The sequence below is a fragment of the Stegostoma tigrinum genome, chromosome 27 (assembly GCF_030684315.1).
Source record: "Stegostoma tigrinum isolate sSteTig4 chromosome 27, sSteTig4.hap1, whole genome shotgun sequence".
NCBI classification, from domain to species: Eukaryota; Metazoa; Chordata; class Chondrichthyes; order Orectolobiformes; family Stegostomatidae; genus Stegostoma; species Stegostoma tigrinum.
The window spans coordinates 1175867-1247955 of NC_081380.1; the positions used below are offsets into that span (position 1 = coordinate 1175867).

At 45.0% G+C, this 72089-nt stretch overlaps 1 protein-coding gene across 2 annotated transcripts; it reads right to left on the reverse strand.

Moving 5' to 3' along the window:
- Window positions 1–2027: 2027 nt before the first annotated feature.
- On the reverse strand, window positions 2028–50211 carry ift22 (intraflagellar transport 22 homolog (Chlamydomonas)). Of its 2 annotated transcripts, XM_059655452.1 has the most exons (5): window positions 50092–50211; window positions 40196–40278; window positions 27374–27463; window positions 23455–23657; window positions 2028–3035 (listed from the first exon to the last, which is right to left on the reverse strand). In XM_059655452.1, exons 1-5 carry the CDS (start codon window positions 50128–50130, stop codon window positions 2887–2889), a joined length of 564 nt encoding a protein of 187 aa, XP_059511435.1. In that variant the 5' UTR covers window positions 50131–50211; the 3' UTR covers window positions 2028–2886. The 2 variants fall into 2 exon arrangements, with proteins under 2 accessions (XP_059511435.1, XP_059511436.1); XM_059655453.1 differs by lacking the exon at window positions 40196–40278 and having other exon boundaries at window positions 50092–50193.
- Window positions 50212–72089: the final 21878 nt, after the last annotated feature.

Consider the following 72089-nt stretch of genomic DNA (forward strand, 5'->3'; position numbering starts at 1 on the left):
TCACCATTCTCATCTTGTTCATGAAAATGCATTTCTAATTGTATCTAATTACTCCTAAAGTAAAATTTGGGTGAATTAACAGCTGAAGCCTTATGTTAGAATCATTCTCCTGATTCACACAAAAAACTGGACTTTCTACAGGTAACAAAGTTAACAGTTTATCCAGCTTCACACTTTATTATCAAAGTTAACAGTTTGTCTAGTTATCTGGAATTCAGTTTGCAGCTTTGAATGACCTGAAAAAGAACAGACTTGGAGACATTGTTACAAATTCCAGTTCTTAAGGTATGGGTGCTGTTGCACTTTTGTCTCTTTCTACAGCAGGCTTTCTGAAAAGGCTGAGAAGTTATTGGACATGATGCAGAAAAGATTCAAACATGTGCTTTGTGATGAACTTCAGTTATGTAGGAAGATTGAACAAGTTGGGACTGATCTTGTTGGAGCAGACACGAAAAGACTTGAGATTTTTCCAAAATTGAGGGGGCTATACAGAGAAACTATTCCCAATTGAGGAAGGATTCAGAACAAGGGGGCACAGACTTAAGGTAAACAGAGCAGCAATGGGAGACATGAAAGTGCAGAAAAACAGAGTGGTTAGCATTTAGAATGCTTTGCCTGAGGTTGTGATAGAGGAAGGGTCAACCACGGTATTTAAAAAGTTTTTGCAGAATTATCTAAAGGAAATTTTGCAGTGCTACAGGGAATGGCTCCAGGTGAATTGTCCCTGAGACAGCCAGCATAGACTCTACAGGCTAATTAGCCTCCTCTCCTTCTCGTAACCATTAGACTCTACAGGCTAATTAGCCTCCTCTCCTTCTCGTAACCATTCTTTGGTCTGAAGTTGAAGTCTTGTTGATGGTATGGTCAATGTGATGATACTAATGTCTTTAAGAGGTGCATTGTGTCTTAGTTTTTCTTTTTGAAGAAATGTTTTAAGGCAGAGGTATGAGCTGTCTATTTGAATCCAATAGAGTAAACAGCTTGTGAAACCTTGTCTTTTTTTGTTGGAACTATAGAAGCAACTTGAATGAGAGGGGTCAAGCTCCCATAGAACTAGAATTTTTTTTTCAGTAGCAGTTGTTGCTGGGGTCTTGAAGCAGGGTTTGGGAGTTGCAGTATACTTCTCCCAGCCACACTGACTTTTCTGTGGATGCTTTTGTTATAGGGCTGCTAGAATTGCATGAGAGACAATCTATTTTGTTAAATTTTCCTTTGCCAAGCATTTGTTTACAGATATTACTATATTACCACAAAGTTTGTATATTTTAAGCATTTTTGTAGAGTCACAATTAAGCCAATTCTTTTACTTTGTCTGCATGTTAATTATAGCATTATAAGTAAAGTGTTTCGATTCAAACCTGGTACTTTAACCAATCAAATTGCATCCAGAACACACTGCCTTACACTTGCCTTTAAAATAAAAATTTAGGGTCTAGACTCTTAATATATTTTGAGGGAATTTGGTCTGGCCCATAACATTTGGCTGAAAGTAAGCTTTCATTCACTAATATTCTGAAATTGCAAACATTCTGACGCAGTCTCCATCAGTAGCCAGGAAGAAGGATGGGCTTGGGCAGAAGGGCTTCAAGCCATCCCAGTATTTAGTCAGAGAAAATGTCTGTTCATCCAAATTGGAGACACAGATCAACTGGAAAAGGAAGTCATCAGCATATATATGCCACACAATGGTTTTGGATAAAGTATAAATGCTTCAAGGATTTCAGAGTGGGAGTTGGAGGCAAATACTTTGCAAGTTATTTATGACTGTGTAGATAAGAATGCAGCCAGGCAAGAATATTTTCACCCATTACCATAGAAACTAATCATTTCACAAGAAAATCTAGCACCATCTTTCTCAACAACTGACTAAAATGTGATGCCAACCGGATTCAAAAAGGATCTATAGATCTGATCAGAACTCACCAGGTACCCAGGGGAATGAAAGCCAAATAATTCTACAAAGCTTAAAAGTGAATACTAGCAATCTTCTTCCTTGGTGTTGAACAAAACCAGAAATGCCACAAATGTGAAAGTAGGCATTTATTTATAACAATCAAAAAATTAATTCACTCAACCTCCTTCAGTTGCCACTACTAGGTATGAGATACCAGTGGCAAATACATGGATTAAATAAATAACATTTAACAGCCTGTTTTATTATTTCACTAACTAATTAAGAAACTGGATTCATGTTAAAATCTTCATGTTTATTACACAGGAGAAGTCAGACAATCTTTTACAAAACATTTTTTCAATACATCAATTAAGGTGTCAGGAAAATCAGACTTCTGATTGCTTATTCAGAGTTGTACACAAAGATAATTTTTAGTTTCAGTACCTGAATGTGCCTGACATTAATTGCTAATAAAATCACACTGCAAAGTAAATACTGCAAATACTTCAGAGCCAGACAGATATTGCTTTTGTAGGAATCATCTGCAATGTGACCAGTAGAATCAAAGATGGCATGCTACCACTGACCAGTTTATTCTGTAAAAAGTACAACACTGCTCACTCAATGTACTGTTTAACAACCAACCAACTTGTAGAAATGCTAACCTGAATAAATGCAATATCATTGTATAGAATCAATAATGTGGATAATATGCAAATCTACACAAATTGCCAATTTGCTGCTAACTATTTCACCAAAAATATTTTCTTAATTTGATGCACTTTTCTGTCTTTTAAGATTGGTGTGTATGCAGACAGGTTGGATACTGATCTGATGAAAAGTCCACATATGTTGGGAAGCAGAATTCAAATTATTCTGAATAGGAAAAAGGCTGAGTGACTAAAAATGCAGGATTTAGGAGTCTGATTGTGATTAAAGCAAACACAAAGAATTGGCAATCCTTTACAGACGAAGACATCGCAATGGTGTTCTCAGGTGATGATTGACATTTCTTCTTTGTCTCTGCTCTCGGACAGAGAGCTCACGACTGCTCCCAAGAACTGTCGAAAAGCGGTACGCACTTGTTCTGGATCATCCTCTAGGTTTGAATGGATTAAAGTCAACTTGTTCAGATGCTGAGCTATCAAGAAATGCAACATCATTAGTAATGGACACAAACTTGCTGTATTTGGTTACCTTTTCATCCTGCCCCATCCACCACAGTACTTCCCTGACCATTAATATTCTGAGGAACAGCCACCACTGTGGAACAAATAGATGTAGGATGTACAAGGTTCGAGTTAGAGGGGTGAAGATACCTCACAGGATCGTGGGGCAGGAGAAAATTGTAATGGTAGGGAGGCAATGAAGACATGGAGAGATTCGAAAATCAAGATTGGCAGTTTTAAAATTGGGGAGATATTACAGAAGGACCAAGTGTGGAAACTATAGAGGCACTGGCAATTTTTCTCCTTAAACACACATAGTAAACATAGAACATTACAGCGCAGTACAGGCCCTTCGGCCCTCAATGTTGCGCCAACCTGTGAAACCAATCTGAAGCCCATCTAACCTAAACTATTCCATTATCATCTATATTTTTATCCAATGACCAAATGGAGGTATAGTGCAAAAGGAATGGAAAATTGCTATACCCTTGTTCAAAATAAAAAAGGTGTAAAACTAAGCCCAGCAACTGCAGGCTAGTCAGCTTAATCTGTGGCATGGACACTTTTAGTAAAAATAATTCAAGAATCAGTTAACAGTAATTTTGATAATCAGCGAGTTAATGCAGAAAAGTTCAGCAGATTTGTTGCAGGCAAATTGCAACTAATTTTGAATATTCTGTTAAGCTTACAGTTTTGATCAGAATGTTGCAGTTGTAGTACTATACAGTGACTTCCAAAAGATGTTTGATAAAATGTCACAGCATAGGCTTGCCAACAAAGTTGAAGCTCATTGAATAAAGGGATAGTGGCAACATAAATACAAAATTAGCTGCACGAGAGGAGACAGATTTTTTCAGATTAGGGCAAGTTTACAGTGGAGTTCATCCCCATAGGTCAGTACAAAGCCACTGCTTCTCTTGATCTGTATTGATTACTTAGATTTGGGTGAATAGGGCACAGTTTCAGAATTTGCAGGTAATAAAACTTGGAAGTATTGTGAATTATGAGGACAGTGCAGAATTTTGAAAGTCCCTAGATTGGGTCAAACGCGCAAACATCTGGCAGATGGTAATGCAGAGATCCAGTTTGATAGAAAAAGTGAGAGTTGGTAGGAGAGGAAGGAAAGTAGAGACTGAGCGGGCATATGTGTACAAATTATCCAGGTTGGCTTGGCAGGTTGAGAAAGTTATTAATAAGACGAACAGGGGATGTATAAACAAAGGTCAGAACATAGAACAGTACAGCAATAGGACCAGGACCTTCCGACAATTGAGTCGGTATCGCCAAAAATAAGTACATCACCGGAGCAGGCCTACAATGTCGTTCTAAACTGATCCTATTTGTCTGCACATATCCATTGCTCTCTATTTTCTGCATCTGTATAAATGTCTCAAACTTAACAAATCTGCTCCTAACCAACCACACCCCTCCCCACCCCATCTTGCAGCGTGTTCCAGGCACTATCACATTCCTCAGTGCTTTTTATGCTCATTTTGAGCAGAATGCCAATGGCACGATGTCATCTAATTCAACAGCTCCTGATGCACCTGTTCCCTCTGTCACCACTGCAGATGTCAGCTCGGCCTTGTTGAGAATAAACCTGAAGAAAGCGACTGGCCAAGATGGAGTCCCTAGCAGTGCACTCAGATCTTGTGTTGACCAGCTGGTGGTAGCATTCGCTGACATATTTAACCTCTCCTTGCTACAATGTGAAGTCCACACCTGCTTCAAGAATACCACTATCATTCAAGTATCAAAGAAAACACATGCAACATGCCTCAAAGACTACCACCCAGTGGCTCTGACCTCCGTAATCATAAAGTACTTTGAGAAGTTAGTCATGGCCCATATCAACACTAGCTTCTCAGCTGGCCTCAATCCCCTGCAATTTGCCACCCAGCAAAACAGATCCACAGCGGACGCCATGGCCCTAGCCCTACACTCAACCCTGGAACACCTGGAAAGCAAGCACACCTATGTCACATTCCTACTCGTCGACTACAGATCTGCCTTCAACACCATCCCTACCTGACAAATCTCAAAGCTCTGAGAACAGGTCTCAACTGGATCCTCAGGTTCCTGACCCACAGACCACAATTAGTGAAGATAGACAACGGCACATCTCCACAATAATACTCAGCACTGGCACCCTGCAAGGATGCGTACTCAGTATCCTACTGTACTACAGCAGTGGTGACAGAGGGAACGGGTGCATCAGGAGCATCGCGACTGTGTAACCAAATTTCGTACGAAAGCCATCTACAGGTTTTCTGACAACACCAACATTGTAGGCTGGATATCAATCAATGATCAATGAGAATATAGGAGGAGACGGAATGCTTGGTGTTGCGATGCAATGATCGCAATTTGTTCCTCGATGTCAGCAAAACAAGAAAACTCATCATTGACTATGGGAAGAAAGGAGGAGGAGAAGCCCCTATCTACACCAATGTATCTGAGGTGGAGAGGGTTCACATTGTCAATTTCCTAGTCATGACAATAACCAACAATTTGTCTTGGACTACCCATTTAGATCCAACAGTCAAGAAGGCACAACACCGCTTCTTCCTTGGGAGAATAAGGAAATTCAGTATGTCCATAAGGATCCTCACCACGTTTTACAGATACAATCTAGAAAGCATTCTGTCTGGTTGCATACCGCTTGATACAGCAACTGCTCTGACCAGAACCCTAAGAAACTACAGAAAATTGTGTGCAGAGCCCAGACCATCACGGAAGCCAACCTTCCATCCATGGATTCCACCTACACTTCTCATTGCCGTAAAAAGGCTGCCAAGATCAAAGAATCCTCTCACCTTCAGTAATACTCTCTTCCAATCTCTTCTGTCAGACAGAAGCTTGAACACATGCACTAACAGGTTCAAGAACAGCTTCTTCCCTGCTGCTATTAAACTGCCGAATGGACCTCTCTCATTTCAAATCTAATGTTGACCTTGCTTTTGTGCACCCTCCTGTGCAGTCATAATCTTCGTTATGTCTATGCGCTCTATGATCCGTATGTCCTTGTTTGCTATGATCTACCCATACTGCTTGCAAAAACAGAACTTTTCACTGTACTTAGGTACATGAGACAACAATAAATCAAATCAAATCAAATCACCCTCTGTTTAAAAAAAAGTGCCTTGCATATCTCCCTTCAACATTTCCTCTCTCACCTTAAAACTGTGCACCCTTGTATTTGACCCTGGGAAAAAAACTTTAACAATCTACCCTATACATGCCTCTCATAACTTTATATAATTTTATCAGATCACCCCTCAGCCTATAATGCTGTAGCAAGAACAATCCAAATTTGTCCAACCGCTTATTATAACTAATACACTCCAATCCAGGCAACTTCTTTTGCATCCTCTCCTAAGCCTCCACATCCTTCCTATAGTGTGGCGATCAGAACTGTACACAATATTCCAAATGTGACCAAGCCAGAAGTCTTATTCAGCTACAACATACCTGCCAACTTATATGTTCAATGCTCGGACTGATGAAGGCTGGCATACCATATGCCTTCTTTACCACCTCACCAGCTATGGACTTACACCCCAAGATCCCTCTGTATATCAATGCTCCCAAGGGTCCTGCCATTTACTGTATACTTTCCTCTTGCATTTGACTTCCCAAAATGGATCACCTCACTGTTTTCCAGATTAAACATCATCTGCCATTTCTCTGCCCAGCTTTCCCAAGTGATGGATATCATGCTGTGTCCTTTGATAACTTCCCTCACTATCCAACTCTGTCTACTTCCATGTTGCCTAGAAACATATTGATAAGACCATTTACATTTTCATTCAAGTCTATATATTTATATTTCAAACAACAGAGGTCCCAGCATTGATCCTTGTGAAGCACTACATGGTCACAGAGCTCCAGACAGAAAAACATCCCAGTACAACTACCTTCTGTTTTCTACAACCAAGCTGATTTTGTATACAACTTGCCAACCCACCACTGATTCCATACAATTCAATCTTATGGACCTGCCACCCAAGAGGGTGGTGGTTGATGGGAAATGTTCATCCCGGAGTTCAGTTACTAGTGGTATACCGCAAGGATCCGTTTTGGGGCCACTGCTGTTTGTCATTTTTATAAATTACCTGGATGAGGGCATAGAAGGATGAGTTAGTAAATCTGCAGATGACACTAAAGTCGGTGTTGTTGTGAATAGTGCGGAAGGATGTTGCAGGTTACAAAGGGATGTCGATAAGCTGCAGAGCTGGGCTGAGACGTGGCAAATGGAGTTTAATGCAGAAAAGCGTGAGGTGATTCACTTTGGCAGGAGTAACAGGAATAACGAGTACTGGGCTAAAGGTAAGATTCTTGATAGTGTGGATGAGCAGCGACATCTCGGTGTCCATGTACATAGATCCCTGAAAGTTGTCACCCAGGTTGTCAGGGTTGTTAAGAAGGCGTACAGTGTGTTAGGTTTTATTGGTAGAGGGATTAAATTTCAGAGCCATGAGGTTATGTTGCAGCTGTGCAAAACCGTGGTGCGGCCACACTTGGAGTATTGCATACAGTCCTGGTCGCCGCATTATTGGAAGGATGCGGAAGCATTGGAAAGGGTGCAGAGAAGATTTACCAGGATGTTGCCTGGTCTGGAGCGCAGGCCCTATGAAGAAAGGCTGAGGGACTTGGGTCTGTTCTCATTGGAGAGGAGGAGGCTAAGGGGGATTTAATAGAGACATACAAGATGATCAGAGGACTAGATAGGGTGGAGAGTGAGAGTCTTTTTCCGAGGATGATGACTTCAGCTTGTACAAGGGAGCATAGCTACAAATTGAGGGGTGATAGATTTAAGAGAGATGTCAGCGGCAGGTTCTTTATTCAGAGAGTGGTAAGGGCGTGGAACGCCCTGCCTGCCAATGTAGTTAACTCAGCCACATTAGGGGCATTTAAACAGTCCTTGAATAAGCATATGGATGATGAAGGGATAGTGTAGGGGGAGGGGCTTAGATTAGTTTACAGGTTGACGCAACATCGAGGGCCGAAGGTCCTGTTCTGCGCTGTATTGTTCTATGTTCTATGGAGGTAAGGCGTTATTAGGAAAGGCTGAGGGACTTGAGGCTGTATTTGTTAGAGAGAAGAAAGTTAAGAGGTTATCTGATAGAGACAAAGAACAAAGCAAATTACAGCACAGGAACAGGCCCTTCGGCCCTCCAAGCCTGCGCCGATTGAGATGCTCTGTCTAAGCCAATCATCTATTTTCTAAGGGTCTGTATCCCTTTGCTCCCTGCCCATCCATGTATCTGTCCAGATACATCTCAAAAGACACTCTACTGGTGACACGTTCCAGGCACACACCACCCTCTGCGTAAACAACTTTCCATGCATATCTCCCTTAAACTTTCCTCCTCTCACTTTGAACTCATGACCCCAAGTAATAGAGTCCCCCCACTCTGGGAAAAAGCTTCTTGCTATCCACCCTGTCTATACCCCTCATGATTTTGTAGACCCCAATCAGGTACCCCCTCAATCTCCGTCTTTCTAATGAAAATAATCCTAATCTACTCAAACTTTCTTCATAGTTAGCACCCTCCATACCAGGCAACATCCTGGTGAACCTCCTCTGCACCCTCTCCAAAGCATCCATATCCATTTGGTAATGTGGCAAACAGAACTGTACACAATATTCTAAATTTGGCCGAACCAAAGTCTTATTACAACCGTAACATGACCTGCCAACTCAATAGCCCGTCCGATGAAGGAAAGTATGCCGTATGCCTTCTTGACCACCCTACTGACCTGCGTTGCCACCTTCAGGAAACAATGGACCTGAACACCCAGATCTCTCTGTACATCAATTTTCCCCAGGACTTTTCCATTTTACAGTATAGTTCACTCTTGAATTAGATCTTCCAAAATGCATCACATCGCATTTGCCCGGATTGAACTCCATCTGCCATTTATCTGCCCAACTCTCCAATCTATCTATATTCTGCTGTAATCTCTGACAGTCCCCTTCACTCTCTGCTACTCCAACAATCTTTGTGTCATCTGCAAACTTGCTAATCAGACCACCTACACCTTCCTCCAAATCATTTACGTATATCACAAACAACAGTGGTCCCAGCACAGATCCCTGTGGAACAGCACTGGTCACAGGTCTCCAATTTGAGAAACCCCCTTCCACTACTACTCTGTCTCCTGTTGCCTAGCCAGGTTTGTATCCATCTAGCTAGCATACCCTGGACCCCATGTGACTTCACTTTCTCCATCAGCCTGCCACGGGGAACCTTATCAAACGCCTTACTGAAGTCCATGTCTTTCTCTCATCAATCAACTTTGTCACGTCCTCAAAGAATTCTATTAAGTTGGTAAGACATGACCTTCCCTGCACAAAACCATGTTGCCTATCACTGATAAGCCCATTTTCTTCCAAGACATACAAGAAGATCAGAGGATTAGATAGGGTGGACAGTGACAGCCTTTTTCCTCGGATGGAGATGGCTAGCACGAGGGGACATAGCTTTAAATTGAGCGGGGATAGGTATAAGACAGATGTCAGAGGTAGGTTCTTTACTCAGAGAGTAGTAAGGGCGTGGAATGTCTTCCAGAACTTTTCCTGTGGCTAAACAGAATACAAAGATCTCTGTCAAGACCCCAGTGATCTTCTCCTTTGCCTCCTTCAGTATCCTGGAATGGATCCCATCAGGCTTAGGGGACTCATCCAGCTTAATGTTTTTCAAAACACTCCACATCTCCTCTTACTCCGCCTCAATATCAAAATGTCCCGCTCTAAATTTACCATCATTTAAGTCCTCCTTAATGATTAACAATACAAAGTACTCTCCAACCCATCTCCTCTGGCTCCAGGCACAAATTCCCTCTTTTGTCCAAGAATGGACTACCCTTTCCCTAGTTATTACCTTGCTCTGAACATACATTTAAAATACCTGGTGCTTCTCCTTAATCCTTCTTACCACTGACATTTCATGGCACCTTCTAGCCCTCAAAGTTCTTTCTTGCTTCCTTTCATTCTCACAGAAACAATTGAACCTGAAATACGATCAACTGGCCTTTAAAAGACTCCCATACATCAGATGTGGAATCAAAGAGCCACCCATCTAATTTATCAGTTCCTGCCTAATACTGTTGTAATTTGCCTTACCCCAATTTAGCACTTACACCTGAAGACTAGTTGTATCCTTATCCATAACTATCTTAAGACTTATGGAGTTATGTTCCCTGTTCCCAAAATGCACCCTCACTGAAACTTTGATTATTTTGCCAAGCTCATTCCCCAAAACAAGGTCAAAATGGCCCTTCCCCTAGTGGGACTACCCGCATATTATTTCCACAAACTCTCCTGGATGCACCTCACAAATTCTGCCCCATCTAAATACCTGGCACTAAGGGAGTCCCAGTCAATATTGGGAAAATTATGAACATCCACGACAACAACTCTATCGTTTTAACATGTTTCCATATTCTGCTCACATATCTGTTCTTCTACCTCTTGCTGGCTATTGGGAGGCCTGTAGTATATACACATTGTAATGATTGCACCTTTCTTTTTCCGATGTTGCACCCATATGGCCTTGTTGGTTGAGCCGTCCAAGATGTCCTCTCTTATACGGCTGTGACGTTATCCTTAATCAGTAGTGCAACTCCTCCACTCCTTTACATTCCTCTCTACCACTCCTGAAACATTTAAACCCTGGAAAGTTGAGCTGCCAGTCTTGGCTTTCACTCAACCAAGTTCCTGTAATGGCTACCACATCTTATTCCCCTGTACTAATTCAAGTTCTAGGCTCATTTTTAAAAATTCAATAATGGGATGAGGGCATTGCTGGTTTATCAGCATTTATTGCCCATCCCTAATTGTCCAGAGGGCAGTTCAGAGTAAGCCACTTCACTGTGGGTCTAGAGTCATGTGTGTAGGCCATTTCCAGGTAAGGATGGCAGTTTCCTTCCGTTAAGGACATTACTGAACCAGATGGGGTTTTCCAACAATCTACAATGGCCATCATTAGATTCTTTATTCCTGAAATTTTACTGAATTCAAATTACACCATCTGCTGTGGTGGGATCTAAACCAGGCCCCCAGAATGATATCTGGGTTTCTGGATTAGCAGTCCAGCAATAACACCACGAGGCAATCACCTCCCGTATATCTGCCTTATCTGTTATAGCTGCCCATCTGCCTTATCGGTGATACTCCTTACATGAAAATAAACACACTTCAGACTGCTAGTCCTACCACATTCACTAACCTGGCGCTGCATGTTCTTCCTATTAGACTTTCTTGACTTAACCTCTTCCTTCTTGTCAGTCACTCCATATACTGAACTACTACTCTGGTTTCCACACCCGCCACACGTTTAAATACCCTCATCCTCAAGTAGCACTAGCAAACCTCCCTGCAAGGATACTGATGTGCCTCCAGTTTAGGCACTACCTGTACTTGTACAAGCCACATTTGCCCTGGAAATGATCCTAATGTTCCAGATATCTGAAGCCCTCCCTCCTATACCAGCTCTCCAGCCGTGCATTCAATTGTATTATCTTCCTGTTTCTGGCCTCGTTAGCATTAGGCACTGGGAGTAATCCTGAGATTGCAATCCTGGAGTTCCTGCTTTTAACTTTCCCTGAGGATCTCATCTCTCTTTCTATGTCATTAGTACCAATATGGACTATGACCTTTGGCTGTTCACCCTCTTCTTTCAGAATATCTTATACTCACTCAGAGACATCCTTGACCCTGGCACCAGCGAGAAAAAAGATCATCCTTGCATGTCTTGCATGCAGCCACAGAAATACCCATCTGAGCCCCTGATATAGGGTCCACTTTCACTACCACTCGCCTACGCTTCTACCTTCCTTGTTGCACGAAAGAGCCAACTGTGATGCCACTGATCTGGCTGCTGCAGTTGCTTTTCCCAGAGAGCTCATTAATGTCCTGCAGGGAAGGAAATCTGCGTTACTCATCTGGTCTGGCCTACATGTGATTTCAGACCAACAGCAATGTGGTTGACTCTCAAACAGCCCTATGAAATGGCCTAGCAAGTCACTCAGTTGAATCAATTGTTATAAAGTCTCAACAAAGAAATGAAACTGAACAGACCACTTGACATTAACCTAGGCACCAGAGAAGATAAAGCAGCAACAATTCTGATCATGCAAAGTCCTCCTTACTAACATCAGGGGCTGGTTCCAAAATTGGAAGAGTTGTCTCACAGACTAGTCAAGCAACAAGCTGACATTGTAAGGTATGATTCTGTGAGTATGACTATGTCCCAGATACCACCATCACTAACCCTGGATATATCTTAGGTGAAACAACACTTAACCTGCACTTCCCAGAATCTAGTCTACTGCAATCGCTGCTCACAATGTGGTCCCCTCTACATTGGGGAAATGAAGCATAGACCTAGTGACCGCTTTGCAGAACGTCTATGTTCTGCTCGCAAAAAAGACCCTGAACTACCTGTTTTAGAGACCGTAGGAACTGCAGATGCTGGAGAATCTGAGATAACAAGGTGTAGAGCTGGGTGAACACACCAGGCCAAGCAGCATCAGAGGAGCAGAAAGGTTGACATTTTGGGCCTAGACCCTTCTTCAAAAATGAAGAAAAATGAAATGCTGCTTGGCCTGCTGTGTTCATCCAGCTCTGCACCTTGTTATCTCTGAACTACCTGTTCCCCGCCACTTTAACGCACCACCCTGCTCCCTTTGCAATGTTCCAGCAAAGCTTAACACAAACTGGAGGAAAAATACCTAATTTTCCGCCTGGGGACCCTACAACCCTCAAGGCTCAATAATTTTAGGGCCTAAACTCTCCCATGTCCCAGTCCCCTACCCCACACACCAGGCCTTGTTACCACATAGCCTGCCACCCCCTGTTAGTCACTAACAATCCCCATTAACAACTATTCACCCTCCCAGCCTGATCGTTAGCAATTCCTTTGTACAAGTGTCTTTCTGTCTCTTTGGGCTCTATCATATCGTTTACTCCCTGCCCCACACACCTCCCTATTTTCTGGATATAAACTGACGTTTTCCCAGCCACTATAAGTTCTGACAAAGAGTCACCGGACCTGAAACATTAACTATTTGACGTGAAACATTAACTCTATTTTTTCTTTCACAGATGCTGCCAGACCTGTTGAGCTTTTCCAGCAATTTAATAAAGTAAATGAGGGGTGGGCATCACGGAGACATGGCTGCAAGGGGATCAGGATTGGGAACTGAATTTCCAAGGATATACATCCTATCGAAAAGGTAGGCAGGTGGGCGAAGGAGTGGGGTTGCCTTATTAGTAAGAAATGAAATTAAATCAATAGGAAGAAATGAAGTAGGGTCAGATGGTATAGAATCTGTGTGGGTAGAATTGAGGAACCGCAATCGGTAAGAAAACCATAGTTGGAGTTGTGTATCGGCCTTCAAACAGTAGTCAGAAGCTGGGGTGCAAGATACACCAGAGATAGAAAAAGTGTGTAAGAAAGGTAAAGTCACAGTGATCATGGGGGACTTCAATATGCTGGTGGACAGGGAAAATCATGTTGGTAGTGGATTGCAAGAAAAGGAGTTTGTGGAATCTCTATGAGATGGCTTTTTGGAGCAGCTTGTGGTGGAGCCCACAAGGGAATAGGCAATACTGGATTTAGTGTGTGCAATGAGGTAGACTTGATAAGGGAGCTTAAGGTGAAGGAACCCTTAGGAGGCAATGATCATAATATGATTGAATTTATCTGCAATTTGAGAGGGAGAAGATAGAATCAGAGGTAACAGTATTACAGCTGAATAAAGGCGCATACAGAGGTATGAGGGAGGAGCTGGGCAGAATTGACTGGAAGAGGAGCCTAACAGGAAAGACAGTGGAACAGCAATGGCAGGAGTTTCTGGGAGTAATTCAGGAGACACTGCAAAAATTCATCCCCAAGGAAAAAGAAGCACGGTACAGGGAGGATGAGGTAGCCATGGCTGACTAAGGAAGTCAGGGATAGCATAAAAGCAAAAGAGAAAGCATGTAATGTGGCGAAGGGCAATGGGAAACATAGGGCAACAAGAGAAGAAATAAGGGAGAAGATTAAATATGAGGGTAACCTAGCCAGTAATATAAATGAAGACTGTAAGAGTTTCTTTAGAAATATAAAGGGCAAAAGAGGCAAATGTGGACATTGGGCCATGGAAAACGATGCTGGAGAGACAGTAGTGAAGAACAAGGAAATGACTGAGGAACTGAATAATTACTTCGCACCAGTCTTCATGGTGGAAGACACGAGTGATATCCCAAAGGTTCAACAGAATCAAGCGGCAGAGGTGAGTATGGTGGCCATCACCAAGGAAAAGGTGCTAGTAAAACTGATTGGCCTAATGGTGGACAAATCACCTGTATCAAATGGACTACAGCCCAGAGTTCTCAAGGAGACAGCTGAAGAGATAGTGGAAGCGTTAGTTGTGATCTTTCAGGAATAACTAGCATCAGGGAAGGTCCCAGAGGACTGGAAAATCGCTAATGTGACGCCCCTTTTTAAAATGAGAGTCAGGCAAAAGAAGGAAAATTACAGGTTGATTCACCTAACCTCAGTGGTGGGTATGATTTTGGAGTTCAAAAGGTAAGAAAACCATAGTTTGGATTGTGAGGGAAGAGATATCTGAATATTTGGAAGCATATGGTAAAATAGGACCAAGTCAGCATGGTTTCATCAAGGAGAAGTCATGCCTGACAAACCTGCTAGAATTCTTTGAGAAAGTAATGTGAAGGATAGACCAAGGAAAGCCAATGAATGTTATCCAGCTGGACTTCAAGAAGGCCTTTGGCAAGCTGCCACACAAAAGGCTGCTGAGTAAGATAAGGGCCCATGGTGTTAGAGGCAAGGTGCTAGCATGGATAAAAGATTGGCTATGTGACAGAAAGCAGAGAGTGGGGATGAAAGGGTCTTTCTCAGGATTGCAGCCAGTGACAAGTGTTGTTCTGCAAGGGTCAGTGTTGGGACCACAACTTTTCACTTTATACATTAATGATCTAGAGGAAGGAACTGAGGGCATTCTGGCTAAGTTTGCAGATGATACAAAAATAGGTAGAGGAACAGGTAGTATTGAGGAGGTGGAGAGGCTGTAGAGGATTTGGACATGTTCGGAGAGTGGGCAAAAAAGTGGCAGATGGAGTACAACATGGGAAAGTGCAAGGTCATGCAATTTGGTAAGAACAATAAAAGCATGGACTATTTTCTAAATGGGGAGAAAATTCAGAAGTCCAAAGTGCAAAGAGACTTGGGAGTTCCAGTCCAGGATTCTCTCAAAGTTGAGTCAGTAGTCAGGAAGGCAAATACAATGTTGGCAATTATTTTGAGAGGACTTGAATATAGAAGCAGTGATGTACAACTGAGGCTTTAAGACCCTGGTCAGGTCACATTTGGAATTAGTGTGTGCAGTTTTGGGCCCCATATCTCAGTAAGGATGAACTGGCACTAGAGTGGGTTCAGAAGAGGTTCACGAGAATGGTCCCAGGAATGAAAAGCTTAACATATGAAGAACGTTTGAGGACTCTGGGACTATACTCATTGGAGTTTAGAAGGATGATGGGGGATCTAATCAAAACTTACAGAATACTGAATGGCCTGGACAGAGTGGATGTTGAGAAGATGCTCCTATTGGTAGGAGAGACTAGGACCCAAGGACACAGCCTTACAGTAAAGGTAAGACCTTTTAGAACAGAGATAAGGAGAAACTTCTTCAGTCAAATAATGGTGAATCTATGGAATTCACCGCCACAGAAGGCTGTGGAGGCCAGGTCATTAAGTAAATTTGAGACTGAGATAGGTAGGTTCTCGATAAATCAAGGGGATCAAGGGTTACGGGGAGAAAGCAGGAGAATGGGTTTGAGGAACTTATCAGCCATGATTGAATGGTGGAGCAGACTCGAATGGCCTAATTTCTGCTCCTATGTCAAATGTTCAAATTAAACGACTCAGTGGAAGCGGCAACTCCACAAATATCCCCATCCTCAATAATGGAAGATTAGATTAGATTCCCTACGGTGCGGAAACAGGCCTTTCAGCCCAACCCAGAAGCATCCCACCCAGACCCATCCCCCTATAACCCACACACCCCTGAACACTACAGGCAATTTAGCATGACCAATCCACCTAGCCTGCACGTCTTTGGACTGTGGGAGGAAACTCATCTCACCATGAATTCCACATTTTACCACTTTTTTTGGCAAGTCCTTTGCATGACATACCTGCTCATCTCGCAACATCAAATATTGACATGCTCTGGTGTATCTCAAAATTGTAATTTCTTTACCTGTACCTCCAGGCATAGATGAGTAAATCTTACCCTTGCAAGGAAATCGTTTAAAGAGGATCCAACACTTTCTTTTCAATCAACCTCCGACCAGGTTCTACATTCCAGTGCAGCTTTTTAACTTACACTGTGCTTTCCATTAGCACTTCAGCAAAATTCACTGGATGTTCTATTTTCCTACCTTCCTAGTGATTTTTCTAAGCCACCAATACTGACTTCATGTAGCCTAATTTACTGTGGTTAAACCACCTGAGCTTTTTTTAAATTCTTTTTCCCCTTCATGGGTTTCCTTTTTAAACCTGTGTTAGATTCTCTTTATTATCTTCAATGAGATTTACCTCTCCCTTACCGCCTGAGAATTTCTCTTTTCCTCAATTTCTATCCCTCACCGATTGAAATTGATACCAGAAGCCAAACTTTGATTTATGAACCAACTCATAATCACCAGCCATTTCAGCTGCTATTCTTGCAGTTTTAAGTCTGTTCTTCCACATGAGTTCTTACTCCTTCGTGAATTGAATTTTTGAACTCCTCCAAAATAGTCCTCTCTCTAAAAGCATATGTTTGATCTATTTTTAATACCTTTATCAAAATTACTTTGTTTGGTCCATCCAAACTCAATCTACATATGACCAGGGTCCCTCCTTAGATTACCGAAACATTGTCTATTGGATTCTTGCACTAGCTCATAAGCACTTAAGATGGCTTTTTTTAACCTCCTCATACTCCCCAGATACCTCTTTTGATAGCAATGCTAATACCTCACTAGCTCTACCTACCAACTTTGGATCAACAAAACCCACATAGTCACCAACCAGTTCATTTGTTTAGCCACTTTGTCAAATGAAATGATTAAAAACTTCTACGTCCTTCTCATCAAATTTAGGCAATGCCTGGACATATTTGAACAGATCCTCACCAGGCCTTTGGCTACAATGGGTATGTTTGTCATTACTATCCTCCTAAGGCTACCTTCACCTCCGTCCTTTAACATAGAACATAGAACACAGAACATTACAGCACAGTACAGGCCCTCGATGTTGTGCTGACCTGTCATACCGATCTCAAGCCCATCTAACCTACACTATTCCATGAACGTCCATATGCTTCGCCAATGACAACTTAAATGTACCTAAAGTTGGCGAATCTACTACCGTTGCAGGCAAAGCGTTCCATTCCCTTACTACTCTCTGAGTAAAGAAACTACCTCTGACATCTGTCCTATATCTTTCACCCCGCAATTTACAGCTATGCCCCCTCGTGCTCGCCGTCACCATCCTAGGAAAAAGGCTCTCCCTATCCACCCTATCTAACCCTCTGATTATTTCATATGTTTCAATTAAGTCACCTCTCAACCTTCTTCTCTCTAATGAAACAGCCTCAAGTCCCTCAGCCTTTCCTCGCAAGACCTTCCCTCCATACCAGGCAACATCCTAGTAAATCTTCTCTGCACCCTTTCCAAAGCTTCCACATCCTTCTTATAATGCAGTGACCAGAACTGTACACAATACTCCAAGTGTGGCCGCACCAGAGTTTTGTACAGCTTCACCATGAATTCTTGGTTCCGGAAGTCGATCCCTCCATTAATAAAAGCTAAAACACTGTATGCCTTCTTAACAGCCCTGTCAACCTGGGTGGCAACTTTCAAGGATCTGTGTTCATGGACACCGAGATCTCTCTGCTCATCTACACTACTAAGAATCTTACCATGAGCCATTACCATTAAGTCGATTATCCTCTCTAACTGCCAACTTCTGAAGTTCAAACTCTTGCTTTCTCCTTTTCTTCTGCAAGAAACATTATTTCCTTTTCTTTTTGTTCTGCCAGGGCTATTCTTTCCTTTTCTCTTTTCTCTGCTTTTAATCGTAATTCAAGCTGTTTCTGTTCTTTACAAGTACGAGTTGCTTCATCTGCAATTGAATTCTAGCCATTTCCAATTTCCAGCAAATTTAAATGTCAAGCAATTGCTGGAACTACCTACCCTCTTCTCACAGAGGAAGGCAACTCTAACTCCAGTTTGTCTGCCAATGCCAATAGCTTTGCCTTGCTCGCTTTTTGTAAAACTTCCGAAGTCACTTCTTCCACTCCCAGAAAACTCTAAGTGACTGAAAGAGCCATTTCTACAGAAGGCAAATCCTGTTTAAACCAACCAAATTCAACACCCGAAACAAAAAACACGAACACCTACCAATCGCTGCCTTTGGGTCCAATAATCATAAACCCAAACTGAAATTGCATAATTTGATCCTGACAAGAGCCTTTAATTATGGACCAGACCAGGCCCACTCAAAATACTTTAAGCAGCTAATCTAGACCCTAACTTTTTCTTATTTTAAAGATTGGTGTGAAATGCATAGTCCAGATGTGTTGCGACCGTCAAACTACTCGACATTTAAGCAAAACACAATTTATTTAAATACTATAGTTAAAATACAAACAAAAGAAAGAGGAATGCCCCCACAATGTGAGGATGTTAACAGGTTTTTGACCCAATGACACCAAAGGAATACATTTTCAAAATTCTATAGTCTCTGGAACAGTTGTTACAGATTGTAAGGAGCTAATGTAACTTCATTATTTAAAAAATGAGGTAAAGAGAAAACATGAAATTATAGACCAGGTAGTCTAACATCGGTAATGGGTAAAATTCTGGACCATTGTAGAAGATTTAATAACAGAGCACTTAAAATAGTGACAGGATCCAACAGAGTCAGCATGTATTTCCAACAAGGAAATAATGCTTGGCAAATCTACTGGAATTTTCAGGATGGACATTGTAGAGATGATAAGTCTAAGCCAGTGTATCTTATTTATTTGGACTTGCAGAAGGGCTTTTGATAAGGTCCCACATAAGAGACTAGCATGTAAAAATAAAGCACTTGGGATTGGGGATAGTGTACTGATATGGATAAGGAAGAGGTTGGCAGACAAAGTGAACAAATAAACGTTTTTGTTTCTCCAAGTGGCTGCCAGTCATCAGTAGGGTATCACGGAGATCAGTGCTTAGAGCCCAGATATTCGCAGTATATATTAATGATTTAGATGAGAGAACTAAAGGTAATAGTTTGCAGATGAACACAAAGTTAGGAGGAAGGGTGTACCGTGAGGAGGATGTAGAAATGCTTCAGTATGATTTGGAAAAGTTGAGAGAGTGGACAATTGTATGGCAGATGAAGCATAACATGCTTATTACAGATACCAAGGTAGTGAAAACAGAGAGGCAGATTACTACCATAATGGCAATAGATTGGGAAAAGGGGGGGAGGTGCATGATACCTGGGAGTCATTATATACTGCTGAAAATAAGCATATAGGTACTGCAGGCAGTGAAGAAGGCAAGTAACATGTTGGCCTTTATAGTGAGAAGATTCAAGTATAGGAGCAGGGATATTTATGGGCTTGGAGAAACCACACCTGAAATACTGGATACAGTTTTGGTGCCCTTATCAAACGAAGGATGTTCATGGAAGAATGCAATGAAGGTTTACCAAACTGATTCCTGGGACAATAGGAGTGATATATGGGGACAGACTGGATCAGTTAGGATTATATTTGCTGGGGTTTAGATGAATGAGGTGGATGGGATCTTACAGAAACCTATAAATTTCTAACAGGACTAGACAAGATAAATACAGGAAGGATGTATGTGATGACTGGGGAGTCCAGGGAACACAGTTTAAGGTTTTTGAAAAGATTTGTAGCTTGTGTTGTGGATAACATTGTAGACTTGCTCGCTGAGCCAATGTGTCTGATTGCAGACGTTTCGTCACCATGCTAGGTAACATCGGCAGTGCACCTCCAGTGATGCGATGGTGCTCTGTCCCAATTGTTATTTATATGCTTCAGTTTGCTGGGATGGTTGGCATCACTTTCAGTTCTGTTTTACATTGGTTTGTATATCAGGTCCAAACCAATGTGTTTGTTGATGAAGTTTCTGTTGGAATGCCAGGCCTCCAGGAATTCCCTGGCATGTCTCTGTTTGGCTTGTGCTATTGTGGATGCTTTTAGGGTCTTAGTAAAAATTTGTAGCTCGGGTTGTGGATGCAGTTGTTTGTTAGCTTGCTGAGCCGGCTGTTCTGTGGTATGCAGGCATTTCGTTACCCTTCTAGGCAACATCATCAGTGTGACCTCTAATCGAAGCGTTGGTGTTCTGCTTCCTTACGGATTCATATAATTCTTTGGTGTAATGGTCTTGTCGCTTTCGGTTCTGTTGTTTTAGCAGCGGTCTGTATGTGGAGTCTATTTCTATATGTTTGTTAATGGAGTCCCGTGTCAAGAACCAGGCTTCCAGAAATTCCCTTGCATGTCAGGTGTTCGCTTGTCCCAATATGGTCACTTTGTCCCAGTCGAACTGATGGCTCATACTGTCTCTGTGTATTGAGACAAATAAATGTTGGTCGTGTCTTTTTAATGCCAGCTGGTGTTTGTCATCAGTTTCCTCCCTGTTTGTCCAATGTAATGTTTATTGCACACACTGCACAGTATTCTGTATATCACGTTAGTCTTGTTTACTGTTGGTATTGGGTGTATAGTCTTTGATAACATTCAGCATAGTGTTGCTGTCGGTTTGTGTGCAATCATGATCTTATGCAGTCTTAGGAGTTTGGTAGTCATTTCTGATATATTTTTGATGTAGGATAGCATTGCTAGTGTCTTCTGTTGTATCATGTCCTCTAATTGTTTTTTTTTGGTATCTGCAGATGAAACTTTTTGGGTATCCGCAGTCGGTGAAAACTTTCTGCAGGTGTTCCTCTTCCAATCCCCGGAGTTCTGGGGTGTTGCAATGTGATGCGGCTTATTTAAATAGTGCCTTAAAGCCCTCTGTTTGTGTATGGTGGGGTGGTTGCTATTGAAGTTAAGGATTTGGCCCCGGTGTGTGGGGCCTTCCTGTTTGCTCATGTCGGAATTTGCCATTAGTCAGTGTCTACCATTACATCTAAGAACGGGAGCTATTTGTTGCTTTCTTGCTCTTTAGTGAAATTTATGTTTGCAAAGATGTTGTTGACAAGTTGGTGAGTTTCTTCTAATTTTGTGTGTTTGATTCTTACAAATATATTGTGCACGTATCTTACCCAAATTTTCAGCTGAATTATAGGAAGGACTACATCCTTCACTGCATCACTGCTTCTGCAATGAGACTTAAGATGGGTGATCCCATCGGTATGCCGTTGATTTATTTGTACATCTGTCCGTTGAACATGAAGTGTGTGTGAGGCATAAACCTAGCTGTTTCAGTAAGCTGTCCTTGCTGATGTTGTTGAACTTGTCAACAAGGATGCATTCCACTTTTCCATAGGATGTCCTGCCTGATGTGTCCTTAAAAATGTGGGATGAGAATTGGTCTGTTAACAGCCATATGAAAACACACTGCAAAACTTTCATCTTTGAGCAGACATCATCCTCAAATTGAGAGATAGCCAATTGGCAACACCAATATTATTACAATGAATACCAAAATGCATTTTGCCTTCATGATTGCTAGTTGTTTCTTCATGCTAACTCTGTATCCAATGTATAGTTACACATCTACAATCAGCATTTACAGTTTTTACACATTTTCAAAATTACTATGTTATTATAAAAGTGAATTATTAAAGTTACTAGCAAAGTGAATAACCTCACACTTTCCCATATTGTTCTCAAACTGCCATATTGTTTTCCATTCACTTAACCTCTCTATATCTCTTTGTAGCCTGTGTCCTCTTCACAACCAGTATTCCCACCTAGATTTGTATCGTCAGCAGAATATGTCAAAGAAACAGTAATTTATTTATAGCACCAACATAGATTGTAAATAGCTGTGGCTCCAGCATCAATCCTTGTGGCATCCCACAAGTTACAGGCTGCCAATCCGAAAATGCCCATTTATCTCTAGTTTCTAAAATGACTTCTTCAAAACTGCAGAAATTTTAAAAGACATATTGGACTCCAACCATTAACACTGTTTCTCTTTTGATAATGCAGCCAGATCTGCTGAGTTTCTCTAGCACTTTCAAATGAGACCATCTTTCATATTAGAAAGACTTTCCTCCATGATAAATAACACACCAATCTTTCTTGGAGCATTTGTTTTAAAGTAGAGTATTCTTCTGTCGAAAATTTTGGATTTTTTTCTGCTGAAATGTTTCCCATTGTTTATGAGAAAGTTGCAGAGATTATGTAAAGATGTTTTATAAAGATGGGGGTGAGGAGCGTATCAGCCATGATCGAATGGCAGAGTACTCTTCGATGGGCCGAATGGCCTGATTCTACCCCCATATCTTATGAATTTATGAATTTCAAAATCCTGAGTGGTCTCCATCACCCCCACCAGATTCCCCCCACCCCAACCTACCCTAAGCACTCATTCATTTGCCTGGCATCTTAACCCCTTAAACAACTGTTACTTACCCCACAATTACCGACATGCTCACCCTTTCAAAGAAACTGAAGTGTCTAAAGTAATTTAATTCACAGAATACAGCAGCTACTCCTATGACAATGGTTTTATGCACCCTTAATATCCTGAACTTCATGGAAATGGCAAGATTTCAGATACACTAGGTTTAGCTTTTATTGTCATGTGAACTCGAATACAGAAAGAGGAGTACAGTGAAAAGTCGCTGTTGTTCAGCGCCAACTTACTATACAAAAGACAGAATTAAAAACAGAAGCATAAATAAAAGAAACAGTCGTAAGAAAAGGAAACATTCCCCTGCCTATTCTAAGTCCTCGATGCCAGAAAAACAAAGACACAAAGTCCATCCCTCAGTCTTCAAACACTCAAGTGCCCTGGGTTTCTGCACACTGCTGCAGCCAGAGTTCCGCTAAAGCAGCATGGATTGGAGTCACTGGTGAGTAACGCACAGCCCTGTCCTAATGCAAAAACGTAGCAGTAGCGGGGCAATCTGACTGTGATTGCCACTCCTCGGATAATCTGGCCCTTTTTTAAAAACAGGAACTAGAAATGATGTGATTTTTCACGCCAAACCTTTAACAATGAAGATTCTCCCCATTTCATGCAGAGGAAAGAGTCTTTGTCTACAAGTTCTATTGGATGTCAGACGTGTTTGATTGTTGATTAGACTGCAACAGGCCATTTAGTTGTTGTCAACAGTAATGTCATTCCATCACACTTACCCAGGTTAGGCCGTCCTTTGCCAGCTACTGAGTTGGGTTTATGGTGAGCAACCAGAAGACACTGAGAGTCATGTAACCGTGGCTGCTGTACAAAGGAGGAATAGAACATCTCAATTTCCTTCAGGTGGCTGGGCACATCAACGTTAAACACAATGACAACTCCATTGGAATCCTTCATTAAAGCTGGCCAGCAAGTCTCAAACCTTCAGAGGGGAAAAGGACAACTTCACAAACTTAGTTTTATGCTTATAGTAAACAGGAGAGCCATAGAGTCACAGAGCATGGAAACAGATGCTTGGGTCCAACCAGTCCATGCCCAACATAATTCCAAACTAAACGAGTTCCAACTACCTTTTCCTGACCCATATCCCTCCAAACCTTTCATATTTATGTACTTATCCAATTGTCTTTTAAACATTGTAACTACACCCACATCCACAACTTCCTCAGGAAGTTCATTACACACGCAAATCACCTTCTGCATAAAAAATTTGCACCTCGTGTCATTTTTAAATCTCTCTCCTCTCACCTTAAAAATGCGCCTTCTTGTCTTGAAATCCCCATCTTAGGGAAAAGACAACTACTATTAATTGTATCTATATCTCTCATTATTTTATGAAATTCTATCAGATTACCTCTCAACCTCTTATGCTCCAGTGAAAAAAGTCCCAGTCTATCCAGCTTTTCTTTATAATTCAAACCTGTCATACCTGACAACATACTGGTAATTCTTTCTGAACCCTCTCCAGCTTAATAATATCTTTCCTATAAATGGGTAACCGGAACTGGACACAGTATTCCAGAAGGGGCCTCACCAATTTCCTGTACAACCTCATGCATGTATGCAGAATGTAAACATAGAACATTACAGCACAGTACAGGCCCTTCAGCCCTCGATGTTGCGCCAACCTCTGAAACCAATCTGAAGTCCACCTAACCTACACTGTTCCATTATCATCTATATTTTTATCCAATGACCATTTAAATGCCCTTAAAGTTGGTGAGTCTACTATTGTTGCAGGCAGGGCATTCCACACCCTTACTACTCTCTGAGTAAAGAACCTACCACTGACTTACATAGAACATAGAACAGTACAGCACAGAACAGGCCCTTCAGCCCACGATGTTGTGCCGACCATTGATCCTCATGTATGCACCCTCAAATTTCTGTGACCGTATGCATGTCCAGCAGTCTCTTAAATGGCCCCAATGACCTTGCTTCCACAACTGCTGCTGGCAACGCATTCCATGCTCTCACAACTCTCTGTGTAAAGAACCCGCCTCTGATATCCCCTCTATACTTTCCTCCAACCAGCTTAAAACTATGACCCCTCGTGTTAGCCATTTCTGCCCTGGGAAATAGTCTCTGGCTATCAACTCTATCTATGCCTCTCATTATCTTGTATACCTCAATTAGGTCTTCTCTCCTCCTCCTTTTCTCCAATGAAAAAAGTCCGAGCTCAGTCAACCTCTCTTCATCAGACAAGCCCTCCAGTCCAGGCAGCATCCTGGTAAACCTCCTCTGAACCCTCTCCAAAGCATCCACATCTTTCCTATAATACGGCGACCATAACTGGACGCAGTATTCCAAGTGCGGTCTAACCAAAGTTTTTTAGAGCTGCAACAAGATCTCACGACTCTTAAACTCAATCCCCCTGTTAATGAAAGCCAAAACACCATATACTTTCTTAACAACCCTGTCCACTTGGGTGGCCATTTTAAGGGATCTATGTATCTGCACACCAAGATCCCTCTGTTCCTCCACACTGCCAAGAATCCTATCCTTAATCCTGTACTCAGCTTTCAAATTCGACCTTCCAAAATGCGTCACCTCGCATTTATCCAGGTTGAACTCCATCTGCCACCTCTCAGCCCATCTCTGCATCCTGTCAATGTCCCGCTGCAGCCTACAACAGCCCTCTATACTGTCAACGACACCTCCGACCTTTGTGTCGTCTGCAAACTTGCTGACCCATCCTTCAATCCCCTCATCCAAGCCATTAATAAAAATTACAAACAGTAAAGGCCCAAGGACAGAGCCCTGTGGAACATCACTCACCACTGACTTCCAGGCAGAATATTTTCCTTCTACTACCACTCGCTGCCTTCTGTTGGCCAGCCAATTCTGTGTCCAGACAGCTAAGTTCCCCTGTATCCCATTCCTCCTGACCTTCTGAATGAGCCTACCATGGGGAACCTTCTGTCCGATATCTATCACCCCTCAATTTAAAGCTATGATCCCTCATGCTAGCCATTACCATCTCAGGAAAAAGGCTGTCACTGTTCACCCTACCTAATCCTCTGATAATCTTGTATGTCTCTATTAAGTCACCTCTTAACCTTATCTCTCTAACTATAACAGCCTCAAGTTCCTCAGTCTTTCCTCATAAGACCTTCCTTCCACACCAGGCAACATCCTGGTAAATCTCCTCTGCACCCTTTCCAATGCTTCCATACCCTTCCTATAATAGGGCGATCAGAACTGTACGCTATACTCCAAGTGCAGCCGCACCAGAATTTTGTACAGCTGTAACATGAAAACTATCAATGTGTCAGATCTATTAAGTATTCAAGTATATATCTCCAGTAGAAATGTTACAGATTAATCAACTAGCAATCTTATTTTCTGAATTTTTGAAGAAGCTGCTTATGGAATTTGATTCACATTCTCATTGCCTCAGATCAGTTTGATAAATTACATGGAATATACAGACTCAAACAGGGCATTCAGCCTGTCACGTCTGTGCTGACCTTTTCCACCACAAAGGCGAGACCTGGTGTAAGTTAATACTGGATAATCTTTTCAGAGACAAAGGAAGATTGATTGTGCTGATCGTCAGATGAAGAAGGATGGGAGGAGTGCCAAATGGAACATAAATGCTAGCATGGTATTGTTCAGCTAAACGGCCTATGCCGGTTCCATAACTTCTTGTAATTCTATAAAATGTAGTGATCCCAGTTGTTATTACTAGACTCGTTAGACAGCACATTGAAATATGGCTTGATAGATCGAACGGTTTTAATTTAATGAGGTGATTTTTCACTGGAACACAAGCACTAAAAGTTGTATTTCTGGTTTTAGCAACATAACGTGTTTATTTTGCAAAAAAATAGACAAAATAGAAGAAACCAAGCTATTTACATGAAATACAATTTGAAAGATTTTGAAACAGTAAAAATTCCATTTATTAACAGCAGCCCTTTGCTTTACAATCACATCTATAGGTTTGACATAACGGCTGCTTTCAATTCCTAGTCTTGGGAATCTGTAAGCCTCTTCTTCAAAAATTCATAAAACAAAGTTTTGACTCTCTCAGCTTCAGATAGCCCTTCAAGGATCTAACCAAACACTGATTGTTTAGAACTAAAAGTGAGATAACCTACTTCCTAACATCCTAAACTAACTGCTTTCTCCAGGGGAATTTCGTCAGAAATTCTAAGCAAGAGTCCTGACCCGAAACATCAACTTTCCTGTTCCGCTGATACTGCCTGGCCTGCTGTATTCCTCCTTCTCCATACTGTGTTGACTTTGCAAGCTATGATGTTTCCCTCTAATCAAACAAAACACCAATTCCTGATTCTTCTCACTGAAAGCAGATTAAGACCTCCAGAATTTACTCTGTCCAATCATAAAACGATCCCTTTGGAAACAAATTCCCATTATCACCCCCAAGAATGCCCTCTCTCATACTGGTTAACTGGAACTTAGATAAATGAGAGCTGATCTCATTCAAACATGAAGTCTGTGAAGGGATTTTATAGGGCGGACATGCTGAGGTTGTTTCACTCCAGGCTGGAGAATTGAGAACACAATCTCAGGATGCGGGGGTGATGATTTCGGACCAAGAAACCTCTTTACACAAAAGCTTCTGAATCCCCTGAAGCTTGTGAACACCCACTTGATAAAAATAGTACTTACTTCTGATCACCAGAGCAGTCCCAGAGTTCCACTTCACAACCAATATTTTTCCCATTGGCAATCACATTTGGACATTCATACTCTAAAATCCTAGAAGATGAGATTGTTTGCTTAGTATTAATAAACTCAACTTAGATAAAACTTAAAATATATAAAACTATGATATTCAAAATTATCTCAGGTGGACAGGCCAGTTGAAGTACATATAACACATTCATCAGAACTAATATTTCCTCATTTATTCTGTTTTATTGCAAACGTTAATTAGCTCTTTATTTTCTTCTTTCGTGGTTTGTTGCCCATTCCTAAACCCAAAGTGATGTTTAGAACCAGTTAGTCAAGAGACTCAGTTATTATTATAAGGCTAACAACCCATTGTTGCATGAAGGGGTGCTACACTACGTTAAAGATGCTATCTAAATACAAGTTGAGGCAGGTTAGCTCAGTTAGCTAGTTCAGATTATAGTATGGGTTAAATGCCTGTTCCTGAAGTAGCCGTGGGCCTCTCCATTCCCCCCCCCCGCCAAAAAATTGAGTAGAAAGCAATGACAAACCACTACTGACAAAAGCCGCAATAGAAACAGCTCAGAATGAATCATTAATGAGCCAAAGACCCACTATCAGCACACACAGGTGGAATAAATACATATCGTTGTCAGCAGTGAGCACATCAAATTGCCTTTCAATGACATTACCTGGGTTTAATTCGAGTAACAGGATTTGAAAGAACAGGATTTGAAGGAAGGGGGAGAACAGAATCTAAAATAAAAAGGAAAAAAAAGCCTCAAATCTGAAGAAACAGCTCCCAAGCTAAATTAGGGAGAACGATTTGCTGGGAGCATGACTATACAAAGCGCACAAATAGGGAAAGCATGGAATCAAAAACAGCTGAACTGCCGGGTCGAGAAAGGCATACAAAAAATAAAAATTGCAAAGCTGCTGTGCTTACCATAGTTTCACTAGAAACTGCAACATGTGTACCCCAGAGGGCTGTCGAAGTTCAGTCATTGGAGATCTAAGGGATGTGGAGATAGTGCAGGAAAGTGGTGTTGAGGAGACAGTCAGATATGACCGACTTGAATGATAAAGTAGATTTGAAAGGCTGAAGGACCTACTCCAGTTTCCATGTAACTGTTGTATTGAATAAATGGAGCAGTCATTTTATCGAGCTTAATAGGGTTTCTCTCTGAGTCTTCTCACCACATCTTCCCAAACTCATCTCAATAACTACCTACCCCTACCCCATTGGCACTTCTCTTATCCAATGCTAGCCAAATTCTTGCTGTACATGGAATTTCCCAGCTTAGACCAATATCCCTGGCACCCGTGCCATCTTCAAAAGCCAGTTGTGTAGCCAGACAAGCACTATCAGTCTGGAGCTGCCCTGCACAGTTCCTGACAGTTGCACTGGCAAAGAAGGGGTAAATGGTGGCCCACTTTGAGACAGGGACCTGGAGATCGTGTTGGATAGGGTGGTGTAGACATAGGACTCCTTGTTCACCCAGGACCAGCAGAGGAAGCCAGACATCAGACCATGCCCTGCCTGGTCCCAGGTTGTCACCTGGCTTAGTATCATGTCAGTGTCTGGAGGAATGCCTAATGTTGTAGGAAGAAGCTCAATTATCCGCTACACTCTATCTCTGTTACAGTGACCCACCAAGACTCATGCTCTACCATTCTCACACCCTGCAGCATCTTCCCCAACACTCTAAACCACCACCACCCCTCCCCCAACACCACTAACCCTGCATATCCTCTGTGTGTCTAATCATTCAGGACCACTCCCCACCTCCATCGGCTGTTTCATCCACTGTCATCTCCTTTATTACTCACCTCTCTCTCATTTCAGGTTGGAAACAACCCTCCAGTAGTGATAATTAGCTCCTCACCTCTGTATGTGGAGAGCAAGTTGATTCTGATTTCCCTGAGCAACTGACTGCCCTGGACTGGTATTGGAGGCTGCCCTTGACTTCCTGTGCCAGGACCCCATGAGTCAGGGCTGTCTCCCTTGAATTGACCAAGGCCTCCTGAACCTATGTTTATACTAAACACGAAAGCGTGACAGCAGTGCTGAGAGCCTGGGATCTCTGGCTGAGGAGACAAAGAACAAAAAGGCAAGGCAAGGATGCTGTGAGTGTTGAGGTAGGGTTAGAGTGAAAGGGTGGTAAGAGAGCAAGTGAACAGCCCAGAAATATAGCCTTTTCAAGTCGATGGTTTGGGTGGGTATGTCCCTGAATGCAATGTGTCCTGGTAGAATTACATTGATGTTTACCTGTATATCCCATTTTCCAACCCATTTCCATTCCAAAAAAAGAGTCATACCGAAGTTAAAGCATTAACCCTTGTTTCTCTCTGCCAGACCTGCTGATTTTCTCCAGCATTCTCTCTGCTTTTATTCCCCAGGACATTAACCTGAAAGACTAGCCCAGTGACAACGCTATGCCACCATCTCTACCACTGATTATTGTTAATTGTACCTCATTGGCTGTGAATGTACATCAAGTTGTCTAGTGTTGATGAAATGTGCTAGATAAACGCCTTTAAACCACCCTTATGAAAGATCCCACCAGCCAATTGTGCCTGGAAGCAGAAATCATGCTGTGGAGCACTAATTTGGAAATCTGGGCACAATTACCTGACTTATGCAACTCTCGTTCCCATGAAGCAGATTGTTCTTCACATTTCCTGAAGGTTTAGTTCGTGGGAGGTAGACATCACCAGCAAGGCATGTGTTTATTGCCCATCCCTAGCTGGCCCTTGAGAAGGCCTTAGGGAACCACTTCAGGGAGGACGGGAAGGTGGGTGGGGGGCAGCAATGGTGTAGTTAAACAGCATTCCGTTCCTGGTTTGACACAAGGGTGTCCCTTGCTTGGCTATTTCAGAGGGTGACCCACGGAGGTGTTGTTTGGATAGGCAGGGTACCCTTTTGGACACTGAAGTTATTCCTTGAATATGCTATGGGAGGCACCTGTAGCAGATGTAAACTGGCCATTAGGAGCGGCGAGGTACCCTTTAGAATTATTAAAATTAGACATGAATGTGTGTGTAATTGCGTAAGCTGATTAACTGGCAAGCCTGTGAGATGTGCACAAACCCATCAAAAGGAACTGTTGAAACGATCTGTCAGCTCCTGCCCTTCTGTCCTTGCAGTGGGTCTGGAGTCAATGGTAGGCTAGGCTTGGCAATGATGGCAGATTTCCTTCTTCTGTATTGACACAGATGGGTCCTTATCCGGTAACTTCAGTATCATTGTTCAGGAAATTTTGCATTTTGTTCCCAAAGCATGGTTTTATTCATTTTACATTTCACCAGCTGCTTTGGGAGGACTCTGAGCAGCAGCCTGCAAAAGGCATCGCAAAAAGATTGCTAAGTAACAGAGGGAAATAAGTGCAACAGAAACAGTGCCCACATCCTGAGAAAACACTCACAAAAAGCCCAGATGCAGGGGGAGTTGGCAGTATTTCAAAGCAGAGGCTGACAGAACAATCCAGCACCTTCCAGCCTGCACCGATGACAAAACTTGCTGAGTGAAGGTCTCATCCATTCGGTTGGAGCAAACTGTTGAGCTTCTCAGCAAATCACAGGCCCGACATTAAAGCTCTGTGTCAGCAGAGTGGGGGCAAGAGGTGGAGGGGACATTCTGATCCACGGGGTTCCATGGGCAGACAGTAATTCTTTGTCTTTTGGGTCTCACAGAGTGGGGGTGTTTTCGGTAGGGAAAGGGATGTCAGAGGATACGGGAGCAAGGGGCCTGTGTCTCAACGGCCATCCCTTCATCCCTATCCCCTTCCCCTCCAGATTAGGATAAATGGAGAAGCCCCATACCCCTTGCTCCCCGATCCACCAGCAGGGCACAACCAGCCACTTTCACTCCTCTGAAGGAAGAGGGTAATTGGGCCGGAGACATGTGGATAATTGGAGGTCTCTTTTTGATCACTCAAGGGCCTTCTCACTGGTGAGTTGCGCAGATCCTCATTGAACCCTCTCGCAGATTCTCATTGCTGAGGTGACAAGAAATGGGGAGCATGCATCTTTCTGGGGCCAACTTGCCCAATTATCTTCCAATTGCCTGCCACTTCAACACACCACCATCATCCTTGGCCAACATCTCTGTCTAAGCTTGCTGCAATGCTCCAGCGAAGCTCAGTACAAGCTGGAAAATTCTAATTTTCCACTTCCTTCAGGATTCAATATCAAGTTCAATAATTTTAGGGCCTGAACACCTTCTCCTATGTTCTTTAACCACCCCCCCACAGCTCATGGCTGAGCTGCTTTCAGCATAGCCAACCCCTTCTCACCAAATCGTGATCGCCATTTCTCCTTCCCTGTCTTAATACCAACCGTGCTTTTTTCTGCTGAACTGTGTTTTTCTCTCTGTGTGGGCTGTGTATCCACACATCCCCTCTCTCCTTTCCCTCCCAGCCCTGCTGTCATCAGCATAATAACAACCTTTTCCAAGCTACAGTCACTACTGAAGAAGGGTCACTGGACTCAACTATTAACTCTGCTTTCTCTCTCCGATACTGCCAGACCTGCTGAGTTTCTGGAGCAATTGCTGTTTCTATTTCAGATCTTCAGAACCTGCAGTTCTTCATTTCATTATAATCGTTCCAATTGCCTGCCCTTCTTGCCACATCCCTCGCCACCTCACAACAACCTAGCACTCCAACAACAATCATTTACTGCCACAAAGGGCTACCACAGAGGCTGGGCCGACACTCCCAGTGCTATACTGAGAGGTACTGCACTGTCAGAGGTGCCATATTTCAGAGGGGACAAGGAATGGGGGACTTCTTCCCAATATTGTGGTCAATATTTATGACTTAAACAACATCACTTTAACAGATTATCTGGTTATTTATCTCATTTGTATCTGTTTGAGGGAGCCTATGTGCATAAATTGAAAGCCACATTTCATACATTATAATGCTCAGGGTGAGAAAGGACAAATGCACGTTCTTGTTTTAGAATGGAAAAGTACCAAGCAAACCCAGCCAGACACAAAGACTCACACAACGAGCCCTTTGTAAGAATCCAGAAGCCCTGCCTAATGCTCTGGGCCCACGGGTTAAAATCCCGCTTGTGTAGATGGTACAATTTAGAGTCAGAATCACATAACTCAGAAACAGGACCCTTCAATTGAACCAGTCCATGCTGACCATAATCCCAAACTAAACCAGGCCCACCTGCCTGCTCCTGAGGAAGTCAGAAATGTAAAATTAGTGATGGTGACACTGGCAACTATCATCAAGAAGGCAGTATTGTAAAACAATTCCCTACGCCAACTAAAGGTTAATATATACCCCATGTCTGGAAATGTGAGCTATCGGCTCTACAATGATTGAACAGCTTATTCATTGTAACAGTCTCATTGAGTTATCTAATTGAGTTACTCTGCTCTCCTTCAGGATATGACCACTTGTGAATGTTATAATACGTGTGGCTTGTTCTTCTGGTGTGCATTGGTTCTCGATGGATCTTGGCACCTCAATGGGAGAAGATTCTTTTTTCTCTCATCTACCACATGTCAGACCCAGAATTTATTACTTATCTCATTACCCATGAGATAGTGGGGTGTGAACTGTTAGGGCTTTAGTAACAAGATAGGTTTATACAACAACATGGTCCTGTCATGGCTATCATTACTGATACCAACTTTTGGTCTAGATTTATTTGAGTGAATGAGTTGAATTTGAGCAGCTAGGGTAGTTTTATAAATGATATCTATTATTAATCCAGGCCTCTGGATTACCAACCTGTAAAACCTTTGTTGTATAGCGTCACTGGGGCCGAGAGGATCTTGGGACATTTTCCTACAACAAGGGCTGTAAGTCACGACCTCCACTAAGGTCACAGTTTGAGCAATCAGGGCCGCAGATCCAAAGTAGCAATCACAGCTGTGAGGCAGAGACTCGGAATGTCCTAGCTTTGGCCCCCAGACCCCTGGTCATGTGCGTGACTCATACTGCCTTGGTCCAAATTATGCATGTGCCATCAAAGATTGAGTGCCGAGGCCTAGTCACAGGCTCCTACAGAGCCTTGAAAACACCAGGCAACTGCAATTATGCATCTAGCGATCCGTGCTGTTTTGAAAGCAGCCCACCGGGGGAGTTTGTAGAGGTGGTGGTGTAACAGTAACATTGCTGGATTAGCAATCCAGAGTCTGACACCAACGTCTGAAAACGTAACTCCAATTCCTTCCATGGTAGGTGATGAAATTTGAAACTAATTGTAAAAAACAATTGGAACAAGCCTAATGGTGATCATAGAGTCGTAGAGGTCTGAAGCACAGGAAACGCCTTTTATTTCTGTGCTGGTCAAAAACAACCACCTAACTATTCTAATCCCATTTCCCCGCACTTGGCCCCATAGCCTTGTATGTCTTGGCATCTTAGGTGCAAATCTAAATGCTTCTTAAATGTTGAGGGTTTCTGCCTCACCCACCCTTATGGACAATGAGTTCCAGATTCCCACTAGCCTCTGGGTGTAGAAGCTTTTTCTCATATTCCTCCCTAAACCTTCTGCCCCTCAACTTAAATCTCTGCCCCCGGTCATTGATCAGTCCATCAAGGGATAAAGTTCCTTCGTGTCTACTCTACCTCTGCCCTTCATAATCTTCTACATCTCAACCACGACCCCCCAATCTCCTCTGCTCTAAGGAAAACAATCCCAGCCTCCAATTTCTCTTCATAACCACCACTGTCAATTGTCACAGAAAATAAACTCATCTGTTTCTCTCATGTCCTTTAGGGAAGGAAACTGCCATACACATGACTCCAGACTGCAGCAATGTTGTTGGCCTTTAATTCCCTCTGGGCGGTTGGGGACGGGCGATGGATGCTGACCTAGTCAGTGAGGCCCATATCCAGTAAATGTATAAGATAAACCCTGCCCTTTGAAGTCTCACCTGCCCCAGTCTGGTACTATTCTGCTATCACAGCATTAAGATGGGGTCACAGTATGAAAAGGTTTGGTAACCTCTGGTCTCAGGCAAGATATGTTTCGAGTTACGTTTCCTGTAGGACTGGTCAATGCTATGTGGCAGAGGAGTTACCCGCAGTGAGGCAACTGACAGGAATTCATCAACCTCCTGGAAAGACTCATTGCCTTTGGGGAGAAAGACAGAAGCCAGCCACAGGAATGATAGGTATGTGGTATGGGTTGGAGTGTTCTAACAAGTTTAATGCTATATTCAATTCCGTTCCATTCAATGTAGCCAACTCCCTCCTATGCAAATTTGGAGGTTGGCATTGATCTTTCAAATTAGTGGCCCTTTGTTTATCAGGGAGTTGAGCTGGAGGGACCAAGATCCTCGCCCACATTCTGTAATGGTAGCAGAGGGCAGAGGTCACTGTGGAACATCAACAGTTAAGGCCCCAGTGTTAGTGGTAGCCCTCAATCTTTTCTTTTTAGAGACATTCCCAGGAGTGAACTATTCCTCCAGGCACCTCCACAAATGATTCAAGTCTTATCTCTCCTAATCCTGTTTTCATCCTTTACTCATGAAGCTGACCAGAGAATCTCCACTCAGTTCCAACCTAAAATGATCATTGAGTCCCAATTGACGTCACAGGGCTCTGATATCAAACAGGATTCATCAACTGAAGCAGGCAAGCTTTTTGACAGTAGGATATCAGGGCAATGGCTGGAAACCCCATTAACCCACAAGTCCATTTAACATTTACCATCTGCACCTGACGCATAGGAGTTTGATGAAGGCCTTTGTGGAACAGTAGTAGTGTCCCCACCTCTGAGCTAAGAGGTTTTTCTGTCAAGTTCTACTCACTCCGGAGACATGTAATAAGATGTCTGAACAAATTGGTCAGTAAAGGAGTCTGGGGGAAGCTGATCCCAGATTTAACTCAATTAACCAGTTTGAGAAGGCTAGCATGAAAGAGTTACTGAAGCCTAGGACACATCAGCCATGATTTTATTGAATGGTGGGAAGCTTGAATCGGTGAATGATCTTCTCTCCTATTTCTTATGTTCATGAACATCTTCTGCCCGGGCATCTTCCTACCTGCTTTCATTTAAAATTCCTATTTTAGTTACATTTGGTTGTTATTCTGAGCCCTGCATTATTTATTGTCTGCATTTGATCCAAGGTCATTGGAACTGGGGTCTCATTATATAATGTAGTCATATATATTCAGGAAGGTGGTGAAGTTGTGGTAATGCCATTGTGCTACTCATCCAGAATCCAAGCCTCAATTTCTGGAGACATAGGTTTAAGTTCCCCTATGTCAGATGGTGAAGAGTGGATTGAATTCCTTAAAATTCTGTAATTAAGAGCTGATCTAATGTAACCTTTGGTAATTGTTGCAAATTCTCAGGTCTTTAGGGAAGGCATGCTGTCTGGGTTGATACATATGCGGAACAAACACTGATTTAGCCAGCCACACCCACACTCTGTGAACAAACTTTTAAAATTATCGCCAGCACTGTTAGTCAATCTTGGCACTGTAAATTGCTCTGATAATTTGAGTTTTCCAGAAATTACTTTTGCAATGTGCTTCAAGTTGGCTCCTCACATCTATAAATTTAATTTATAATAATTAATTAATCTAAACTCTGCTCCCCTTTTACAAGTTTCCACCGAACATGCACCCCGTACTCTTCTATTGTTTACAGACATTAGTTCCTTCCTAAAGTAACTCGTTAATGTTAAAATCATTGTTCTTATTTTCACATCATTCCATCGCCTCATCCTTTCTTTTCTCTGCAATATCCTCCCATTCTAGTTTCTTGTGTATGCCAGGATTTTAATCACAGCATCATCAGTGATCATGTCTTCAACCTCCTGCATCCTGGAAATGGATGTACAGGTTATATGAACATCCCTCCATTTTGAATCTATAAGATGTGTCAGACCAGCTTGTTCCATTTACCAGTTTTACTGGTTTTGCCTGCTGGGTGGTCAGATGGCAAGTGTGACTTGCTGCATTTGGATTTGCAGATGAGAATGAGGTGACCACCTAAAACAGCCAGGTGCCCCCTGCACTGATACACATTGCAGGCCTGTGATGTGTATGAGGTGCCCAGTAGCTTTTTGACCTGGGCTTGAGGAGCTGGAAAAACACCTTGTGTTTCCTGACTGCTTCTGGTAGATTTTTCTACAGTCTGAGAAATCCAGAGGCTCCAATATCTGGATTGGGAGGTATTACCTGGAAGCTGCCCTACCACTGGAAGCTGACTGTGGGCTATCTCTCTCTTCCACTAGTCAGGGGTAAACCAGACCAATCTGGATGAAACAAAAAACCAGGCAAATTTACAGAATTGAGCAAATGGCTACAGCATCACTTGAGTCTGTGTTCCGTCTCTGCAGGAGCCATTCACTGTGACCCAGTTGCAGCGGGAGTGAATAGCCCATAATCATTAACCTTCTGATGTGAGCCAGATCTTGATAACAAACGATGTGGCAAATTGTTCATTTAACTGGGCTTAGCATCCGACATTGCTCAAGCAGAGTCAGTGTCTGAGCATCAAAACTGTGTTAAACAGTCTGAACATTCTGCATTTCTGCACAAGCATTCTGTGACTAATCTGCTGCCTGTTCCTCACTGCAAAATATTCTCAAGCAAACCAGTTACCTGCTTCTCTCTGCAAAGCAACATTTTCTGTGGGGAATGCATTTGTTCATTGAGATTTCCTCGCTGATGCCTTGTGTGACCCATGGAGATAATTAAAAGCCTGATGGCACGAATGGCCTCAATCTGTGCTCTGTATCCAAAGTTGTTGTGTTATGCCTCATGATCAATATGTCAGTATACCTCTGAAGGGTATCATTTCTGTATGGTATATAATTTGTGACATAAGATTCTAAACATTTCAGGCTCAGGCTGACCTTTCTTTACCTATTCCTTTGTCTGCCCAACTGTTTTTTTTTCTCTCTCTCTGGGCTCTATCTCCATCTATCATTTACTCCTCCCCTTCTTTAGGATATATAATAATCTTTTCCCAAATGACTTTTCCCCAGGGCAGGATTGACTGCCACGAGGGGTCATAGTTTTAAGGTGTTCGGGGGAAGGTATAGAGGAGACGTCAGAGGGAGGTTCTTCACCCAGAGAGTTGTGATCACGTGGAATGTTTTGCCAGTGGTAGTCGTGGAAGCGGAGTCATTAGTGACATTTAAGCGACTGCTGGACATGCACATGGACAGCAGTGAATTGAGGGGAATGTAGGTTAGGTTATTATGTTTTATTTTTGGATTAGGATTATTCCACGGCACAACATCGTGGGCCGAAGGGCCTGTACTGTGCTGTACTTTTCTACGTTCTACGTATGTACGAAGCAACTTAATTGCCTCATCAACTGAAAAATTACATGCACTTTGAATATGAATATGCAAACAATTGTTGTTTGTCTCCTGTATTGTTTTAGAAGGTGATGCAGGCTCATCTGGTTGTTTGTCGATGTATATGGGAACATTTTCTGCACTTATCTCTTCCTTGATTGCGATCATAACCTCTGCCTCTCTCATATATTGCAAGAAGTAGGCCATTTGCAAAGGAGATCCTTCTCTGTTTCTTATATTATGTTGGAGAAGTATTCTGAACCAGTGGGGGAGTAGCAGGAAAAAGTCAGTGCGACCAGCCGTGGGGGTAAAAGCAGCACTAAGTTAGTGAGAACACAGCAGGAAAAAGTGAAACCAGCAATGAGGATCAAAGCAGGGTGAAGCCAGAGGGGAACAACAATATTCAGTATCACCACTACTGTAGGACTCCTTTGTCCTAGATCACCCAAACTAGAAAAACAGCATCCATGAAGGTGCCAACCATTTTGATCATCTCCAAGAGGCTCCAGAGAGTGTAATATTAGAGTTATGTCTGCCCTGTTAGGAAATAGATGAGAAGCAATTTCTTCTCTCAGAAGGTAGTGAATTTGTGGAATTAGAGTCATAAAGTCAGAGTCACAAAGCACGGAAACAGACCCTTGTCACACTGACCAAACATCCCAATCCGATCTAATCCATTTGCCAGCATTTGGCCCATATCTCTCTAAATCCTTCATATTCATACTCAGTTACCTTTAAAATGTTGTAATTATACCCACCTACACCATTTCCTATGACAGCTCATTCCATAACCTCTAACAACCTCTAAGAAAATGTTACCCCAGGTCTTTTTTAAATCTTTCCCCTCTCATCCTAACCTATGCCTTCCATTTTTGGATTTCCCCACCATGGGAAAAAGACCCTGGCTATTCACCTTATCCATGCCCCTCATGATTTTATAAACTTCTGTAAGGTCATCTTTTAGCCTCTGACCCTCCAGGGAAAAAAGCCCCAGCCTATCTAGCCTCTCCCTATAATTCAAACCCTCCAGTCCCAGCAAAATCCTTGCAAATCTTTTCTGCACTCTCTCAAGTTTAACAAGATCCTTCTTAAATTATGGCACCACATTAGCCAACCTCCAGTCTTCTGGCACCGCACCCGTGGCTGTCGATGATACAATTATCTCTGCTAGGGGCCCAGCAATCCTTTCCCTAGATTAAAACGAACTTTTGGAAAAAACCTGATCAGATACTGGGGATTTATCTACCTTTATGCATTTTAAGACCTTAAGCACCTCCTCTTCTTTAATATGAGCTCTTTCAAGATATCACTCTTTATTTCTCCATGTTCTCTAGTTTCCATATCCTTCTCCACAGCAAATACTGGCACCAGATATTCATTTAGAATCTGACCCATGTCCTGATTCCACACATTGATGGCTATATTGATCTGTAAGGGGCCCTATTCTCTCCCTGGTTACTCTTTTGCCTTTAATGTATTTACATAATTCTCTTTAACCCCATTTGCCAGGGCTACCTCTTGTCCTCTTTTAGCCTCCTGATGTCCCTACTAAGTATACTCCCACAGCTCTTATACTCCTCTAGGGATTCACTCGATCCCAGTGGTATATACCTTACATATGCCTGCTTTTCCTTGACCAGAGTCGTAATTTCTCTAGTCATTCAGCATTCCCTGCAACTACAAGCCTTGCCCTTCACACTGATAGGAATATACTATCTCTGAACTCTCATTATCTCATTTTCAAAGGCCTCCCAATCCCCAAACATTCCTTTGCTTGTGAATAGCCTCCCACAATCAACTTTTGAAAGTTCCTGTCCAATACCATCAAAATTAGCCTTACTCCAATTTAGAACTTTAACTTTTTAATCAGTTCTATCTTTTTCCATAACTATTTTAAAACTAGTAGAAGTATAATCAAAATACTCCCTCACTGACACCTCCGTCACTAGTCCTGCCTTATTTCTTAACAGGATCTCAAGCTTTGCTCCTTCTCTAGTAGGTAAGTCCACGTATGGAATAAGAAAGTTTTCTTGTACACACTTAACAAAGTCCTCCCCATCCAATTCTTTAAAGCAGCAGACCATGAAGGCTGGGTTGTTATGCAAGCTGAAGACTGAAATAGACAGATTATTAAACAGTAAGGGGAATCAAAGGTTATGGGGAAAACAAGTTGAGGATTATCAGAACAACCATGATCTTGTTACCACTTCCATGCTTTACAGTATAACGGTCATCAAAGGCATGTCTAATCTGTGTATATCTGATACCTGAGTCCACATTGATATTTCCAGTGGTGACCATTAGATGGCAGCTTGAAGCTCCTGTTCCTCTCCGTCCCTGATCTCAGTAACCAACCATCTGTGTAATAAACTGCAAGCCCTCAACAGCCTAGAGGTGCCTGTGGCTCAGAAGACTTTTCACAACAAAATGTGTAATAAGATGGTAAATATCTGCTGCCAGCACAGCAACTGCTTCTATAAGAGACGGTCAGACAGGAAGTGCCATTTTAAACAAAATAACTCACTGACCTGACACCTTGTGTTGGGCTGTAATCACCACCAATGGCTTCAGTTGCATCTGACAGAAAATTTGCCAAAACAGATTTTCCACTCTGCAATTGAGAAATTCAGGGGTGTATAAGTATACAGCAACCAGACCAGAAGTTACTGTGGATGACTGCAGTAGCACATGGTATTAACAGAAACTCACCCACTCCAACCTCTTCCTCACAGAATGTGCAGCCCTCCACTCCAATCCCAACCTCACCATAAAACCCGCGAACAAGACAGGCGCAGTTGTAGTATGGCGCACTGACCTTTACATCAGTGAGGCCAGACACCAACTCTCCAAAACCTCCTCCTACTGTCCCCTGGATCACGACCCCACCCCTGAGCACCAAAACATCACCTCTCAAACCATCCACAACCTCATCACAGATAATGGGAACTGCAGATGCTGGAGAATTCCAAGATAATAAAATGTGAGGCTGGATGAACATAGCAGGCCAAGCAGCATCTCAGGAGCACAAATGTGCTCCTGAGATGCTGCTTGGCCTGCTGTGTTCATCCAGCCTCACATTTTACAACCTCATCACCTCAGGTTACCTCCCACCCACAGCCTCCAACCTCATCGTTCCCCAACTGCCTGCTTCTATCTCCTTCCCAAAATCCACAAACCTGCTTGCACTAGCTGACCCACTAAACTCAAATAAAACAAGAAAATAAAGGCATTTCTGATGAAGGGTCGAGGCCCGAAACGTCAGCTTTCCTGCTCCTAAGATGCTGCTTGGCTTGCTGTATTCATCCAGCTCCACGCCTTGTTATCTCGGATTCTCCAGCATCTGCAGTTTCTATTATCTCTTAGCAGAAACCTAGGTCCAACTATACTTTTCCGCTTAATGAACCCCCTCCCCACCCTGTCCCGGCTACATCTTCAACTGTTTGTCCATCAAGGTCATTGCAGTGACAGTCTAGTTCTGGTCACCAAATTACACCCTAGCTTGAGTCCCTACTCCTTTGGCACATTTCTTTCTGAGCATCTCACCTTATTCCACTTCTGTCACCTCCCAAATGCAAGAAATATCTTCTCATGGAGATAGCTTCACTGCTTTCCTTCCTTAGGGTCTACAATGAGCTTCTGTAGGCACCTTGCAAAAGAGCTAGACCCCAAATAATTTACATCGGATTTTTAAAACTCCAACGACCTAGCCTTTGGAGATCCTCCACTGACCACACTTTTAAAGCTATTAATTTACTCCATTGCACTCACTGAGACAATTTTGCCATTTAGAAAATCAGAATATAATCCAACATAGTTTTTCAAAGGGAAATTGTTATATTAATTCAGTAGAATTCCTTAATTATGTGAAGAAACAGGGAATAAGCAGGTGTAGTATATGACCAATTTCATGGCTGGGGCTGTTAAGTGGCAAGTAACACGTATGTCACACAATTGCAAGACAATGACCATCTCCAACAAGATAGAATGTAACCATTTTACCTTGATATTCAAAGGCATTACTATCACTTTAACCCCTACCTGTGCAGGGGATGACTTTAATTTTTCAGATGCTTCCAAGTTTATCAGCAGGATAATATAGAACTCCAAAAGAATACAGAGAAAAGGACATGGTGGAGAGGACAGGTAGTTGACAGGTGAGGTTCAGTGCAGAAAGGTGTGAAGTAATGCATTTTGGTTGGAAAATCATGGATAGATAATACAAATTAAGGGGTTCAGTACCAGTGTGATTTTGATGTATATGAAAACAGGTCATTTAGGAGTGCCAGGACAGGTGGAGTGAGTAGTTAGTAAAGCATGCAATATCCTGGACTTTATTAATACGTACATAGAGTATAAAAGCAAGGAAGTGATGCTGAACTTGCAGAAGACTTGGTTTTACCTCTGCTGGAGTACTGTGTACAGTTCTGGGTGGCACATTATAGGAAGGATGTGAACTCATGGGAGAAGGTGCAGAAGAGATTTACAAGAATGGTTTCAGGCACGAGGAACTTCAATTACAAGAATAGATTGGAGAGGGTGGAGAGTGTATAGAAGTTTACAAAAACATGAGGAAGCTGGATACAGTAGGTGGGGACAACTTGTTCCGGTTCATCAAAAGGATTAAGAATGAAGAGACACAGTTCCTACTATTTCTGAGTTCTTTAATTCGAGATTTATTGAATTATTATCCACCATCTGCCATTGCAGGTTTCGAGCTGCGTCCCGAGAACATTATCAGGATAGTTGAATGAATAGTCTAGCGATAATACCACTCGGCCATTACTCCTCCAATAGCCTCATGAATGCCTCAATTCACCCTGTCTTTACCACATTCCCAGACAGTGCATTCTACAGAGCTACTGTCTCCCTGTCGCTTCTTCATTCCCCATCCCCATATCCCCATCGGCACCCCCATCCCCATATCCCCATCCCCCCCATACCCCATCACCTCCCATCCCCATATCCCCAACCCCCCCCATCCCCGTCCTCCTCCATCCCCATATCCCCACCCCCCCATCCCCATATCCCCATCCCACCCCGTCCCCATATCCCCATCACCCCCATCCCCATCCCCCCATCCCCATATCCCCATCCCACCCGATCCCCAAGTCCCCATCCCCATATCCCCATCACACCCCCCATCCCCATAGCCCCATCACCCCCCATCCCCATTCCCCCATCCCCATATCACCTTCCACACCATCACCCCCATCCCCATATCCCCATCTGCCCCCATCCCCATATCCCCATCCCCATATCACCCCCCATCCCCATATCCCCATCACCCCCAATCCCCATCAACCCCCCACCCCCATCACCCCGCCATCCCCATATCCCCATTCCCCCCAAACCCCATATCCCCACCCCCGCCCATCTCAATATCCCCATCCCCATTCGCCCCCCAATCCCCATATTCCCATCCCCCCCATCCCCGTAGCCCTATCCCGCCGATCCCCATATCCCCATCCCCCCAATCCCCATCCCCATGTCACCTTCCACCCCCATCCCCATATCCCCATCACCCCCCATCCGCATATCCACATCACCCCCCCATCCCAATATCCCCATCCCCATATTCCCATCACCTCCACATCCCCATCCCCCCATCCCCATTCACCCCCCATCCCCATCACCATATTCCCATCCACCCCATCCCCATCCCCCCCATCCCCATATCCCTATCCCCGCCCATCCCCATTCACCCCCCCATCCCCATATCCCCATTTTCCCATCCCCCCATCCCCGACCCCCTCCTTCCCATATCCCCATCCCCTTCCCTATCCCCCCATCCCCATATCCCCACCAACCCATCCCCATGCCCCCATCCACATATCCCCATCACACCCCCAACCTCATATCCCCATCACCCCCCCATCGCCATATCCCCATTGCGTCCCCATCACCATATCCCCATTTCCCCCCATCACCCCCCATCCCCATATCCCCCCCATCACCACCCATCCCCATATCCCCATTACCCCCATCCCCATATCCCCATCCCCCCCATCACCGCCTATCCCCTAGTCCCCATCCCCATATCCCCATCACACCCCCCATCCCCATAACCCCCTATCCCCATATCCCCATCCCCCATCCTCATCCCAATCCACCCCCATTACCCCACATCCCATATCCCCATCACCCCCCATCACCATATCCCCATCCCATATCCCCATCCCCATCACCACCCCATCCCCATATCCCCATCCCCATATCCCCATCACCCCCCAATCCCCATATCACCTTCGACCCCAACACCCCCATCCCCATATCCCCATCACCCCCCAATCCCCACATCCCCATCACCCCCCAATCCCCATATCCCCATTACCCCGCCATCCCCATATCCCCATTCCCCCCATCCCCATATCCCCATCCCCCCAATCCCCATATCCCCATCCCCGCCCATCCCAATATCCCCATCCCCATATCCCCATTCGCACCCCCAAACCCATATCCCCATCCCCCCCCATCCCCAGAGCCCCATCCTGCCGATCCCCATATCCCCATCCCCCCAATCCCCATATCCCCATCGCCCCCAGCCCCATATCACCTTCCACCCCCATCACACCCCATCCCCATATCCCCACCCCCCCCCAATCCCCATCCACCCCCAGCCCCATATCACCCCCCATCCCCATATCTCCATCCCCATATTCCCACCCACCCCATCCCCATCCCCATATCCCCATCCCCCCAATCCCCATCCCCATTCACCCCCCCATCCCCATATTCCCATCCCCATCCCCCTCCTCCCCATATCCCCATCCCTATATCCCCATTCCCATATCCGTATTCCCTCCCATCACCCCCCCCATCGCCATATCCCCATTCCACCCCATCCCCATATTCCCAGTCCCCGCATCAGCCCCCAATCCCCATATCCCCGCTCTTCCACATCACCCCACCATCCCCATATCCCCATTCCTCCATCCCCATATCCCCATCCCCCCCAATCCCCGTTCTCCCCATTCCCCCCCATCATCCCCCCATCCCCATTCCCCCCCATCCCCATATCCCCATTCCTCCCCATCACCCCCCAATCCCCATATCCCCATTCCACCTCCATCACCAACCCCATCCCCATATCCCCATTCCTCCTCCATCACCAACCCCATCCCCATATCCCCGTTCCCCCCTCCATCACCACCCCCATCCCCATATCCCCATACCACCCCATCCCCATATCCCCATTCCCCCCATTCCCCCACCATCCCCATATCCCCATGCCCCCACCGTCCCCATCACCCCCCGTTCCCATATCCCCATCCCCCCGGTCCCCATCTCCCCCCCACCGTCCCCATATCCCCATCACTCCCCCGTACCCATATCCCCATCACCCGCCCCCGCCCCCATATCCCCATCAGCCCCCGTCCCCATATCCCCATTCCCCCCTCATCCCCATAACCCCATTACGCCCATTCCCATATCCCCATTACCCCCCATCCCCATTCCCCCCATCACCCCCCATCCCCATATCCCCATCAACTCCCCATCCCCATATCCTCATCACCCCCCATCCCCATATCCCCATTCCCCCATCCCCGTTCCCCCCCAATCACCCCCCCCATCCCCATATCCCCGTTCCCCCCCAATCACCCCCCCATCCCCATATCCCCGTTCCCCCCCAATCACCGTTCCCCCCTAATCACCCCCCCATCCCCATATCCCCATTCCCCCCAATCACCTCCCCATCCCCATTCCCCCCAATCACCTCCCCATCCCCATTCCCCCCCATCACCTCCCCATCCCCATTCCCCCCCATCACCCCCCCATACCCATTCCCATCACCTCCCCATCCCCATATCCCCATTCCCCCCCAATCACACCCCATCCCCAAATCCCCGTTCCCCCCATCCCCAAATCCCCGTTCCCCCCCAATCCCCAAATCCCCATTCCCCCCCCATCCCCATATCCCCATTCCCCCCATCCCCATATCCCCATCAAACCCCCATCCCCATAACCCCCCCATCCCCATTCTCCCCATATCCCCATGACCCCCCAATCCCCATTCTGCCCATATCCCCATCGCCGCCCCATCCCCATTTTGCCCAAATCCCCATCGCCCCCCCATCCCCATTCTCCCCATAGCCCCCCCATCCCCATTCTCCCCATATCCCCATCGCCGCCCCATCCCCTTCACCGCCCCATCCCCATTCTCCCCATATCCCCATCACCTCCCCATCCCCATTCTCCCCATCACCCCACCATCCCCATTCCCCATCCCCATATCCCCATTCCCCCCCCATCACCCCCCCATCCCCATATCCCCATTCCCCCCCCATCAACCCCCATCCCCATATCTCCCCCATCACCCCCCCATCCCCATTCCGCCCTCCATCACCAAACCCCATCCCCATATCCCCATTCCCCGCTCCATCACCACCCCCATCCCCATATCCCCATACCACCCCCATCCCCATATCCCCATTCCCCCCTTCCCCATATCCCCATTCCCCCACCATCCCCATATCCCCATTTCCCCCATCAACCCCCATCCCCATATCCCCATTACCCCCCATCACCCCCCATCCCCATCACCCCCCCATCCCCATATCCCCATTCCCCCCCATCCCCATATCCCCCACCATCCCCATATCCGTATTCCCCCCCCTTCACCCCCCATCCCCATATCCCCATTCCCCCCCCATCACCTCCCCATCCCCAATCCCCCCCCATCCCCATATTCCCTGTCCCCCCATCAGCCCCCAATCCCCATATCCCCGCTCTTCCACATCACCCCCCGATCCCCATATCCCCATTCCCCCCCATCACCCCCCCATCCCCGTTCTCCCCATATCCCCATTCCCCCCCCATCATCCCCCCATCCCCGTTCTCCCCATATCCCCCCCATCATCCCCCCATCTCCATTCTCCCCATATCCCCATCACCTCACCATCCCCATTCTCCCCATATCCCCATCACCCCGCCATCCCCATTCCCCCCATCACCCCCCCATCCCCATTCCCCCCCATCACCCCCCAATCCCCATATCCCCATTCCACCTCCATCACCAACCCCAAAACCATATCCCCATTCCCCCCCATCCCCATATCCCCCACCATCCCCATATCCCCATTCCCATATCCGTATTCCCCCCCAATCACTCCCCCATCCCCATATCCCCATTCCCCCAATCACCTCCCCATCCCCATTCCCCCCCATCACCTCCCCATACCCATCACCTCCCCATCCCCATATCCCCATTCCCCCCAATCACACCCCATCCCCAAATCCCCGTTCCCCCCCATCCCCAAATCCCCGTTCCCCCCCAATCACCCCTGCAATCCCCAAATCCCCCTTCCCCCCCACTCACCCCCCCATCCCCATTCCCCCCATCCCCATCAACCCCCTATCCCCATATCCCCATCAACCCCCCATCCCCATTCCCCCCATCCCCATCAACCCCCTATCCCCATATCCCCATCAACCCCCCATCCCCATCAACCCCCCATCCCCATATCCTCATCACCCCCCCATCCCCATATCCCCATATCCCCGTTCCCCCCAATCACCCCCCATCCCCATTCCCCCCCCATTCACCATATCCCCATCAAACCCCATCCCCATATCCCCATCAACCCTCCATCCCCATATCCTCATCACCCCCCCATCCCCATATCCCCATTCCCCCATCCCCATCCCCGCCAATCACCCCCCCATCCCCATATCCCCCCTAATCACCCCCCATCCCCATATCCCCATTCCCCCCATCACCCCCGCATCCCCATCCCCCCCCATCACCCCCGCATCCCCATCCCCCCCCATCACCCCCGCATCCCCATCCCCCATATCGCCATCCCCCCATCCCCATATCCCCGTTTCCCCCCAATCACACCCCATCCCCAAATCCCTGTTCCCCCCCAAACACCCCCCATCCCCATATCCCCGTTCCCCCCAATCACCTCCCCATCCCCATTCCCCCCCATCACCTCCCCATCCGCATTCCCCCCCATCTCCATATCCCCATTCCCCCCCATTCCCATATCCCCATTCCCCCCAATCACCTCCCCATCCCCATTCCCCCCAATCACCTCCCCATCCCCATTCCCCCCCATCACCTCCCCATCCCCATTCCCCCCCATCTCCATATCCCCATTCCCCCCCATCCCCATATCCCCATTCCCCCCAATCACCTCCCCATCCTCATTCCCCCCATCACCTCCCCATCCCCATTCCCCCCCATTCCCCCCCATCACCTCCCCATCACCCCCCAATCCCAATATCCCCGCTCCTCCACATCACACCCCCATCCCCATTTCCCCATTCCCGCCCATCCCCATTCCCCCCAATCCCCATCCCCCCCATCCCCATTCCCCATTTCTCCATCACCCCACCATCCCCATTCCCCCCATCAGCCCCCCGTCCCCATCACCCCCCATCCCCATAATCACCCCCATCCCCATAATCACCCCCCATTCCCCATATCCCCATTATCACCCCCCCATCCCCATATCCCCGCTCCTCCACATCACCCCCCCATCCCCATTCCCGCCCATCCCTATTATGCCCATTCCCCCCCATCCCCATATCCCCATTCCCCCATCACCCATATCCCCCGCCATCCCCATACCCCCATCACCCCCCATCCCCATATCCCCATCGCCCCCCATCCCCATAACCCCATTCCCCCATATCCTCATATCCCCCGCCATCCCCATATCCCCATCGCCCCCCATCCCCATATCCCCATTCCCCCATATCCTCATATCCCCCGCCATCCCCATATCCCCATCGCCCCCCATCCCCATATCCCCATCGCCCCCCCATCCCCATATCCCCATTCCCCCCCATCCCCATAACCCCATTCCCCCATATCCTCATATCCCCCGCCATCCCCACATCCTCATATCCCCATCGCCCCCCATCCCCATATCCCCATCGCCCCCCCATCCCCATATCCCCATCGCCCCCCCATCCCCATATCCCCATCGCCCCCCCATCCCCATATCCCCATCGCCCCCCCATCCCCATATCCCCATTCCCCCCCCATTCCCCCCCCATCCCCATTCCCCCCCATCCCCATATCCCCATCGCCCCCCATCGCCCCCCCATCCCCATATCCCCATTCCCCCATCACCCCCCCCATCCCCATATCCCCATTCCCCCATCGCCCCCCCCATCCCCATATCCCCATTCCCCCATCGCCCCCCCCATCCCCATATCCCCATTCCCCCCATCACCCCATATCCCCATCACCCACCATCCCCATATCCCCATCACCCCCCCATCCCCATAGCCCCCCCATCTCCATTCTCCCCATATCCCCATCGCCCCCCCATCCCCATTCTCCCCATCCCCATATCCCCATCGCCCCCCCATTCCCATATCCCCATTCCCCCCATCACCCCCCCAATCCCCACTCTCCCCCATCCCCATCACCCCCCCATCCCCATTCCCCCATCACCCCCCAATCCCCATTCTCCCCCATCACCCCCCAATCCCCATATCCCCATTCCCCCATCACCCCCCAATCCCCATTCTCCCCCATCACCCCCCAATCCCCATATCCTCATCACCCCCCAATCCCCATTCCCCCCAATCACCCCCCATCCCCATTCCCCCCCATTCACCATATCCCCATCGTCCCCCCATCCCCATATCCCCATCGTCCCCCCATCCCCATATCCCCATCGTCCCCCCATCCCCATTCTCCCCCATCCCCATATCCCCATTGCCCCCCATTCCCATATCCCCATTCCCCCCCAACCCCATATCCCCATCACCCCCCATATCCCCATAGCCCCCCCATCTCCATTCTCCCCATATCCCCATCGCCCACCCATCCCCATTCTCCCCATCCCCATATCCCCATCGCCCCCCCATCCCCATATCCCCATCGCCCCCCCCGTCCCCATATCCCCATCGCACCCCCCGTCCCCATATCCCCATCGCACCCCCCGTCCCCATATCCCCATCGCACCCCCCGTCCCCATATCCCCATCGCACCCCCCGTCCCCATATCCCCATCGCCCCCCCGTCCCCATCGCACCCCCCGTCCCCATATCCCCATCGCACCCCCCGTCCCCATATCCCCATCGCACCCCCCGTCCCCATATCCCCATCGCCCCCCCGTCCCCATATCCCCATCAGCCCCCCCGTCCCCATATCCCCATCAGCCCCCCCGTCCCCATATCCCCATCAGCCCCCCCGTCCCCATATCCCCATCAGCCCCCCCGTCCCCATATCCCCATCAGCCCCCCCCGTCCCCATATCCCCATCAGCCCCCCCCGTCCCCATATCCCCATCAGACCCCCCAACCCATCAGTCCCCCCCCATCCCCATCAGCCCCCCTGACCCCATATCCCCATCAGCCCCCCGTCCCCATCGCGCTCTCTTTCTCTCACAAACTGTCCTCCTCACTCATCCACTCTTTCTCCCGTATTTCCCCCTCCCCCTGCTCCCATGCCCGTCTTTAACGTACCTCTCGGGGTCCGAGCAGCAACAATTTGATGTTAAACATGGCGGCTGGTCAGGTGACCGCCGCTTCCGTTACCATGGAAATTGCCTCACCCGCCGCCGGGGCTGAAAACCCCGCCCTCCCCCGGCCGTTTGCCGCCGAACGTCTCCGATGCGGCGTCGAAATCCCCGCCTCCTCCGCGGATGAACACAAGAGGTCAAGGAGCATCAGCGGAGCCGGAAGGTAGACGCTTTGGGCCTAGATCAGTTAGGCCACAGGTTAGCCATGGCCCGAATGAATAGACGGTAGGCTCGAAGGGCTAAATTGCCTACTCCTGTCCCTGTGTTCCTCCACCACCGAAAGGCTGGTGGACATTGATAGTTTAAGGTCCCTTGGGCTCACAACCCCAGCCCTATGCCACAGCTTCAGAGTTAAAAAGTTCCTTTTCAGTGTGATCCCACCTCTGCTCTTCCGCTTTCTGGAGTTTCCACATTCCCTCTTATGTCTGCCAGCTGCTTCAGTTTCCTTCCGAAGTTTAAAGATGAGCATTGGCCATGCTAAATTGTCTGTGGTGTTCATGGATGTGTAGCCTGTGTGGATTAGCTGAGGTAAATTCGGGGGTTACAGGGATAGGCTAGGGCTCTAGGCATGTTGGTGCAGGCTTGATGGTGTTCTCTCTGCAGTGTATGAATGAATTCTGTGATAGCAATTAACGATTGACAGACAGTAGCAGTCGCATCCCAGGAAAGATAAATAGGCGTATACTTGCAGAAGTTTTTATTTAATTTTTTTGGTTGTTTTCTGTCATTAAAAAAGTCAGAGGAAATTTTAAGTCACTGTGTCTGTAATAACTATGTTATCACAATGATTTGTTTTAATGTAAGCTTTTAAGTCATCTGTCTTACAAATGCTGCACACATCAGATAGGGTTTTTGTTTCCTTTGAGCCTATTGTACATTCTGCTCCTTTCTGTGATACTTTGGTTATCATTATCCTGCACTATTGCCTTGCCATTGCTTTTTAAGTTTCCAGATTTGTACTACGTGATCTGTCCCATGAACATAGCCCAGACAATCACGCAAACCCAGCCTTCAACAAAGACTCCCAGCCTCCGATGACTCCTAACCCCAGTGCAGACATGACGAGGGGCCTGCCATGGCTGCATTGCAGCGTACTATGGCGACCTCCCAGCCTGAAGTATCGGCTTCCTGCCATGGTGTGATGATCTTCTGGCCTGGTGTACTGGCCTCCTGGTCCTGTGAAGCATAGCAGCCTGTAGTGGCGACCTCCTGGCCTGGCGTGGTGGCATCCCATGGCAACTTCGCAGTGTAGTGAGGCAGCTGCCCAGTGTGGCATCCTATCAGCCGAGCATAGAGGTCTCTTGGCCTGGCCTGGCCTGGCCTTGGCACGGTTTTCCAGTCTTAAGGTGGCACCAAAGCAGTCTCCCAGCCTCACGATCCTCAAGGTGAAACCCACCACAGTCTGGAGCCAGGGCCTAGTGCAAACTGGAGGCTATGTGCTAGCTTGGTATGGTTTGGAAGGTTCTGGACTTTTAGTTCTGTAACACTAGACATTTTATTTCTCTATTTTCTAGGATCTTGTAATGAAAGAAGCTGTACCTTTATACCTAATATGGGGCTGTAAGTGGTGATGTATAAAACTTTTCACTGTACTCAATTTAGTATATATGACAATAAAGCTAATTCAATTCAGTTCAAGCCAGCGTTCCATCCATTGACTCCATCTAAACTTACCACTGCCTCAGAAAGCAACCAGCATAACTAAAGACCCCTCCCACCCTGGTTATACACTCTTTCATCTTCTTCCACTGGGCAGAAGATAAAGAAGTTTAAATACATGAATGAACAGATTCAAGTATAGCTTCTTCCCCACTGCTGCTAGACTTTTGAATGTACCTCTCAAATGTAAACGCTGAGTATGCACACACGGGCTCTCGCCTCGCCTCGCCTCGCCTCGCCTCGCCTCTCGCTCGCTCGCTGTAACAATGTATACTACACTCTGTTCTGCTACCCTGATGCACTTTGCATGGTACCACATGCCTGTATAGCATGCAAACCAACACTTTTCACTGCATCTGGGTACATGACAATAATAAATGAAACTCTCCTACACTACTTAACAGAGAACCTCTTCGACAGACTTAGCTATAAAACATACAGTACTCGACCCTCCCTTCATCACTTGTTGGCCAAGAAGATATGTGCACAGTCTTGCCAAACAGCAACCTCTAAATCCTGCCAATGGCAAATGGTAAAGGTAGCAGAGATTCCGAGTCAGCCAGCACAGGTAAATGGTGGAGGTGGGATTTAGTGGCAGGAAGGGCATCAAGTTGAAAAACAGCAGTCACATCCAAACTACTGATTGACCTCAAAGTGACCGACGAATATTGTGGTGACCCCATGTGATATGGTACAAGCTAGAAAGAAAATGTATGTATTTAGGTTGTATAGAATCACAGTACGGAAGATGCCCTTTGAACCATTGAATTTGTATTGTCAAAAATGGTCATAAGTATTACTCAACTGTTGTCAGTAGTTTGAATGTAATGTAACCAATTAAGCTATAAAGTTTTTGTAATATCTCTTGCCACAGGACTACCTTAAACAATTATCTGCTTTTGAAAGGATGGCATTTTAAAAACTCCCGAAACAGCCTCCTTGCTGCTCCTCTGATTATAGCCTTGAACATAAGGAGGCTGGCAGAAATATAAAATGCAGCATTCGCCTCCCCTCTGCACCGAGCTCCCACAATACCCAATTGCCAAGTTAGCACTGGTTCTTTGTTGCATTCAGACCACATCACACTTTGTGTTCCCATACTCTGTGAGGGCAAACCCTGTGAACATTTATAGAGAGCCAATGACTCTCACCCAAGTTCCAAATGCAAAGTCTGCTGCAGTGATTACCACATGTTAACTTTCAGTGAAAATTCTGAATGAGGGCTTTGCTCTAGGATGTGGCCAGTACAGTTCAGTGTGGTGATTATCATGACAAACATGAATAAACATTTTATTATGTACTTGACTGTTTTTTAAGAAGTCAGCAAGAGTCGATCTCCTAAGGATAAGTCACAGATATTCACTGCAGCGTCCAGCAAATCTGTCATTCACAGAAACAGGGTTTGCAAGTGGATACCCATGATCTGAACATTTAGCCTTTATTCGTTCAGAAGATTAATGGGGCTAAAAGTAGAAACTCATGATCAGGATCCTGATGAAAGTCAAGCTCCGCTGTTCCACAACTTCTTACAAAAAAGAAATATGACCAGTTTCATCTCCAAGATGATTAAAACCTAACTCTGACGCTTGTCGAGGTAAAAATAAAGTTACTCCAGGTTTTATCGCCGTATATGAAAACAATTACTAGAACAAACATCTGCCAACAACTGGCAAAATTAATTATTAGTTACTACAATACAAACTTAAACCCTATCCCCTTTAAATCAAAAACAGCCACATAATTCATTCACAACTAGGAAAGATATACCTGTTTTGCAGAAATATGGGTGGAAAACACAGGCAAAAAGGAATAAATTCTGTTGATAAAGAATCCAAATTGATGCGCTTTAGAAATTTCTGTGTTTCCAAAATCTCCGAGTGTCATTTATTTTCCTCTCAGAGAGAAAGAGAGAGATCTTGTTTGCTTGCAGACTTTTGGAAGTCATAGTTCAATAACTGTGTCTCCTCTTATTGTGACAAATTGCTGTTTAAACCCATTCCAAAAGATATTGATGGATAGTTTATTTTAGTTTCAACTGAAAAGCACTTGATGCCAACAACTTTCATAAAATAATCAAATCTAACTTCTCAATTTAAAAAGTTACATGCCTTTGTATAACATGTAAATGACCAAGCCATTCAACATTTCCTTTAAGTTGGAATAAGAAAAATGGGTTCATTCTCTGCAAGAAGCTACTCAGACTTTCATTTTCCAGTTGTGTTTCAAATAAAACAAAAATAAAAATATAAATGATCAGTTGTCCTTACAAATGGCATACTGTGAACCCATAATCAGACAAACCCGGCAAAGACACGCTTCTTTCTCTCCCTATATACTTTACTTATACTTCACAATATACTTTAAGCATAAAATTTTACAAATTTACAACTAAATGCTTCAACATGAATATTACAAAAGTTGCAAAAACATTCACCTTACCCCTGTAGAGCATTTCCATTCAATATGGTTGTAATAATCTTCATATTTACAAAATAAACTTGATTTGGGTATACAACCTGAGAGCAAACCATTACAAATTGTAATGTCTCAACATATTTTCAATCTATTGATTTACACTAAACATTCTTTTAAACCTGAGGAAAGTCTACAGTTTCTAGCCCCCCAGAGTACTATGACTGAATGACATTAGGCAGTGACCTGCCTGCTCTGCATTCTGTGACAGCTGGTTCCAGCTTTAGTCCATCACTCAGCACATATTCCTGGATCTTGGAATGTGCCAGTCTGCATCGTTCAGTCGAGGATAGCACTGCACTGGAAGACCAAAAAGACCAAAAACAGACCAAAGAATTGCCTATACTGCACAGAGTTCACATTAGGACCTGCTTGAAATGAATCGCGACAGAAACCATTCCATCTTTCTTCAGACCTTCTTTGCAAAAGCACAGCACAGAAAGAGATGGACAACAGTCTCTCCTCAACACAGCCACCTGAAGGACAACCTGTATAGGGGGTGAGGCCCTGAGTGTGTAGGAAGGATCTGAAGGAAAGACCTCATTTATTACTGGCCAAGATTCATGTTGGTGTTTGCTTATAAGGTTTAGCTACAGGCCATTCTATCAAATGATTTTGACAGTCTGCTAAGGGAACCACCTGAGAGGATTGAACTTCTCCTTTCCCTGAAGGATCTTGAGGACATTACATGCTGACCACTGCCTGATGAACTTGTGGCCAAAGGGGTTTTCTCCACAAACTTCTCCCTAAGAAGCAAGTAGTGCAGCATGGTCCAACTACATTTAAATGAGTACTTAAATCTATATTCACTGTAGAGAATCTCTGTCTCACCTCCCCACCACCCACCACACACACTCACACACTTTCTATCTGACGCGCACACCCTCTCACCACCCCACCCCACATGCGCTCATACAAACACACCTTTCTCTCTTCCCGCCCCCCGCCTCTCTCACACACACACACAAATTCTACTTTGTTCAAAAAGCACACAATTTATAGACAATCAGTCAATCTGACATTTTATAAATTCTTACTTTAGAACTGAAACCAGTCTGACTCAAGACCAAAACACCAAAACACAGTTTCTGAACAAGGCCTGACACCTAACATGCATTGTCTGACTTAAAATGTCACCTCTTCTTTACATTCATATAATCTTTCCTTCTCTCAGGACAGTGACTTCAAAGGAATTTGTGGATTTACATATACATATTATTTAATCAAAACCTTATAATTTATGAAAGATTTAACAACATGTTAGGTTGTTTAGCATCTCCTCAGCAGTGGTGTGACCCCTTGATCTTTTACTTCTAAATTCTGTGTTGATACGGCCTCTCTCACTAATACCTGAAGAAGGAGTAAGACGCCAAAAGCTTGTGATTTCAAATAGACCTGTTGGACTGTAACCTGGTGTGTGATTTCTGACACTGTAGAGAAGTACAATGCAGATATGGAAATCAGGGAAGGGGTCTATGATACACTTGAAAAGAAAGCAGAGGTATTAGTGATTTTAGTGAATATCTCCCCAAACCCCCAGGTGAGATATTTCCCAGGCTGCTGTGGGAGGCAAGGGACAAGATTGCAGGGGCCCTGATATTATTTTTCAAATCCTTTCTGGACACAGGAGAGGTGCTAAAGGACTGGGGTTAGCTAATGTGGTCCTATTTTGCAAGAAAAGTGATAGGGACAAACCAGGAAGCTGGAGGCAAGTGTGTTTAATATCTGTAGTAAGGGAGATATTTGAATAAAATTTAAGGCACTCAATTAATCTCCACTTGGAGAGGAAAACATTAGTCAAGGATAGTTAGTATGGCTTTGTCAGACGAGAATATGTCTCGCAAATTTGACTTTTTTTCAAGGATGTGACTAGGTATCACTATATGTACTAGATGATGGTAGTGCAGTTGATGTATTCTATTTGGACTTCAGTAAGACTTTTGACAAGGTCTCGCATGGCAGATTGGTTCAGAATACATGGGATCCAGGGCAATTTGTCAAATTGAATCCAAAACTGATTTAGTGGCAGGAAGCAGAGTGATGGTTGAAGGATGTTCTTGTGGCTAGAAGCATGTGTTCGGTGGTATACCACAGGTGTCAGTATTGGCTTCCTAGCAGTTTGTTGTGTACACTAGTGATCTAAACAGAAATGTAGGAGAATGATCAGTAAGCTCACAGATGACAAGAAAACAGCGGGATGATACTTGACAGACAGGTCAGATGGGCTGAACAGTGACAAATGCAATTTAATCCTGAAAAGCTTGAGGTGATGCTTTTGGGAGGACCAACAAGTCAAGGGAGAACACAATGAATGGTAGGATCAAAGGAAGTGCAGAGGATCAAAGAGATGTTGGTGTGTATGTCCATAGATCATTGAAGGCAGCAAGACAGGTAGAGAAGATGTTTAAGTAGGTGAACACAAGAGCTAAGGAGGCTGTGATGTACATAACAGCCCCAGCTGGTGTACAGTTCTGATTGTCACAATATGACAAGAATGTGATTACACTAGAGATACTGCCTAGGCTGTAGGGATTCATTGAAACGTATAAAATAGGATCAGGAGTAGGCCATTCACCCCTTCGAGCCTGTTCCATCATAGAGTATGACCGTGGCTGATCATCCAACTCAGTTACCTGTTCCCACTCTCTCCCATACCCTTTGATCCCTTTAGCCCTTAGAACTATAACTAACTCAGTTATGAGGCTAAGGTTCGGTGCAGTGCAGGAGTAGGCTTTTTGCTTTTCCTATTTTCCTTAGCACAGGGTTAAATAGAAAAAAAAATCAAAGAACTGCTGACATTGGAAATCAGAAGCAAAAACAGAAATTGATGGAAAAACTCAGTAGATCTGGCAGCATTTGTAGAGAGAAAGCACAATTAACATTTTGGATTCAGTGACCTTTCTTCAGAACTAGTTGCAGCTAGGAAATGGTTGGTATTTATGTTAAAGGTGGGATGAGGGTGGTGGAGGGAGTTGCAGTGGTGTGGAGAAGATACAGTCAGTGGAGATAGAACCCAGAAAGAAAAAAAACAGTTGGGCAGACAAGGAATAGGTAAAGGTCAGTCTGGGAGGATGAACAGATGCTAATGGAGACTATGCTGACACTGGGTTGTTTGAGGTAGCAGCCCATGTGACGACAAGGCCTGGTGTTGTGGGAGTAGGAGTAAGGATATGGGAAATGGTGCTCAGGCCCTAAAATTGTTGAACTTGATATTGAGTCCTGAAGGCTGCAGGGTTCCCAAGTAGAATAAGAGACATTTTTTTCCAGCTTTCTCCGAACTTCACTGGAGCAGTGCACTAAACCTGAGTGAGAGATGTTGGACAGGGACCACTGTGATGTGTTGAAGAGGGAGGCAACTGGAAGTTCAGGGGCCTATCTTTTTTGGTAAAAATGACCCTGACTGTGAGAAGAAACATCCTCTCAGCATTTAATGCTGTCAAGACTCTGAAGAAGCCTATATGTTTCAACAAGATCATCTTTCATTCTTCTAAACTCCAGTGACTAGATTCCTAATCTGTTTAGACTATGCTCCTAAGACAATCCTTACTTACTGGTGATAATCTGAATGAACCTTCTCTGAACTGCCTCCAATGAAATAATATCTCTTCTTCAATATAGAGGACCAAAGCTGCTCACAGTATCTACCAGTAGAAATGGGCCATTCAGCCCATTAAGTCTTCAAGTCATAGAATCATACAGCTCAGAAAGGTCCCATTGGCCTATCGAGTCTGCATTGATATAACTACCAGTAAAGATGTACTAATCCCAATTTCCTGCACTTGTCCCATATCCTTGAATGTTATAACATCTGAAGTGTTTTTTTCAAAGGATGTAAGATTTCTGGCCTCCATTACCTTCCAAGGCAGTGCATTCCAGATCCCCACCACATGCTGAGTGAAAAGCAAATCCCCTCTGAATCTATTGCCCCTTGGCCTCACCCTTGCGATTGACCCCTCAACCAAGGGGAACAGCTGCTCTCTATTCTCCCTGTCCTTATCCCTTATAATCTTATACATCTCAGTCATGCACACTCACCCACAACCCAGTCTTCTCTGCTCTAAAGAAAACAATTTAAGCCTATCTAGTCTCTCATTATAGCTCAATTTCTCCATCCCAGGTAACATCCGAGCAAACATCCTCTGTACCCCGCCTAGTGTTATCGCATCCTTCCTGCAGTGAGGTGACCAGAACTGCACAGAGTACTCCAGCTGTGGCCTGACTAATGCTCTGTACAATTCCAACATTACCTCCTTGCTGTTACACTCTATGATATGACTAATGAAAGCAAGTGTCCCATATGCCTTCTTAACTATTCTATTCATATGTTCTGCCATCTTCAAGGAGCTGTGAATAATTACCCTACGATCCCTCTGTTTGTCTAAGCTACCCAATGTCCTGCCATTTAGTGAATACACCCTCATCTTGTTTCTGCTTCCAAAGTGCATCTCCTCACCTCATCAGGATTAAAATACCATCTGCCCTCGGTCTGACAATCTGATCAACCTATCCAAATCTTCCTGCAGTCAGCTACCATCTTCTTCATTATTAATCACCCTGCCAATCTTGGTGTCATCTGAAAACTAGTTTAACATTCCACCCATATTTCCATCTATATAATTTATGTATATAACAAACAACAAGTGTCCTAGTACTGATCCTTATGGTATATCACTGGACACTGGCCTCCAGTCACTCAAACAGCCTTCTGCCACTACCCTTTGTGTCTATTACTAAACCAGTTTCTGATCCATCTCACCATGTTTCCCTGAATTCCATGTGCTTTAACCTTCTCGATCGGCCTCCCATTTGGGACTTTGTTTTATCTGCCATTCAATGAGATCATGGTTCATCTGGTATTCCACAATTGCACTTTCCTGCCTTTTCCCTATAATCCCTGATTTCCTTACTGATTAAAAATCTGCCTATCTCAGCCTTGAATATACTTAATGACCCAGCCTCAATAGCCCTTTGAGGTAATGAAAGCCATGGATAGGCCCAGGTAGCTGGGTAGCAACAATATTCGATGAAGGTGGAGTTGGGAGCATTTGCAGTGGAGGCCAGAGGAATGGGTGAGGTTTGTTGTTTGGAGGGTTTAGGGCAGGGTGAAATAGTGAATTACCCTAAGTAGGGCAATGAACCTGCTAGATCTCAGGCGTTTCTGGACTTGGTACTCGGTTGGTAAACATAGGAGCAAAGGTGATGGGTGCTGTACTTGATGAATGGACATCTTTGGTGGTTCAAAATGAAGACCAGGAATTTATACCTTTGTCAAAATCACTGAAACAGATTTCTTTCAATGAGCTGGACATGTCTTGGGAAACATTGCAACAGCAATCTCAAAATTGCCTCTACTGCAATATTTTGATCTGTGGGAGGAAGCTGAAGGAATGGTGAGCAGTCGGAGTGTTCACTGCTCAGACTTTCCTGAGCTTTCTGATCCTTCAGCATTGACTGGCAGCAGCACAAACAGTGGCCACTCCAAAATCCCAGTGCTGCTGTTTCTAAAGGGTTTTTGGCCAAACAGATTTCTCAGCAGCGCTCGAGGGTGGGATCACTTGTCCATGAAGGGTTGAAGTACCCCCCCCCTTTCCGAATTTGTTACCCCACACTCTGAACATTTCCCCACTCTGACCCCAAGCACCCCTCAGTGTACTAACACAGTGGGGCAACCAGTCATCCAGTTGATGGTTTCATTGATGGAACTTTGTGCCAAGGAGGTGGTCAGGTAATCAACTACCTACCTTCCTCTCCTCACATCAAAAGCTTAGCCTCCGGCATATCTGCCTACTGCCCACCAATGTAACAAATCTCATTCCCAGGCAGGAAGGGTCAGGTTGATCCCATATAGATCCTGATTCACTTTATTCTTTCTGGCTGTGCTTTTTAAACTGCTGCAATGTTGTATTCTATTATTACACCAATTCTCTGGTGCCCTTCGTCATAGCAGTTGAATTCATAGTATCAGTTTTCATGGGAATGCTGAGGATATCCAGTTCCACATTACCTCTATGTCTTTTGGTCCCTCCACTAGAGCTAAATTCTCAGACTTGTTACCCAACATCAAGTATTTGGTGACTTTACTCTACCTCAGCTGATCAATTTCCAAAACCCTCACTTATACCTTTACTACCTATGCCATCGCTCTCTGAGTTTGTCTCTCACACTCCACTCTCCATAAACTTAAGATCATCCAAACCATTATTTGTACCTTACCCAGCACCAAGTCCCTTTCCTCTACACCGCTGCATGCCCCTGACCCATGCTTACCAACCAATATTAATGAAAATAATTTAATTTTCAAATTTTCATCCTGGTCTTCAAATCCCTCCATGCCTTTAGCTGTTCCCTGTGTAGCCTGGATGCTGTATTGTCAACTAGTCTAGCCCTGGACTGCTGAGGTAGTGACAGATATGTTAAAGACAGTGAAGCTAGTGCCTGAAAAACAAAGCCTACTTGGCAATCTGACCATTGGGGAACGTTATGAGGTGAGTGGAGAAAGTGGTATTGACTGTTTATTTCATCTCATTTACAACAGTGTTAATTCAACAGAACACTTTCCATTTCAAAACAAGTCACATCGCCAACGTGGCTCAAACAAGTCACATGTTTCTGTTTAAAATTGTTACCTAACCATTAACTCACACACAATCTTTGATCTCAGTAATGAGTGGAAACAGGTCATTTAAACCCCAGCCAAGTGAACCAACCTCTGCGTGTGGACCATGGAAGAGAATGGCGAGACTGGTTAATGGAAAGATCCCACCTTTCTGAATTGGATACTCATTGAATGTCTGGTGTCACTAGCTCACTTCAGTGCAAAGGGAAAAAGAAACTGCTGAACTCAGCTGTCTGATAGAAACTCGGAAAGAATTGGAAATATTCAGCAGCTCAGCCAGGGTCTGGGGAGGAAAAATAAAGGAGCATGGAGAAGGCAATGGAAGCAAGGTCATTGGATATTCTTAAAGCAGAGGTAACTAGATTCTTAGTAGGCAGATGAATCAAAGATTATTGGGACAAGGTAAATGTGAATATGGAATTTGAAACGCAGAGTGATCACTTTGATCATTTTCAATGGTGGGACAGGCTTGAAAGGCTGAAGGGTCTCCATCCACTCCTATTTCGTATGTACTTAATGTTACAAATACTGACTCATATCAGACAAAATAAACCGTATTTATAAATGAAAGCAAAATGTTGCAGATGCTGGAAATCTAAAATAAAGCAAAGAATGCAAGAGAAACTCAGTAGGTCCAGCAGCATCTGTGAAGAGAGAAACAAAATTAATTTTTCAAGCCTGGTATGACTTCTCCAGAATGTTTATACATGACGAGGGATGAAGATGGAATAAACATGCACAAGAAAATAAAACATTATAAAATACTTAAACACTATACAGGACTTGCACGGCAATGGGAGCTGGTTAAATGGTATTGACACTGGTTGGTGATATAACAGAACCAAAATTTTTGACAAGACACAGATTGTCCACTGTGACAACAATATTCAAGCCACCAATGATTTGATTTCTAGATGTTCAATCAGTTTCAAAATATTCTCCCAAAATTAATGTTCTTATGAATGGAAATTTGTATAACACAATTTAAGTGTATAAAATGAAACAGTTCTTTGAAATTTAGGGATAAGTAATTATTTACTGATCTAAAATAAATGATTCAAGTTGTAGAGATGGTAACAAGATCAGTCAGGTGAACTTCATAGAATATGGGTTTCCTGATTGAGGCAGGTAATCTGATCCAATCCAGGAATACCTGGGTGCCATATATCAATGTGAGTGTCAGACATTCTGACACTTTGAGAGCTGGACCAGTGCTAAGGACTTTCCACATGTAAATGAAGGGTGGCTTGGTGATGGGATACTGGCCTCAATGGAGTTATTTCAGTGGCAATGAGAGTAAAGCATGTTCCTGAAGAAGCTCATTTGCAATATTTGTCTTTGATTGGGGTAAACGTTTCTAGTATCAAGCTGTTATTTGGGAAGCTTGACTCATTTGACCCTGCCATTGAAGCCTAAGCCCAGTATGTCGAAATAATGTGTTACATTTTTCAGGGCAGATGACATTGAGGCAGATGAAAAGCAAACAAATAATTCTCCTGATAGTTTTTGAGCCCACAGCTATCTTGGTTATGAAGAGTCTAACTTTTCCTGAGGCACCAGAAACTAAAACCTTTCAAGAGCTGACAAATTTAGTCAAGGAACATTATGACCCCAAGCATCCTCGAATTCTGAGATTTTCTCATTTTTACTTGGCAAAATTTGAGAATCAGTGGAATCCGTATCAGGATTTTTGACGAGGTTAAGATGACTGGTAGAGGCACGTGGCTTTGGTTTAACCATTAATGAGATGCTGAGAGACCATTTGTTGTCTGGGATTAATGATGTAACCATGCAAAAGTGCTGACTAGCTGAAGCCCAACCGGACTTCAAACAGGCACTATAACTGGCTTTATCATTGGAAAATGCGGCAAGTGGAGGATATGAGTTGCAGGGTATTCTGATGGAAGTGGGCACCCTTGTTAGTCTGTCTGAGCTTGGGGAATACCACTTGAGTGAAGGCAATTGTGTAGCCTCATTGAGGACATACCCTGGACAGAGGGACACCAGGTCAGCCAGCAGCAAAACCCCGAAAACAAAACCAATCCTCAACCAAACAGTTAACATTTTCTTCAGGATCCAGGCCAGCAAGCCATTGTAGTAGCTGCTGGTATGTGGACTTCTGGCAGCAAAGGAGTCCTACTTGACCTAAATTGAATTACAGGGAGAAGTTTGTGTTCTCGGCACACCAAGTGACCTACCTGGACTGTAGAGTTAACATGATCAGGTAACATCTGTTGAAAGATAAAGTGAGGGTGATCAAAGGTGCCCTGGCTCCTGTGTCTGTTCTGGAGCCTAGGTTTCTCCTTCAGCTGATGAATTATTTTGGAAAGTTCATACATAACCTGACATCCATCCTGGCACTTTTGCATCAACTCCTAAAAATGGATCAGCCTTGGAAATGGTCACGTAACTAAGCTGTAGCTTTCAGGGAAGTGAAGAAACAACTGTCATCCTCCACAGTGTTGGCATACTATGATCCCAAGTGAGATAATAGGAGCTGCTGATTCTGGAGTCTGAGATAACAAGGTGTAGAGCTGGGTGAACACAGCAAGCCAGGCAGCATCAGAAGAGCAGGAGAGCTGATGTTTCAGGTCTGGACACTTTTTCAGAAATGGGGGAGGGGAAGGGGACTCTGAAATAAATGGAGAGAGGGGGAGACGTGAAGTCCACATTGAGACCATTGGGCTGCAGGGTTCCCAAGCTAAATATGAGGTGCTATTCCTCCAGCCTTTGGATGGCATCATGTGGCACTGGAGGAGGCCGATGACAGGCTTGTCGTCCAAGGAGTGGGAAGGGGAGTTGATGTGGTTCACGACTGGGAGGAGGAGTTGTTTGTCACGCACCGAGTGTAGGTGCTCCACAAGGTGGTCTCCAAGCCTCCACTTGGTTTCCCCGATGTAGTGGAGTCCACATTGGGAACAGCAGAGCCTACTGACTCCGATAACTGGTATCTATTTCAAGCCTATCGACTCCCTCAGCTACCTAGAATACACCTTCTCTCACCCACCTTCCTGCAAGAATGCCATCCCCTATTCCCAATTCCTTCACCTTAACTGCATCTGCTCCTGAGATGAGGTATTCCACTCCTGAATATCCCAAACGTCCTCATTTTTCAACAGCCACAACTTCACCTCCACACCCTTGACCGCATCGCTCACATTTCCCGTAACTCATCTCTCACACCCCCTCCTACAATAACAAAGACAGAATTGCCCTCGTCCTCACGTACCACCCCAGCAACCTTCGGATCCAACGTATCAACGTATCATTTTTCCCTACCCACCCTTATCTGCTTTCCGGAGGAACCACTCTCTCCGTGACTCCCTTATCCGTGCCACAGTCCCACCAGCCCCGACACTTTTCCCTGCAACCGTAGGAAGTGCTACACCTGCCCCTACAACTCCCCCCTCACCCCCATCACAGGCCTCAAGAAGGCCTTCCACATCAAGCAGATGTTCACCTGCATATCTGCTAACATGGTATACTGTATCCGCTGTTCCCGTTGTGGCCTCCTCTACATCAGGGAAACCAAGCGGAGGCCCGGGACCGCTTTGTGGAACATCTATGCTCAGTTTGTGACAAATGACTATACCTCTCAGTCGCGAACCACTTCAACTCCCCCTCCCATTCCTTGGATGATATGCCCATTGTCAGCCTCCTCCAGTGCTGCATGATGCCATCCGAAGGCTGGAGGAACAGCACCTCTTACTTCACTTGGGAACCCTGCAGCCCAATGGTCTCAATGTGGACATCACAATCTTCAAAATCTCCCAATTCCAACCTCATCCTAAGGCCAGCCCAGCTCGCCCCCGCCTCCTTGACCTGTCCATTTTCCCTCAACTGACCAACCCCCATCCCAACTCCCAACCTATGTTCACCTTTACTGGCTCCATCTCCTTGACCTGTCCGTCTTCTCTCCACCTATCTGCTCCTCTATCCACCTACCATCATCGCCTCCCCCCCTCTCTCTCTCTATTTATTTCAGAGTCCCCTTCCCCTCCCCCATTTCTGAAGAAGGGTCTAGACCTGAAACTCCTGCTCCTCCGATGCTACCTGGCCTGCTGTGTTCATCCAGCTCTACACCTTGTTACCTATGATCCTAAGTGAGATCTGGTATTGATAAGTGATGCCTCCCCATATTATATTGGTGTAGTTTTAGCTCATAGGTGGCTCAAGGAAGAGGAACATATCCAGGATTTTGGCCAATGAAGAGCGTAAATATGCCCTGATAGAGAGGCAGGTTTAGCTGTCATATTTGCAGTCAGGAAGTTCCACCAATGTTTCTAAGGACTTAAATTTGTAACAATAATGGACCATAAACTCCTACTATGTCTACTTAAGGAAGACAAGGCAGTGTCGATCACTGCTTCAGGCCAAATTCAGTAGTGGACTCTAATACTAAATGGCTATAATTACAAGCTGGAACACTGGTTGGGAGACCAGGTATTGCTTTTGGATGCATTGAGCCACCTCCCACCTTCTGGTACTGCCACCGGAAGCATCCATAATGGTTTTAAGTTTTCTGAACACCTTTCCAGACACAGCTGACAGTATCAGACTTTGGACACAGAAGGATCCAGTCCTGGCAAGACTGTAACAGCTGGTGGTGATGGGAAACTAAAGGCCTGTCACAAACAGAACTTAAACCTTTTTGGACCCAGACAGACCAGATCACAGTGGAGGACTGCATATTATTATGGGGAACAATAGTGATTGTCCTGAGCAAAGGTTGCTGCCAGACGCTGACTGAACTCCAGTAGAGCCATCCAGGGATCTCCAAAATGAAGATGTCAGCAAGACGTTATGTCTGGTGGCCAGGGTTGGATGCAGACATAGCTATGTTAGTGGGGCAGTGCCCAAAGTGTGAACAAGGATAAACATTACTGCCAGCTGCTTCCCCACCTTTGTGGGAATAGCTGGGTAAATCTTGGACTTGGTTACATGTCAACAATGAAGGTCCTGACATCCACTCAAAATGGTTGGACATGCATAGTGCTTATTCATCAAACATGGGTATGATGATAGAAAAACTGCATGCATCTTTCACAATACTTGCATTCCCCAATGTGTTGGTCACAAATAATGGACCATCATTTACCAGCAGGGAATTTGAGTTATTCCTAAAGTCGAATGGGATTCAACATAGAAATACAGTTCCATACCATCCGTCAGCCAATGGCCTGGCTGAAACTCCAAACTTTGAAGACACACTTGAAGAAGCAGCCTACAGCTTCGCTAGACACCAAACTGTCCTGGTTCCCATTTGTTTTTAGGACCACCCTTCATGCAATTGCAGGTATAGGTCCAGCAGAGTCACTAATGGGGAGAAGACACCACACCAGGTTAAATTTGATCTTCCTGAACTTGTGGGGAGGGTGAAATGTCATCAGGAACACCAGTGCCAGATGCCAGACTCTGCCAAGTGAGAGAGACAGCTTCATACAAGGGAGGAAATTTGGTGTAGGAACCCCACTGAAATGGCCCTGCATGAGTCAGAGATGTGGTCAATGTGAGGTCAGGAGCAGTGACGTATAAAGTTCGGGTAGGAGCAGCAATCCTGAACAAGCACGTGGACCATATGAAAGACCTGAACTCACAAATGGTACGGGAGAAAAACATGCCCAACTCATCAGACCAGTCAGAAAGGTTGTTGAAACCTATAGATTCTCCAGCTCCATCAAGTGTTGAAGAGACCTCTGAACCTGAGATGGACACTATGGATCTCACTGCATTGATACCATTGCCACTAGAAGAAAAACGTGAATTTCTCCCAAGATATTCTGGTGCCAGAGACTAGATTCTGTGTATTTCAGGTTGCCTGTATCTGATGGAGAGTTAGAGGAACCTGACCTGGTACTAAAACGCCTCAAGAGAAAGGATTGGCCGATGTTTTTAGTAGGGAGAGATATAATGATTGTTATGAGGTCAGTCAGGTAGACATCATAGAATTAAGTTCGTGGACAGGGGCTGTTAATCTGGTCCAATCAAGGAGCCCTGGCTGACAGACATAAACAAACGAAGCTTGTTACTGTTTCACTACCAAATGGGTGCATTCTTGGTGGTGGAAAATATAGAATAGAGTTTTAGCACAATGGCACCTTTTTACTGTATGTCTACACATGCGCACATAGCCACAGCTGATTTGGGGAAAATATAGGCACTATGGTCCCTTTTGGGTGAAAAAGAAAAGAAAAACAGGAGTGTCAGGTGTTCTGTTCACTCTAAGAGCTGGCCTGAGGAAGCTGGACCAGTGTCAAGTGCTATAGATGTGTAAATAAAGGGTGACTTGGTGACCTGATACTGGCCTCTGTAGAGTTGTTTCACAAATATGTGTCTCTACACTGACATTACTGATTGTGTTTTCTAGATAATATATCGCTGAGATAATCATTTTCTTCTTCATCAAAAGCTGGCAAGGCCCATATCTATTGTTACCCTTGAGCAGGTTGGGGAGAGCTGCCTTCTTGACCCACTGCAGTCCACATGCTCTAGGTTGACCCATAATGTCCCTTAAGGAGGGTATTCTAGGATTTTGACACAGCAACACTGAAGGAACGGCGATATATTTCCAAGCCAGGACAAGTGGTTTGGAAGGGAAATTGCAGGTTGTGGTTTTCCCAGAATGAGCTTGGAGGGGTGAATTTAATTGATGACTGTGTTTCAGATCTTTGAGACAAAGCCAAAGTTCATTATTGGTTGTATTCCTATTTAACAGGCAGCCTGGTAGTTAAGGGGTATCCAACTGGGCATAACATAATAGATGTACAGTCAGTGTTTCCAAGCTCACAGCTGGTTTTATAAGAGCTCGATGGGTTTGTTTTAAAAGGGTTTGGAACTAGCAATAACTGAGCTGTGTGCATTGACAGCATATTCCACAGAGCAAGAAATGAACCTGTCGATCCCAATTTCACCAGAGCTGTAATAAGGAGAACACAGTCATTTTAACTGCAGCCAGATTCAGCAGGGAATGTCAAGGATTTGGGGGTGGGGAACAGAATGGGAACTTCTGCAGCTGGAAACAGCTATCAGGGATCAAACTTTGTTTCTTAGGGGACGGCCAGTCAGGATGCAATTGTTCTGGGAAGAGGGATAATTATCAGGCTTGGATGGAAGTGAGTTATCAGGTGCAGATAACTATTGAGACGGGAAGAACTAGTAATGATTGAGAACGGGAGGGAGAATAATTATGTGGATGGGATAAGGGTAATTATTAGACTGGGATGAGGAATAATTATTGGACTGTGGGTGAAATTTATTGTCAAATTGGGAATAGAGTGGTAAATATTGAGTTAGAATTAGAATCCCTACAGTGTGGAAACAGGCCCTTTGGCCCAACAAGTCGAACTGAGCCGAACCTCAGTGCATCCCACCCAGAACCACTCCTCCTATAACCCTCCTAAGCTACACACCCTGAACACTACGGGCAATTTAGCATGGCCAATCTGCCCAACCTGCACATCTTTGGACTGATAAATAAGTTGGACAAGATAAATATTAGGTTGGTAAATAATGGAGAAGGAGGGGACAAAGGAGAAGAGCACGGAGGCAGCTTAGGAAAACAGGAAGCTAAGGAAACCCAACACATCATCAAATAGTGGCAGGCCAGAAACTAGGGGGAGATGGACCTGAGACTGAGGGACGACTGAAAGGAGAAGAAGGAGTGATGGTCCAGAGACTAAAGAGAGACTGAGGAGTGATAGATGAGAGACAGAGAAGAGCTTGAGAGGAGGCAGACCAGAAACTGAGGGGAGATGGATTAGAGACTGGGGACAGACTGAGGGAGATGGACCAGATAATGAGGGGAGACAGATCAGAGAATGAGGGAAGACTGAGGAGGGACAGACCTACAGATCTGTGCCATTAAGGAAGTTAAGTTCTTACTGTGTACCAATCACATTCCCAAGGGGAAGTATATTCTGCCTCCCCCTATTTCTTGGAATCTACAGATTGTCATGGTCTGTGTTTAGTTTGCTTCAGCTCTTAAATACTATCTGCATTGTGTTCCTGACGGTAAACTTCTTTTCATCCTTGAATACTCTCCTACGTACATTTGCTATGGGTGTATCTTCTGAATGCTTGCTATGGTCTGAACACTCCTAATCCCATGTAATAGTATGAGATGGACACTATTGTGACTGACCACTGACAGACTTTACAGAAATTTATACACAGAGCTTGCAGAGAAAAGACGTTACTCTTGGAGCCCTGGGTCCCACTTGCTTGTGCTCTGGCATCATATAGCCGAGCTCCTTTTCCACATATTTAGGAACTTTATCTGGAGTAAAGGAATAATTCCCTTTACGTGACATACTCTCTCCATCAATATATCTTGCCTATTTATTGATCTCGCCGCTAGTGGAAGTAGCTGGCCCATTTCCTCTCAGTCTCATTTGTGTCTCTCCTTAGTCTCTCATCAATCTCTGGACATCTGTCCTCAGAATCTGGGCTGTCTCCCCTTTGACTTCTGTATGTCCCTTGCCCGTCTCTCCTCCGTCTCCGTCAGACTCTGGTCCATCTCTCTTCAGAGTTTGGACTGTCTCTCCTCAAAGACAGTCTTGAGGAGACTGTTCTGTCTCCCCTCAGGCCTGATCTGTCTCTTCTCAGACTCCCAACAGATCTTGGCCTATCACTCAACAGAGTGTGGACTGTGTCTCCACAAAGTTCTCTCAGTCCCCTTATCAGTCTCTGCTCTGTCTCTCCTTAGTCTCCCCTCACACTCTGTTCCGTCTGTCCTCAGACTCCTTTCAGTGCCTTGTTGGCCTCTGCCCAGCCTCCCCTCAGTCACTGGTCTGTCTCTCCTCTGTCTCCCCTCGGTCTCTGGTCTGTCTCTCCTCTGCCTCCCCTTTGCCTCTTCTCTGTCTCCCCTCAGACACTGGTCAATCTCTCCTCGCTCTGTGTGGGATTGGAGAGCAGGTGCAGTGAAGTGAGAAGGAACATCAATGTTGGAGTGATCCCTGAAACAGACAGAGCAGGAGCAGGCCTCCATGCTGTCTGCTTCTATGATTCGAGAGCAGGGCTCTGATGTGAGAAGGAGCGGTGACAGCAGAGAGTGGAGAGTTCCCAGAAACAGATCGACAGGAGGTTGAGCTGTTTCGAAACCGTCGAAGTGAGACATCACAGGTTATTGTGTGGTATTTCTCTCTTAGCTCCTGTGACTGCAGATTGATTTCAATTAACACAGGTCACACAGATAGTTAATAATTTAGAACTTCAAAACTAAATTTCTTCACTTGCTTGACAAAGTCAAGTGGTTCTGGTTGTTTGTTGACGCAAACAGGAATAGGACTATTCTAGTGTTCAATTGAGATGGAGTAAGGATTACATAAAAGCAATAGTACAGTTGATTTAGTTCGGATACGCCTGTAGAGCTCAGGCCAATGATTTGACATTCTGTGATACGTAGGAAAGACGAGATGCCCCTGGTGGTCTGGATGTTCACGAGCATGAAGCACCTCCATTTGGATTAATTCTGGAGTTAGAGTGAAGCTGGAGACACCCCTCTGTATTCGCGAGGGTGCGAGGTTTGTAGATTGCAAATTTCAGGATATGGTCTAACCACAGCTTAGGGAACTGGAGGGAAAGCTGGAATGGGGGAGATGCCATAAAGGAGAAATGTTTCAGGTAAGTCGTGAGGCAATTCCCCAAATGCATCTCACTTGTAAACTGATTTTTGGCTTGGAAAGTATCAGAGTGACAGTCCCTCAGAGAAGCTAACCAGAGCCAAGGCCATGGCATGATAATAGTTCGACTGCTCTGGGGGAGGACAGGAAGAAGTGTGGAAAGACGGTAGAGGCAGGGGGTTTGTTAGTGATGAGAGTAGACAGCTACTTTTGCAGCAAAAGCCTAGACTCCAGGAGGCTTCCAAGGTATCAGGAAAGACAGCAGGACACTCGGAAGGGGGAGGGTGAACAGCAAGAGGTCATGGTCTGTAGGGACCAATGACGTAGGAAGAAAGAGAAATGAGGTAATGCAAACAGGCTTTGGAGTGTCAGGTAGGAAATTGAAATGCAGGACTTCAAAGGTCGTAATCTCCAGATTACTTCTGGTGCCATGCAATGATGAGTGCAGGAAAAGAAGGAATTCATGCAGGTAAATGTGTGGTTGAAGAAATGGCGCAGTAGGGGGATGTTTAAACTCCTGAGGCATTGGGATAATTTCTGTGGGAGGTGGGACTTGTATAGGTTGGATCAGTTACATCCGAACAGTAATAGGACAACATTCTTGCAGACAATGCTGCTGGGGCAGATTTAAACTAATTTGGCAGGGAGATGGGATCCTGGCAGTACTTCAGAAGAGAGAAATCTGAGGTGGAATTAGAAGTTAAAGTGCTAAGAGTAAGTCTGAAAGGCAGAGGAAAAGTAAGCTAAATGTTTCCCCTAGCTGTTTGTGGCATACATTAACAATTTGGACTTGTATGTGAGGGTAAAATTTGGTAGGGAGAGAGACGGTGAGGAGGAGATCTGTAAGCGAGTTTTGAGAAGATTTGTAGCTCAGGTTGAGTTTCTGGATGTGAGTTTGTTCGCTGAGCTGGAAGGTTAGTTTTCAGACATTTCGTCACCATTCTAGGTAACATCATCAGTGAGCCTCCGATGAAGCGCTTGTGTTATGTCCCGCTTTCTATTTATCTGTTTAGGTTTCCTTGGGTTGGTGATGTCGTTTCCTGTGTTGGTGATGTCATTTTCTGTTCTTTTTCTCAGAGGATGGTAGATGGGCTCCAAGTCAATGTGTTTGTTGATGGAGTTCCGGTTGGAATGCCATGCTTCTAGGAATTCTCGTGCGTGACTCTGTTTGGCTTGTCCTAGGATGGATGTGTTGCCCCAATCAAAGTGGTGTCCTTCCTCATCTGTATGTAAGGATATGAGTGATAGTGGGTCATGTTGTTTTGTGGCTAGTTGATGTTCATGTATCCTGGTGGCTAGCTTTCTGCCAGTTTGTCCAACGTAGTGTTTGTCACAGTTCTTGCAAGGTATTTTGTAGATGATGTTTGTTTTGCTTGTTGTCTGTATAGGGTCTTTTAAGTTCATTAGCTGCTGTTTTAGGCTACCATGATGCCAAGAGGTCTGAGTAGTCTGGCAGTCATTTCGGAAATGTCTTTGATGTAGGGGAGAGTGGTTATGGTTTCTGAGCCCGTTTTGTCTGTTTGTTTGGGTTTGTTGCGAGAAATCGGCAGACTGTGTTCATTGGGTACCTGTTCT

Coding starts and splice junctions, on each gene's coding strand:
- ift22 (XM_059655452.1), bottom strand. CDS start 50,130: ATGTTTAACATCAAATTGTTGCTGCTCGGACCCCGAGAG. Junction 40,279..50,091: donor TGCTGCTCGGACCCCGAGAG/GTACGTTAAAGA, acceptor TCTCAATTGCAG/AGTGGAAAATCTGTTTTGGC. Junction 27,464..40,195: donor AGCCCAACACAAGGTGTCAG/GTCAGTGAGTTA, acceptor CTCATCTTCTAG/GATTTTAGAGTATGAATGTC.